The sequence below is a fragment of the Miscanthus floridulus genome, chromosome 6 (assembly GCF_019320115.1).
Source record: "Miscanthus floridulus cultivar M001 chromosome 6, ASM1932011v1, whole genome shotgun sequence".
NCBI classification, from domain to species: domain Eukaryota; kingdom Viridiplantae; phylum Streptophyta; class Magnoliopsida; order Poales; family Poaceae; genus Miscanthus; species Miscanthus floridulus.
The window spans coordinates 3,121,776-3,193,864 of record NC_089585.1 but is presented as its reverse complement, the minus strand read 5'-3'; the positions used below and the strand labels follow the sequence as shown (position 1 = coordinate 3,193,864).

The window sequence follows — 72,089 nt, the reverse complement described above, 5'->3', positions numbered from 1 at the left end:
TTGCCTAAGTCTCTTCAACTTTGCATCCTTATTCGTGCATGGCAACAATCACAGACATAACAATCACTACATTTAAGAGATAAGCACATGAATGAAAATGTGTCCATGTTACAGGCTGCAAGAGTAGACTAATGATTATATTCACAAACAGAGGAAATGGAGTTTAATACAAACCATACTACAATGAGTATGTGTAATTCACACGCTTGTATGGGACACATTGGTCAAAACACCTGAGCACCTTTGGATCCATAGCTCAGTATTTTAGTTCCTGGCATAGGAGATGGTGCACTTGGCAGAGTGATACACCACACCATATTCTGTGCAACCATAATTGAGGTACCCACCTATTGAATTTGGTTCATAGTACCCAAAGCTGGAAATCTTCTAGTAAAACTAGTCACATTTGTAGAAATTGAGGATGGTCCTGTTGTGATTGAGCAATTGATATGTTGGGCCATTCTTCGTTTAGGATTCGACTGGCTTTTATTTTTGGATGTTTTCCTAAGTCTCTTTCACTTTGCATCCTTATCCATAGCATGGCAAAGATTGTCCCATAAGGCATAGGGAGCAGGACAATCATATACATAATAATGGCATTGCACTCAAGAGATAAGCACACGAATGAAAATGTGTCCATGTCATAGGCTGCAAGAGTAGACTAATGACTATCATTCGTAAACAGAGCAAAGGGAGTTTACTACTGACCATACTACAATGGGTATGTGTATTTCACATGCGCGTATGAGACTCATGGTCAAAACACATGCCTATATTGATGGATTATTCTTTCTCCATCGCACAACAAGATATTAAAGAAGTGCTCCCTTTGCATAGCATTCTGAAGTACACAAAGAATACGTCAGTTAAAATGGTTAAGGAAAAAAATGATAGTTCAAAAGGCACTGGAGCCATACAACTGTACCGCAAATTAGTCAAGTGGGTCAAATTCTCAGAAATGGATGATGCCAAGAAGCAACATTCCAAAAGACCACCACTAGAAAGCATCTGTGAACCTCCCTCTGCTATTAGTTCTTCTTCTTCTTCATCATCATCATCATCATCATCTCTAGAGATCTTCTTCTTCTTCTTCATCTCTAGAGATGTCAAGTGAAGAGGACGTAACATGTTATTGCAGAAAGTAGTATTTCTCGCATGCCAAGAAAAGCCTTCACTATTGCTAAGGAAGCCAATGAGAATACAAATAATGATATGTGAGGTAGGACAAAGGGGTCTTTAGTGCAGTGTTTGTTGAGATCGGTGTAATCAATGCACATTCTCCATTTTTTATTCTTTATTCTTACAAGAACCAGGTTGGTTAACCGCTCCGGATGATACACCTCTTTAATAAAACCAATGGCTAAGAGCCAGGTTATCTCTATCCTAATGGCCTCCTTTTTGTCCTACGCGAATCATCAAAACTTCTGCTTGATCAGCTTGGCGGTCGTCGAGGCGTTTAAGGAGTGCTCGATCAGCTCCCGAGGCACGCCGGGCTTGTCTGTAGGTTTCCACGCGAACACATCAACATGCTCCCTTAGGAAGCTAACTAGCGCATCTTCCTATTTAGGTTTGAGGTCGGCCCCGATCCGAGCAGTATTGGTCTGGTTGCGGGGGATGAGGGCCACTTCCTTCACCTCCTTGGACTTGGTCGATGCTCGAGCGGCCTCCATGGTTGGGATCTCTAGGTCCTCTAAAGAGATTAGCTATGAAGTTGTGATGCAGTCCTGCATGCAGATGGAGATGTCAGTTGCCTCGATGAGTGTGAAGCTTTCCTTCTCACAGTTGTAGGCAACGTCGAGGTTGGCGCGCAGGGAGAGGACCCCCCTGCTCCATTGGCATTTTTAGCATCAGGTACGTATAGTGTGGCATGACCATAAACTTGGCAAGAGCTGGTTAGCCAAGGATGGCATGGTACGCCGTGTTGAAATCGGCGATGAGGAAGTTGATGTAATTGACACGAAAATGCTTGGCGGTGCCAAACTGAACCGACAGTGTAATCTATCCCAGGGGTTGGGACGCCTTCCTAGGAATGATTCCCCTGAATGGCAAGTCCATGGGAATGAGATCTTCCATCTTGAGCCCTAGCTCCTCCATAGATTGGGCGAAGAGGATGTTGAGGGCACTCCCTCCATCAATGAGGACCTTCTGGAAGCACATGTCCTTGATTATGGGATCTAGGATGAGTGGGAAATGCCCTGGATATGGGATGTCCAACCACTAATCGGCCTTGGTGAAGGTGATCGGGTGCTCTGACCAGTCAAGGTACTTGGGATCAGCGACAGGGCCGTCTTATGTAGCGACTAACATGACGCATTGGGCTACAAGCTTCTGCTCATGCATGTCTTCGAAAATAGCTCTCCCACCAAGGATGGTGGCGATGGTCTTGGTGGGGTCCTAGTAGGTTGGGCCCTTGTTCTTGTCTTGTTCTCCACCCTGACCTTCTTTAGTCTCATCATCATCACGTCGTGGCTTCTTCAAGGATTCACCACCGAGCACTATCTTTAGGCCTCTACACTCTCGCATAGTGTTCTTGGCATCCTTGTGGATAGGGCATGGGCTGTCTAGTAGCTTGCCAAAGTCAGCGTAATAGGTGTGCTTGGCTTGAGTATTGGCGGTGTTGATCGAGTTATCAGGCTAGCGATGGCGGCCTTATCTGCCCCTTGAGCTCTCCACGCGGTCATCACACCAAAGATTGTGATCATGTTAGTGGTGGTTGTAGTCGTCGTGGCGGTCGTGATCGTCATGACAGTGGTTGTGGTCGTCGTAGCGAGTGTCTTCATGTTGGTCATCATTGCAGCACTGGTGGTAGGCAGAGCAGGCAGCCCGTTCAACTTCTTCGGGTTGGCATACCCATTTGCTATTTGTATCAGTTTGCTGATGGTTGTGGGCCTCTTATGGTACAACTTTCCATGGAGCTGCTCATGCCGAAGCCCTTTAGTGAAGGCGGCGATGGCCTCGGTGGCGGTGATGTTGGGAATAGAGTTTCTTATCTCTGAGAAATGCCTGATGAAGTCACGCAGAGATTCCTCGGAGGACTAATGAAGCTTCTCTAGGTCATACTTGGTGCTAAGCTGCTCACACGTGGCCATGTAATTATCAGTGAAGACTTTCTTGAGATCGTCCCAAGATCAGATGGAGTTCTCTCATAGGTTGAGGAGCTAGTTGTTTGCAGACTAGTTAAGCATGATGGGAAGATAGTTTGCCATGGTGTCTTCGTCTTCGCCCACAGCTTTCACAACAATTTCATATAGAGTTAGCCACTGAGCGGGATTGACCTTTGCATCATAGGTGTTAACACCAACAACCTTGAAACCAATAGGTCATCGGACAATTTAGAGCCTTTTGGTGAAGGGGCGAAGTCCTAATGCGCCGGCAGGAAGTGGTAATTGACGAGCAGCAAATCCCTCATGTTCAGCGTTGAATTGCCAGTGACTTTCCATCTCTGCTTCATAGCGTGTGGACCTGCTATTTTCGATGCGGCCGCGGACATCTACGCCGATGTTGATGTGGTCGCAAAGGTCACAGGAGAGGGGTTGATTGACCTTCTAATTATGGATGCCACCCCGACCTCCCTGGCGATGAGGCGGATGGTCATCGTGGCATGAATGAGCTTCATAGTTGCCTCTGGATCCCCTATAGTGGTAGGGACCTCTAGCCAGAGGTCGGGGGCCATCGGCACCATGTTGCTAGCCTCCTCCATCATGGTGAGAGCGGCGGCTATGAGCTGATGTGATGGAGTAAGATAGGGCATCGTTTTGGAACTCATTGACTTGGACTTGCACAGCTATGATATGTGCTTGGACCTTCTCGACCTCTGGAGTGTGAGGGAGTTTGTCAAGCTCATTAAAAGCGATGGCTAGATTGGCGCTTGGGGTCTGGTAGACTGGATGGTCGCCCACCATGTCGACCACTTCTTCTAGATTACGTTGATGGTGGGGCAGGCCATGACCATCCTCGTCGGTCGCTTGGGCTACTTCTACATATCAGCGACGTTGGCGATCGGCGTTCTTCGCCAAATGAGCTTCGTGCTCTTCAGCGGTTTCACCATCTTTGGTGATGCTGTCGTGGTTGACATGGAAAATCATGCCCCCAAACCCCAGAGGTAAAGTAGGTAGCTCGGCACAGTCTGGGTTGAGCCCTCATAATAATCATCGGGGGTCTCGTCTAGAATGTTGTGGAGAGAATCAGTTAGAAGATCGAAATCACCCAAAAGCTGGGGAATAGACACTATGTTGACCATGGGCGTAGGCTGACCAAAGTCAGTTGGGTCAATCATTTATTGATCGGTGGCGTGGTCGTGCTCAAAGAGGCCGATGAAGATTTGGTGGACGGCGTTCTAATACACAGATCCCGCACCATCCAGTCCAAAAGGATAGGGCCTCGGTGGGTTCTCCATTAGGGCCTCATAGTCGGCCAATTGTAGGCCAGTAGGAGGAAGTGGTCGGCGCCATGCCATGCACCCCTCTAGAGTAGCCATGATCACCAAGTCAGAATTGGGTTGCCTCAAATGGTGTGGCCGAGCAGGTTGCCCGATCACAGTGGCTTGGTGATCTTAGAGTGCAGGAAAACCATCACCCACTCTGGATTGGTCTAGGACCAAATCCACAAGGAGCTGACATCGCTAGGCGGTTAGTGACCCAATCAATGGATGCGATCAGATCATCACTGCTGATAGATCTCCTAACCCAACAGCGGGGCACCAGGATCAGAGATGTCGTTGCAGGTGTGGCCACAGTCGGTGCAGGGTGATCCTGCGCTACCTCCATGATCCTCTTGTTGCCGTTAGGGCAGACAACCCAAGTAATGGATTCGATTATGAAGATCTGGCCTGGCTTGGGAAGGGCCATGGAGCTCAGAAAGGTAACCATCTGGTTGGCCATGAATTCAGCACGCACACCCCCTACCTAGCACGTCACTATCAATGAAATTTGGTTGGCAGTCTACTGAGGGGTAAGCCCATGGTAGTAGATGAATCGGTGTAGGCGCCTGTGAGGGAACTATATGGTGACATAGAACACAAGAGACATCGATTAGATAGGTTCAAGCCATTGGCTTGATGTAATACCCTATGTCATATGTCTTTGAGGATTGTATTGCATATGATCAGATCAAAACGAGGGGGTCCCTACCCACCTTATATAGCCTGGTGTAGGGTTACAGATCTATTGTTTCTATCCTAATCGGTTTACAAGAGAGGAAGTAACAGATATCATGGTAATCTAGCATATCTGAACAGATTTCCTAGATCGTCGAGGATCTTTCACGCAGTCTTGCGAGGCATGCTAACTTATGTTGTACTTCACGCGGCATTGTCTTGCATGTTGGGCCTCAACTAGCGATGTGGCCCCTGTGTGGTCTCGTGGGCTGGGCCTCCCCTAGTGGCTCAACCCATGTGCATCCCTGTGGGTATCGGGGGTTATACCCCCATAGAAATGGAGTTTAATATAGACCACACTACAATGAGTATGTGTAATTCACGCGCGTGTATGGGACACATTGGTCAAAACACCTGAGCACCTTTGGATCCATAGCTCAGGATTTTAGTACCTGGCAGACGAGATGGTGCACTCGACAGAGTGATACCCCACACCATATTCTGTGCAACCATAATTGAGGTATCCACCTATTGAATTTGGTTCACAGTACCCAAAGCTAGAAATCTTCCAGTAAAACCAATCACATTTGTAGAAATTGAGGATGGTCCTATTGTGATTGAGCGATTGATATGTTGGGCTATTCTTCATTTAGGATTTAGCTAGCTTTTGTTTTTGGATGTTTGCCTAAGTCTCTTTCACTTTGCATCCTTATCCATAGCATGACAAAGATTGTCCCATAAGGCATAGGGAGCAGGACAATGCCATACATAACAAGACAGAGGCCTGTATGGGACACATTGGTGTAATTCATGCACGTGTATGGGACACATTGGTCAAAACACCTGAGCACCTTTGGATCCATAGCTCAGAATTTTAGTTCTTGGCATAGGAGATGGTGCACCTCGACAGCGTGATACCCCACACCATATTTTGTGCAACCATAATAGAGGTATCCACATAAATAATATTAGGCCAATCCTAGCGCATTGTCCATACGTAGTTTCCAAAATGGTAGGACGACAAACCCTGAACATTTATACTAGGCCAATCCTAGCGCATTGTCCATATGTAGTTTCCATGGATTTTGATATAGAACCATGTACACTACTATAGAAATCTTAATGGAGGCAGGCGAAATGGGTTAATGGAGACGGGCCTTACAACTGCCTCCAATCAAACATCACGATTAATCGTCACTTTACGGATGTGGTTGCCCTGCCCGCCATGGTTAATCCTTCAATGGAGGCGGCCACATTAAGATGCTCGCCTCCGTTAATCAATTTTTTAAAAAATAAAAAAACTAGCGATCCCAATCGAGCCAGCTGTCGTCGTCGTGTCCGCTAGATCTGGTCACCCCTCCTCCTCGCTGGATCTAGGCATGGCCATGGGAGAGCCCACCAAGCCAGATCCACGCTAGATCTGATGAACCTGCACATGCCGCCGTGGTGGAGAGGGAGGGAGGGAGGCCGCCATGGAGGATGTCGCGCCACCGCTATGGTGTTGGAGACCACGCCGCTATCGTGGGAGGCCCACATAGTGTAGGAGATCCACTCCGCCCGCCATGGTGGTGGAGACCACACTGCCGCCGCCCGCCATGGTATTGGAGATCCATAACGCCCGCCCAGCTGCGCCGCCCCTGCGCCGGATCCACCGTCGGGGCGTGCACCACCGATGCCTGGAGCCACATGGTAGATGGCTACCGTCACTAGGCATGCACAGGCCCTCACCATCGGGCACATGGCCAATAGCTAGGAGGGCACATCTCCACCAGGGACTGCACAACACATCTCTACCGAGCCCTCGCTGCCACCGGGACCTCCACTGGCGGGTGCATCTCCACCGGGAAAGGTGGACGGAGGGAGAGAGAGTGGAGGGAGATGAGAGCCACCGCTGCCTTCTTCTAAGAGAAAAGAGAGAGAGACTGAGAAAGTCTGGCTAGGTGATGAGAGGCTCAAACCCTAACTAATGCTTATATACATGGAACATAGCTAACGGGCCTGGTGGTCTGCCAGAATTTCAGACGCGGGCCTTATAAAATAACTGCCTCCAAAAATGAATTTATGGAGGTGGTTGTTTTATGACGTCTACCACCGTAAATAGGTCATTTTTGGAGGCGATTGTCTTAAAATGACCACCTCCGTAAATCTATTTTTGGAGGCGATTCATATAAGCCGACCGTCTCTGTAAATGGGCCATTTTTGGAGATGATTGTCTTAAAATGAGTGCCTCCGTAAATCTATTTTTGGAGGCAGTTGATATAAGTCATCTGACTTGGTTAATGGGTGATTAACCAAGGCGGTCGCGTCCCATTAGACATTAACCAAGGTAGCCGCTCCGGGGGCTAGCCCGCCTTAGAATAATGGTGGTGGGCAAAAAAGTTGCCCACTTCCATTAAGAAAAGGATGACGCCACCCAAATCAAACATGTAGTAGTGGTAAGAAAGATGTGGCAAGGAAATAAATGAACAAAGAGAAAAAGAAAAATGGAGAAATCATTTCTTGCCTGAGAAACAAAGTGTAACACCCCACATACAAAAACTGTTTATATGGCCCAACTCCGCATGTGGAACGAGCCTGCAATACACATAAGAACCTCTCTTACACTTTCATCCTCACTTCATGTAAAAGGGTTAAGCTAAAGGTGCTACATTTGGAATGACAAGGCTTATAAGCTGGCCCTCACCCTACTAAACTTCCAAGGTGGTACTAAACCCACCACCAACAACTCCACATGTGTCACTTGGGCTACATGGGCCAACTTCACCACTACTACAAGCTATTAATGGGCTGGGGTCTTACACAAAGGCAGCACAATATCCAACCATCAAAGAAACTAAATAGTATGTGTTGGGGACCTCGTGTGGTTTCTTCCCCACCCAACTCACTAGGGCCGAGGTAGAAGACAATGAACTCGACCAACAGAGTCGGCATAATTGTCCTCACCCCATCGAATGACCATGCTTCGCCAACCATGCTTGTACCCGGCCTTTGCCTCGAACATGCCAACAAACCATGTTGGGCTCATCGCGCCACGCCACATCTACACTAGGCGCATAGCACACCATGCCATCATCAAATCCCCCATACACCCGCACACCAAGGCTATGCCCCACGCCCATGCCCCACATGCTGTTGTGCCTCATGCTAGCTTCATGGGCCTGCATTGTATACGCCCCATGCTGACTCACCGCACTCGCGTAACATGCCGCTTTTGTGCCCCCTTGTTGTTGTCTGTTGACTAGAGAGGACAAAAACACAGGAGAGAGAACCGGTAGATATGTGACAAGTGTATGGAAAGAAAAAGTTGAAGACTCATACAAAAAGTTAGCACTAGGTGGAGTAGTTTTCTCATGTGTTGTCTTGCTAATTCGGCAGGCAATAGAAACTAATGGATAGTTTCTAATGTGTGCCACTAAAAGATTTCAAAATTCTAGATTTGCCACTAAAAATCTTATGACATTTATTGTGTTTGGGGCCATTGTTGTTAGCTTTTTTTAAGGTCAACATTCATATTGATTAGACTAGAGCTCCAATCCTTTATAGAATGGCAATTTTTGCCCCTCCCTCCCGTTAGGCACATCACAAGACATGTAATGGGTGACATTGATGCTTGAGTTGCGCACATTGCCCACAAGCGCCTAGCCGCAAGCATCCTAGGATGGAGTTAGGACTGAACCAAGGTGAGGTGACAGTGCTAGATGCTGGGAGGCTAGCACCAGAGCTAGGCATTGGACTTAGAATTGGGATTGGGGCCAACACCATTGGAAGGGGTTAGTAGGGTAGGTGGCATTGGCCACGCTGAATTGTGTGGTGCATCTTAGCCTCATGTCCAACATATGTTGGATGCTTTGTGCTATAGATTTTTGGTTTTCCTCTTGTGTGGTGTCATGACCCCAAAGCTCTTCTTCCTCTCTATTAAAGCCTCTGCGCCGATGACAGCTCATTGTGTCGTGGACCTCCTCCACTGCTCCCTTTGCCGCACTACCGATGGTGCATCATGAACCTGCTCTATTAAGCCCCATCCCATACTAATGGTGGTGCACCTTCTTCTTGACTACGCCTTGGCAGCGATCGCACGCTGCATCTCTTCCGCACTGCGTCGGCGCCCCCTCCTCACCATGCTGGGGCCCACACACCACACCTTTTCTTCCCTATATTGGGCTAGTGCTTGTGCATAGTGGTCGCCCTTCTTTGACCTCGTTATGCCCCCTCTAATGTTGGTCGGCACACTCTAGCTGGCCCCTCCAATGTTGCTACACTCCACCTTCTAGCCAACGCCAATGCTCTTGCCTAGTCCAACACTGACTATGCCCTCATAGGCCCCTCTTATTCAACGCCAGCGGTCATGCTTCACCCTTCATCATGCACTAGCAGTGTTCACTTGGCATGGGTCGTGCGACACGGTGCTAATTGGAGGATGACAAGGAGAGGGAGGCCGTCACGGTGGGCCAAAGCGTTAGAGAAAGAGAAGAGGTGCCATTCGAGTGGCAAGAAATGAAACGACAAAAATTTCCAGTTATCTTTTCACCCCTATCAGTTAGTTGTCATTACCTCTAAATCTAACGGCTGGCACCTAGGCCTAGAGAAAAGTTAGAAATGGCACTTTAGGCAGTATAACCTTTTAATGGCAAATTTAGAATTAACTATTTTTAGTGGCACACAAGTAAAAGAATGCAGTTTCTAGCATTAAGACTATTCTTCACTATGTCAGAATAGTACTTCACTACCGGTTCAAAATACCCCATCACTACCAGATTTTGAACCGACACAATCATACCGATAGTGATAAGGGTAAGCTATCACTGTCGGTTCCTACAAACCGATAGTGTTCTTTAACTTCACTACCGGTTCTTTACACAACCGATAGAGTTCAGTTCCACCAACACTGCCGGTTCATAAGACCACCCGGTAGAGTTTAGTTCCATCAACACTGTCGGTTTATGTTTCAACCGGCAGTGTTGTGGTAAGAATCACTGTCGGTTTGGGACAAGAACCGGCAATGATGGCTAAGCCAACGCTGTCAGCCTGTGGCTCCAGTCGGCAGTGCCATCACTGCTGGTTTGTTGCTAACCAGCAGTGATGTTTACGACAACACTATCAGTTTTCTACTAACCGGCAGTGATGTCACATTCGCATGTTATTGTTTTATAATTTATTTTAATTTATATTTTTCGTGGAATCGAGTTTCACTTTATATACGCTACGTAGACGATAGGTCCATCAATATTAAATATTACAAATGTTATGGTTATAGTTCAAATGTTCTTATCAAAATCTCAATCCCTCAAAATAAAAAAAGAAATGTTCTTGGACTTCATAGATTGTGTAATGCTTCTCGGACTTCTTACAATAATCTGGTGAGCCGCTCTGGGCCATACTGGTCCTTGAACTTCACGGATTATGCAATGGAAAATACTCCATCTTTTTCCAATACCTCGGCTAAGATGAATTTTGCCAGCTCCGATTGCAGCGCGACGATCTCCATGTCTAACAGCCTTTCGTGGTTATATTTCTTACGCTGTCGTTCAAGAAAGATGATGTCCTAAGAGGAATCAGTAAATCATTTTGTTTAATGATTAACAGACATAAATGAAATGGGGATTATACACACCAACTTATCGGCTTCTTTCGATTTCCCGCCGATGTAGCGAAGCATTGCCCACATTACATAAAACCCGCATTCATTGTTTCCCACCGGCTATTTTAGGTACTTCCCCTCCATTTCGACAACCTTGAATGGGACCTATGTCCCACCGATATGTCTTCTTCGGACACTGAGCAACATTAAAAGGAGAAACGTTAGAAAGCGGTATGTGTGATTAGAAAATAATATGTTGTTAGGATCGCTTACTAATTCTGCACTGCCACCAGTGCATCTAGATGATGAAATGGATTTTTTTTGAGTCCCACACCTTGATCAGATTTTTTGGCAAGATTAACACAAATGAAGACGAAATGGTTGCTACAATCACAGAATCCTAATTATCGAATAATCTTAACAAAAAAAGAAGCATAAAATTAAAAGCCGAGAACACATACTCGTAGTTGTAGGCTAGAAGTATGTGGTTTTGTTCTTCATCTTGAATTCGTCGAAAACAACAATCAATCTTTGTTTCAGGTCTTCCACGTCACATCCATGGAGGTCTAGACATGTCTTCTCATTGACTCGCAAGGGATCCAAGAAGCCTATGTTATCCCATTTGCTTTTTAGAATGCAAAATTTTGCTATACACCTACATAAAATTATGGAAAGTGCTCAAAAGTTAACAATTTATGTTCCAAGAGAGTAGTTAATTGTAATATCGTGCGTGTAGGGTACTTACATAGTCCACAGCGTCAACATTTGTGTATCGAGAGAGCATTTCTGGTATAGCTGGAACAAGCACTTCCACTCGACATCAAACTTCTCTTCTTCAGGATAATGAAAAACATGTGGCGAATGAATAATAACCTCAAAACCAAAGTCCTCTATCTCTGTTGTTTGAGCCATGTAATATTCATGCAACTGGCGTATATATGTTGTCAAATTTTTATACTCATGATCGGAAACCAAAAGATTGCCCCTTTTATACTTTATTGCTGATGTTCCCATCCCTTGTACATCATAATAGATGTTTGTGGCCTCTTCCATGGTTAATTCGGGGTTGTCTTCGACAAACTTTTGTATCTTCCTTAAATCTTCATTGTGTATTTCATCAACTCTTGTTGTAGCGTACTGATTCTGTGTTTGCCTTTTGAATTTGGACTTCAACAAAAATGGGGGCAGTGAGGCACAGAGATTGAAGAACCTAATACAATCTTTCCTTTGAGATGTGTGCTGTAAATTTTCCTTCCATCAAGTTTGTAACGCTGCCACTGAATGACCTTTTTCTTTTTTGTTGGTCCACTTTGGGAGCATTAGCGACCGAATCCAAGGACCTTTTCTATGACTACAAGGATGTCTTATCTTATTTTGGGCTGAGGTGGAGGAGGAGGATGACGATGAGAATTCTATTTTCCTGAGCTGATGAAGATGGAGGAGGAGTCTTCTCTTTTCTCAGGGCTGATGAAGATGGAGTCGGATGTGGAGGAATAGAAGGAGACCTTTGTCTTCTCGGGGATGATGGCAAGGGATGAGGAGAGGAGTGATCTCTATTGGAAGATGGTGAGTGATCATCGTGGGTGGGCGAAGACTCGCAGTCGTCCTCATCATCAGAGGATAATTGGTGGTCAAGCTTAATGAAGCGCTTGCGCCAGGCCACTTGAGAGCCCTTGTTATGACCAAGTTTTGGCCTGTCTTCCGCTATGGGGTACTCAATGTGTATCTTGTTATACTTCTTATCAAGTATTCTGTCAATAGTGACGCAAGCGTACCCATGTGGAATTGGGCAGCCATTAATGGTCCCATCTCCCGCAGGCCAGGCCTGGCCGAGCGCCACCTTGTCCTTTGTCCATTCCTGATGGATGTACAACTTGACATTGATGGGTTCAGTGATGCCGTCCACTGGATGAGGCATATTCACATCTTCTTCGTCGAGCGGGGTCGATCCGTAGCTGCTGCGACCCCTAAACTATGGGCTAAAGGTAGTAGGAGTAGGATTTTGTGGTACTCCTGATCCCTTGGACAACAAAATTTACTGGACTCATGCTTCAATAGTCATCTCAATCCATGCGTCCATGCTTTCTTCCATCTCTTTTAGTTGCCTCAAATACTCTACCTCCTGATCCACTCTACCCCTTGAGTGGCTCTGGTAAGTGTTAGATTCTTAGGGGAATGCTAGTTTCCAAGAAACAACACCGGTTCCTCTAGTGCGACTAGGGTGCTCCTTGGTTCTGAGTGCTTGGGTGAGCACGTCTTTCTCCCTATTAGAAGTGCGAGTCCCTTGCCTCACCTCCTCAGTTACCTGGGAGATCCTCTAGATGAGTTCGCTCATGGGTTGATTTGTGGAGCTAAAGCTTCCATCCTCTGCGTGGCGTACATTCCTCCCCATACAGTATATTACCGATCTTGGCTCCCAATCGGCGGTCTCAACCTAAATGCCTTCCTCAGCAAGGCGATCCATCCTTTGAAGTTATGCTTCAAATTCTGGCATCTTTTTGGCGTAGCCACAAGAGCTGAGATGATGAGGATTTATCGCTTTCTGTGAGTTCACCTTATTCTTCCTGCTCAGTTCTAATTACTCCTCGGATAACTTGTAATCCTTGAAATCCTGCCAGAAGTCCTTCTGCTTGCTAAACTGTCCACCATCAAAATTCTTGTACAATGTCCCTTTGAAATTCTTGAAGCATGTCCCCATGATTTCTTTTGCTTTTTTCTTGACTAACTCCTTGTCATACTCCGTTGGGAAAGTGAAATACTCTAGGATCTTGATATCTCATATGTACTCCTTCTCACTTTCAGGAACCCTCCACGGGTCATCATCTTTCCCAATCCACTTCCTGTACCTAATCGGGATGAAGTCCCTAACAAGTAACCCGAGGATAGTCTTGTATTTGGTCAAAGCTATAGGCGGTGAGAGTAGATCCCTGAATTCATCGAACTCTGTGATGTGCCAGTGTACATTCCTACCAACAGGAATCTTTGACACGCCTCGCTTGGATCTGGCCTTCCTGCTACCCGAACCCTCTGGCTCCTCGGCCGGCGGAGGCTCCTGCTGGAGACACCAAGTAAGCTATGACCCTCTCAATTGATTACCGTGTGTGGCTACATAGTCACAAGATACCAAAGTTACCTGGCCATCTTGGTCATTTTGACCCAGATCGAGCAGGCCGGACGGGGCCCATGGCTGCTCGTTCTCACCGTCTTGATTGACACCGTCACCGTTTGTCGGATCATGCGGCTCTCCCGTCCCAGCGATATCAGCTGCTTCTTGTTGTCGATCTGTTCTTCGGCGATGGGGTAACATGCGAGGACAAGTTTTTTAAATAATCTTAGATGTTGACATGGTCTACATGAAAGTTGTAGTTCTCAGTAGAATCTACAACTTTGTGGTTGAAAATTTTTTATTTAAAGTCATTTAGAGTCCTAAATATGTATTCAAAGTTTATAAGTTTTGAAATTAAAAATTTGGAATTGCTAAATGATTTTAAATATTCACATAGTTAATATCAAAGTTATAGCGACCGACCTAAGCTACATGTTTATTGTTGACAAGTTTTTTATTTGAAGTGAGTCTCAAATATGTGTTTTAAATTCACATATTTTTAGATTCAATTTTTTGAAATTTTCAAACAATCTCGGATGTAGATACATCCTATATCAAAGTTGTAGTACTTGATAAGATTTAAAACTTTGTAGTTCAACGTTTTTTTATTAGAGTTCATTTAGTAGCCAAAATATCCAATATAAGATTATAAAATATTGATATAAAATAATAACATATTATATATAGACATGAATGAGTGTGTGGTGTAGCGATAGACTCTCCAAAATCACATATTTTTTTGGTTTTTTGGGTTTGCTGAAGAACGTTAAAGGAGGAGGGCTGCTCACCTCAGTTAATGGGATTAATGGAGGCGGGCCACTTAACATGCCCACCTCTGTTAATCGATAAACCGAGGCGGGCAAAGCAACTGCCTTCGTAGGTCATCATTAGCGGTGACCTTTGATTAGAGACGGTTGCAATGCCCGCCTCGGTTAATAAAAAATATGTGGCTCCATTAAAATTTATGTAGTAGTGTAAAGAACGATAACATTAAATCCTAGAGTAAAACCACTGGAAAACAAGACTTTTAAATCCTAAAATAAATTTTAAAATACTTGCATCATGTCGAGAGTTTAGATCCAAGAAAATACAAACATTTACATCAAGTTGAGCACTAAAATCCGAATGTATGGACATATTCCACCACTGAGGACACAACCAGCTAAGTTCGGTTATGTTCTCATAAATACTCCCTCGATACTATAAATCATAAGTCGCTTACCTATATATCTAGATATAATATATGTCTATATACATAGTAAATTATATGTACTAAAAAAGTCAAAGCGACTTATAATTAATGGAGGGAGTATATAACTGTATAGTTATATACACAAGTATGTAGTCATGCCATTAAACGAAGTATGCATATTTTGTATTTCAATTCAGATAAATATTATTTTCATCTTAAATTATAGGTTAGTTTAGTTTTCTTAAATATATAGTTTGAAAAATTAAGTATTTAGAAAAGTCAAATCGTTTTAATATTTGAAGCCGAGTGACGAATACAACTATATAGCTTACTATATGTTCAGATGGCGTGAAAAGGAAAAACGAAAAAGCAAATCCCGTGGCTGGACGGTGAGGAGGTCATTGCCGTGTGCCCGCACCATTTTTCAGCGGGCCCACCACACACTGTACGTCCGGTTGCTTCCGGCAGGCAGCAGCAGCGCTTCCGCGTCGCCGTCGCATGATGCCACCGTCCAGCCAACGCTGCCGATCGCGCCACGTCACCCGCCACTCGCAAGATAAAAAAAACACCCACTGGCCGCTGTCCATCACAGGTCGCTGTCCACCACCGTAGTAAATGGAGCGGTGGGTCCCCCGGCCAGCTCCAGGGGAAAAAAATATTAGCAAAAGGAGCGGGAAGCTGTAAATAAATCCGAAGCGAGGGGATCGAAAATTTTCTACCTCAAATTTCTTTATTCCGCTTGGAAACTGCTGCCCCCTTTAATATACAGTCATCGCTGCCCCCTTCAGCTTTATCTTCCCTTCCGCTTCCAGTCTCTCTCTCTCCTCGCCCAAGTGGCCAAAAACCCAGCCTCGGCTCCTCGCTCCCCGCAGATTCGCGTCATCAGCGCCGCGGCGATGGCGGGCGGCTTCTCCATCAGGTACGCTCGCGTGGAGCCGCCGGCGACCGCGCAGTTTCTCGGTCCCGGTCGCCTCCTCTCTCTCTCTCTCTCTCTCTCTCTCTCTCTCTCTTAATTTTTATTTTCCTGATCTGCTTTCTGTGACGCTTGTGAAGGGGGTACGCGGAGAGCTTGCGGCGCACGGGGGCGGCGGAGCTCGGCCCGTTTAGTTCGGCCACCAAGGAACTGGCGCCCTTGGAGGTGCGCGCCTTCCGGTGGTGGGAGGACGAGCTCGCTTCCATCAAGGCGGCGGAGGCGGAGAAGGAAGCGGTGGCGGGGTTGGATGAGGAGGAGGAAGAGGAGGCGTCGGGGAACGGCCGGGCGCCGAAGAAGCGCTCCATCACGGACCTCTTCGCGGAGGCGCCGGCCGTGGGCGCCGGCAGCGGACCCAACGCTGTCGTGGACGAGGAGGAGGTTCTTCGCTCCATCGTCCGCCGGAGCAAGGAGCTGCGGAGGAAGCGGCGTCTGGAGCAAGTTGCGTCGGCGGCGGCGGCGGCGGCGGCGGACGAGCCGGAGACGTCGGCGGCAGGCGAACGGCGTGCGGCCGAGGGGAATTTCCCCCGAAAGGTGCGTGGTCCAGCCCAGCCCGACCCAACCCGACCCACCCCGTGCCTGCAGCATCATGATATGGTCTTCGTCTTGTTCCAATGTTTTTATTCTCTCTTGCCTTTTTACAGCAAATTATTTTCTGTTGATCGATCTGTGCCTTGCGCGTCACCGTGGTTCAGATTTGGGTGCGCTCGTTAGCATCGGAATCGTTTGATGTTTACATTAATTCCTAGCTATCTATCTCTATCGCATCCGTGTATGATATGGCCCATATCTCGCTGTTACTCCTTCCAGTATTGAAAGTGCCTGATTTGGTTGGTATTTGAGAATGAATGCTTTAGGAGGGACCGGATTAGTCGTTGCTTTATATGACGACGCGGTGGGATATTTTATGTATATGGATGGATTATTTTGTGCGCCGAGCTGATTGGCGAATCGAAATCTGTGGGCATTAACGCTAGCTATAGTTAGTTCGTGCACACAACTCATGAGTCTCGGTCCTTTGGTTGATGATTTGCTGGTCAAAGCGGTGGCGTGGTACGCGCACCTCTCGTTTTGCTAAGCCTTAAAAGTTTGTTGCGTGGTTGTGTTGTCTTTCCTGCTGAGCATGATTACTGCCTTGCTAAGCGCATGGCTGTTTCATGCGTGACCAGTGTTATTTCATGCTGAATTTGTCGTTTCCGAGCGATCGACACGGGTGTCACGCAGGTTCAGCACATTGATTATAACGATATCTACAAGCCAAGAGATTTTGTTCATGGATGCTTAGCAATGATTTATTAGTTTGTGTGGTGTTTTACATGTACGTTAGCGCTAAACTAGTGCTTGCTCGCGACATGTACAGCCGTACTATAGTACACCATCTTACAAATGGTGTGTTCGCATAACCTTTCTCACACAATATATATATATATATATATATGCACGGTAGGCTAGCTCCTGCATGTGCGGTGCTTACTGCTTGGTGTCCGGCCGGCCGGCACATTTCTGCTGGGGTTGGACCCATACACACGGGACCTTTATCATAGCAAGTAGTGGACGTGATGCAGGCATTTACTAGTAGATCGAGATCTTCTGCACTATTATTCTCTCTTTGCTGTGCAAGGGACTTCATCATTGCTTGGGTGATGTTCATCACTTGTTCCGGTTCAAGGAAAAAAAATGATAACGCATGCATGCGTGTATATAACTGGTCTGGAAATGTCTGGCCTCCAATACCAAACATGGGAACAGTCTTTAGGCGATGATGAAGTTTTGGAATATATATGCAGCTTTCACCGTATGCATGATATGATGATCTGCTGTCCCTTTGTACTCTTTGTAGATAAACTAATGCACTACACTAGGTAATTAATTAGTTGACAACTGGATACAGTATGGTATATTATTGATTTCTCCGTGCATGCAATACAATAGTTTAATACATGTTAATGGTGAATGTTGTTACCAGTTCATTTGCCAAAGTTTCTCTAGCAGCTATAGGAGCTATAGGATATATCTTGCTGGTGTTGATTTATTTAATACTTTTTATTCAATTTCTAGGCTTGGCTGGTAGCCTGAAATTAAGAACTAACTGAACCATCATAAATGTTTGTACAAAATTTATGTAGCAATTAAAGTTGGGTGGGATAACAGATAAACGAAGCATAGAAAAGGAAGGTATATATCGTTAAGGAAAGTTCTTAATTCTATTCTTACATTCTCTTTTGTCCTTAATTAATTTTGTACCGCATGCTTAGCGCGTGAACCTAACATTGCATAACTTTCTATACTGATTTATGCTTACTTTACTCAACAAATATAGCATTGTAAATGTGTGTATTCTCGAGGTGCTTATATTTTCCTTAGTTGTATTACTGATTGATGGTTATATGCTACCCTACTAGCTAGATGATTTAGTTTGACTTGTAAAAACTGTCATTTGCACCCTAAATGGTCCATCCTCATGCCGATCTAACTACATTTATCATCATTTTCTTATTGGAGATGCCCACCTCCAATCCAACAAACCTCCATTAGTTCATCTCACTTGGCCCATCATTATACAAGTTTGTGTTGGCCCAACAAGCAACTACAAAGCACACAACCACCTATGAGGCTATGACTACACTATTAACTTCCCAATCAACGCCGGCATATCTCATGAATGGTTAGGTAGACACGCCTGGCTTTGACGTGAACAAGCATTTTGCAAGCAAGGCCTTGGCATGACAAGAATCATCGGCACGGCGTATCTCACACAACATCGTTGGCACAGAACACAACAAGAGCACGTCTCGCTGCCATTGGCATGACATGTGGTGGTTTGTGTCTTTGTGATGTTGAAACCAAATTACAATTGAACTTTGTGGTTAGTTCTTAGTTCCTGAAAACTAAAATTCCACCACCGAAGAAACCGAACAGATAAAAAGGAAAAATACTAAATCCCCAACGTGTGTGGAGGTAGTATCAGTGCACCACTTGAGAGCACCACTCTAGATGTGCTTGTATTCCTCTATTTTTTATGAAGAATTGATAGAATTAAGGTGGAGGGTTGTGCAATATTGTACAATTGATGCAAGAATGTCATTGTCACCAACACATCTTGTAGTGATCACGATCACAATTTATACAAATCATTGAATATAGGGAGGGGCAAACTATACAGTAGGTGGCTGAAATTAGACAAGGTTTTGATCAAAGATTATATCTTTAGCCTTTGTGCAAGCATACAACAAAACTTGTGACGCTATCGTGACTCACCCCATCTTCCCATCGTAGAGGTACTCTTGTCATTAGATTCATGGACATTGTACTACCTTGCTAATCTAGTGGTGCCAAGTATCATCCCCTTTGCCCCCATCTCAATTGGCGTCATCCACTACCTCCGCCAACGCCTTGCCACATTGCGACATCGCTACCCACTGCTTGTCTATCTTTCGATCTTACCGTCGTTGGCTGTCTCTAAGCTTGTCTAACACACATTGCCTTAAAAAAACCCTACCCAAAAGGCTAAGTTCAATGTTGACCACTAAAATGATCATTGGTTAAAATAATTGCATATATCACTCCCTTTCTCAATAGAAAATGTGTAAGTCATACACTTTAAGTTTTAAAACTTATCTCACTTTAAGGTCCCTAAACTCTTAATACGCGTATTTGCCCTCCCCCCCACTCCGATGTTTCTTCACGCATGCATCATGCAATTAGCGTTGTTAAACTATTGCTAACTCACCTCATGGTTTTGGACCTCAACACATTTAAAAAGTTTAAGGACATGGATGTAGTGAGTTTAGTGACCTAGATAACACCATGGGATAAGTTCAAGGATCGCTAGTATATTGAACTTGATAACAATTATAAGTTCAAGGTGCGTCTATTTTTGTGTAGATATATTTACGGTTTCCTTAGTTATTGGAGGTCAAACCAACACATCCTTATTGAAGTGACATGCAATGGATGTATTGATAGTGAAATAGTGTTGTAAAGTATCTTTTTCGGAAGTTCTCATCTTAGCATGTACCCTATGTTCCTCTAGAACAAGACAAACACTTTCAAGCCATTATGTTTGCCAAACTCTACATGTAGTTATCCCTACTAATCACTAGAGTTGCTTACCATGTCTTCCTCTACCTATAAAATGAACATTCTTAATATGTTGCATATTCGAAAGGTCTTGGATGAGATAATGGTATAGATGGAGAAGCAAGAAGCAAGAAGTTGATACACTTGTTCTAAGGAAAGAAGATTTTATAGCCACCCTATCCATGTTGCGATCCAAAGCCATGCTATGTCTAGTACAAAGCAAGGCATGTCTCTACAACCAGAGTTGTATTGGCCCCAGGATCTCTGGCACGGGTGAGCCGACCGCTCACCGTTTTTGTCGACCACACACTATAGCTAGAGGTAGAAGAAGGGAGGGAGAAGGAGAACAGAGCGCGTGCACACACAGCACAAGCACCAGTGTTGACCGGAGCTCTGCAGAGGAGTTGACAAAACTTAACTCGCTCACTTTACTGAGTTGCAGTGAGAAGCTATAAATATAACTCTACCCATCTAATCCAATTACACAGACATGTCAGGCTGCTATGCTGCTATAGTGATTAGATATGATAGCCGGGCTGACTTTGGCGCCTGCCTCTGCTGTGGCTATAGTGCGGCAGGGGAGCCTTTCGCGCCTGCCCCTGCAGTGGCTATAGTGCAGCAGCAGGAGAGCCCTTTCGGGGCCTGCCCCTGCCACGCGTATAGAGGAGAGCAGCAGATTACTTAACAATTCTTCTCCTAATCCTGCTGCTAACCCTAGAACCTCCACCATACCGATCATCTTCTTTAGCCCTATGAACCGAAGACGGCCGAGCGGCTTGGTGAGGACGTCCGCGAGTTGCCGACCAAATTCGATGAGCTCGATGAGGATCTGCCCTCCATCGACACAGTCCCTGAGGAAGTAGAACTTGACGTCGATGTGCCTGCTCCGGTCGTGGAGAACCAGATTCTTCGCGAGGGCGATGGTGGCCTAGTTGTCCACCATCAGTGCTGGTGGGTGAGCTTCCACACCGCTCAGTTCGCCCAGCAACCGGCGCAGCCACACAGCTTGGCACGCCGCTGTGGCCGCCGCCACGTAATCTGCTTGCACGTGGACAGTGCCACCACCTTCTGTTTCAGCGACAGCCATGAGATTGGAGCCGACCCGAGGAAGACGAGCACGCCAGAGGTGCTCCGCCATCTGTCGATGTCCCCTGCCATGTCTGCATCGCTGAACACAGTGAGCTGCAGCCTACTTCCACCGGTCTTGGGGAAGGCGATCACCTGATCCACCGTCCTATTGACGTAGTGCAGTAGCCGCTTCACCGCAACCCAGTGATCCTCTTGGGGATCCTCCATGAAGCGGCTGACGTAGCCCACGACAAACGTAATGTCCGGCCTCGTGTGGACTAGGTAGCGTAGACTGCCGACTATGCTCCGGTAGAGTGTTGCATCTACCTTCGTCGTGGTACTGGCCTTCGTTAGCTTCAGCTACACTTCATCGGAGTCATGCACGGCTTGCACTCAGCAATGCCGCTCCACTCCAACAGCTTCGAGGCGTGCGCGCTCTGACCGAGCGTGAGCGCCTTCTTCACCTGTCTCACCTCGATGCCGAGGTAGTAGGAGAGCGTCGCGATCGCTCATTCAAAAACGAGCCCCTATCTCGCGCTTGAAGCTGTCGATGTCCTCCGCACGCGCGTCGGTGACGATCAAGTCGTCCACATACACGCCGATGATGAACTCCTCCTTCCCCCGTCGCCGCGTGTAGAGCATGTGCTCAGTTGCGCACCGCGTGAACCCAAGCTCGCCAACGTGGCGTCAAGCTTGGCGTTCCACGCTCGCGGGGCCTACCGCAGCTCGTAGAGCGTCTTATGCAGTTGGAGCACCCTATGCTCCGTTCCCTTGACGGCGAAACCCGAAGGTTGCCTGACGAAGACCGTCTCCGCCAGCTCGCCGTTGAGGAAGGGCTATTTTATGTCCAGGTGATGGACGCGCCTGTCCTTCGCTGCTGCCAAAGCCAGCAGCAGTCAGATAGACTCTATGCGTGCTACTGGCGCAAAGACTTCCTCGAAGTCGATGCCCTCGCGCTGGACAAAGCCTCGGGCGATGAGGCACGCCTTGTGCTTGACAATAGTGTCGCGCTCGTCCCGCTTGACCTTGAACACCCACTTCAGGCCGATCGGACGGCATCCTGGAGGTGGATCGACGAGCTCCTAAGTCTCATTTTCCTCGATCGCCTTCATCTCCTCCAGCATCGCCCGTCGCCAATTTGCATCGCGCTCGGCCAGCGCGAACATGGGTGGTTCCTCTGTACTGACGAAAAGCAGCTCTGGGTCATTGAGCATCTGACCCGCCAGGCCTGAGGACCCTGTGCCGCCGTCCAGCCTACGGAACCGTACCTCCTCTCTGTCGTGGTAGGCATCCACGAACTCAGTAATGTCGCTTGGAGGTGAGGCGAACTCGATCGACGTCGATGGAGTCCCCTGTTCCGCCAGAGTGGTCGTCACAGCACCTAGAGTGCTCGGCACCTCGGCTATAGTGCTCGGCACTACTCCTAGACCGCTCGTCACCACTCCTCCCAGAGTGCTCTGCACCAGTCTTGGAGTGGTCGGCAGCATTGCAAGACCTCTCGACTCCGTTACGGGAGCGTTCGGTACCCATCCAGGAGTGGTCAGCACCACTGCAGGACCGCTCGGCACCACTCCTAGAGTGCTCGGCACCCCTCCCGGAGTGCTCGGCACCACCCCAGGAGTGCTCGGCTCTGTTGCTGGAGTGGCTAGCATCTCCTCTCCAGCGTCTCCACCACCGTGGATGACCAAGTGTTCAACGACGAATGTGCTGGTGAAGCCGTCAGCTTCCCTTCATGCCCAGACTATCCCAGTCCCAGGCCGCCTTCTCGTCGAACACCACGTCGCGCGAGACAACCACCTTGCCTCCGCGTGGGTCGTAGAGCCGGTACGCCTTGTTACCTTCCTCGTAGCCCAGGAGCAACATCGGTGTGCTCCTGTCCTCCAGCTTGGTGAGGACCGGCTTCGTCTTCCTGACGTAGTCGATGCAGCCGAATGTCCGGAGGAAGGACATGCTTGGCTTGCAACCATACTAAGCTTCGAACGGCGTCTTGTCCTTCAGGGCCTTGGTGGGCGCGCAGTTGAGGATGAACATCGCCGTGGTCACCGTCTCACCCCAGAACCTTGCCGACATGCTCTTGGCCTTTATCATGGATCGAGCCATGCCAACCACCGTCTGGAGACCGCCTCTTCTTCGTCGATGGTGACGTCGTGGCTCCTCAGCTTGCTGATGAGCGACTGCAAGCAGAGGGAGAAGTCCTCCACCGACTCACCATCCTTGAACTTGAGGGTGTCGTACTCCTGCTTCAGCAGCTGGGCCGTTGCCTTCTTTGCGCGGTCAGAGCTGACGCGCATCGCTGCAGTGGCCTCCCACGCCTCCTTAGCAGAGTTCTTCGCCCCCAACGGCTCCTTGTACTCTGCTGGCACAACAGCGAGGATAGCCTCCAACGCTGACATGTCGTCTTCTTCGTTGTCGGTGCCCTTGTCAAAAGCATTTCAGAGTCGTCGGGCTCTGAGCTTGACCTTCATGGTCACCGCCCACTCACCATAGTTGGTGCGAGTCAGCGTTGGCCAACTGGTGCCGCTGACCTCCCGCACCGTGAGCACGACGACCTCCTGTCGTGGCTGGGCAACCACAGCAGCGCCGCTGCTTTCACCCATCTCCAAACCGTCCGTCATCGCCAGCGGTTAGTCCGGCGATAGCGCTTGTACGGCTCTGATACCACTTGTTGGCCCTAGGATCTCCGGCACGGGTGAGCCAACCGTTCACCGTCGTTGCCGACCACACACTATGGCTAAAGGTAGAAGAAGGGAGGGAGAACAAAGCGCACACACACAGCACAAGCACCAGCGTTGGCCGGAGCTCTGCAGAGGAGATGGCAAAACTGAACTCGCTCTCTTTACTGAGTTGCAGTAAGAAGCTACAGTGCAGCAGTAGGTTCACCCGCGCAGAGGAGATGGCAAAACTGAACTCTCCCTAAATAAACTACATTGTATTCCATTCTAGTTCATTTTAGTAAGTTTTGGGTCTACCCAATGACCCAAACATGTGGCACTTGTAGCTTTTGCAGCTAACCACCAACATTGTCATGCTAGTCAATGCGCTCTTATCACTGTGGTTAACAGTGATTGATGTGTCTATATCGAGTACTGGCAAATATTCAATACCATGTTGAGTTCTGAAATTTCTCTTGACATGTGTTAGAGAGTTCTTATAGCAAGTGTGTTAGACCCTTGATACACATCCATCATGCTTCCAATATCTGTATGTATTAGGTAGTGTTGGTCCACCATGATTCTTGGGTTATATTTTTCATAAAGTTGTGATGACATAAAAGATATTTATCCTATTGATGAACTCTCAATAGATAATAACAAAAAATATACCAAGTTTGTGAATGTTGCAAGTTTGTATTTTAATGGTGCTTTTGTGCTTAGTTCCAAAATCATACATTATTAAAGAAGTAAATTAGGTTGTGTTACATGTTTTAGTTTGTAGAGTATTATTCCCTCCATTTCACAATGTGTTCGATCCATCTAAATGGCAGTTATATCTGATAGTATCAAATGTGTTCTCGTTACATAGATGAACACTATAGTTATCTAGTAAGAACATGGACAATCCAATTCTATAAAAGGGTGCTTAAATACTGTGCCTCCTAGGTATGCGGCTGGATAAACATTTGTGAAATAGAGGTAGTATTTTCAGTTAGTTTTAAATAATTGTGATCTTGAATTGATTCGTCCTTCTATAATGAACCAACTTTTCCCTTCTTTTTTTTTTTGAGGAAACAGGAGGGGGCACATCCCCACTGAAAATTAATGAACCAACTTTTCTGGTTCATCAGGCAATCTATAAGCATTTTCAGTTGTTATGTCTGTTCCCCATCTGTTTCATGTTTCACTTGCAATTATATGTAGCTCTTGTCAACATTCAATGTTGTTCATTCTGCAGAAATCAGTTGACAAACCAAGTTTGGGAGATGAGTTGGATACTTCTTGTCCATCAAAGGAACATGAGAATGATGATCTCGGTACAGAGAAGGAAATGATCCCAGATCTTAAGAGAAGGAAGCATGGAAGACTCAGTAATAGCTTACAGAAGAAGAAGGCTGAGAGGCTAAAGTACCTCGAGAGTCGAAAGGCTGCCAAGGTTGGAAAACAGCGAGATATTAAAAAAGTGCTCCCTTTGCACAGCATTCTGAAGAAGTACACAAAGCATACGTCTGTTAAAATGGTTAAGGAAAAACATGGGAGTTCAAAAGGCCCTGGAGTCATACAACTCTGCCGGAAATCAGTCAAGCGTGTCAAATTCTCAGAAATGGATGATGCCAAGAAGCAATGTTCCAAAAGACCACCACTGGAAAGCATCTGCGAGCTTCTCTCTGCTATTAGTTCTTCTTCTTCTTCATCTCTAGAGATGTCAAGTGAAGAGGAACATGTTATTGCAGAAAGTAGTAGTTCTCGCATGCCAAGGAAAGCCTTCACTATGGCTAAGGAAGCCAATGAGAATACAAATCATGATAACCAATATGAGCTTAGCAGTACTGGACTGTCCACTTGTTTGCTTGATCTGAATCAAGCTCTTCCAGAACCTGCGGACTTAAACAATCCGTATGTTCCAAGTTCAGACGTTTCATATCTTGAGCACACAGAGGTAGGAACTTGGCATGTGGGTCAACAACTTACTGATAATGGAAGGACAAACGATAAAGAATCGTCCTTCGATCTGCATGGACAGGAACAACCACGACATGCTACTGAGTTGGACACCAGATCAAAAGGCAAGTCCCCTTGTACTCTGCCAAACCATTTCCAGGATTCAGTTCATCTGCAACAAAATTGGTGCTCCATGACTTTGCATCGTGGTGTCTCTCAGCTCTCAACTGGAGGCGAGCCTTCTTCCTTTCAATTTCAAGGATCCAATCTATCACGCAGTGAGAAACGAAATTTTCATTCAGAAATGAACGTGCAACAAGAGTCCAGTCCTCCTGCTGGACAAACCTTGCGCTTGATGGGTCATGATCTTACAGTATCCAATACTAGAGTTGACTATTTATCTGACGCAGCACAGAATCATACAAATCCTACTGCAGACCATCTTACCACAAAGGTGGTGTTGGAATTGCCACGACAAGGTCAGCCTTTCCTATCATTACAAACTCAGAGTATTCCCAGTGTTTCAGCAAGCTCTGCAAATGCTGTACCTCATGTTTCGGCAAGTTCTGCAAGCGCTGTAGCTCATGTTTTAGCAAGTTCTGCAAGCACAGCTCAGGCACATTTTGGATACAGAACACCACATAATGTCAGCCACCCTTTGCTCACTGCCAATGTGCTCTCTGGTGATCCATCAGTATATGAAGACAGGTGCAAGGACTTTACAAACTTGCAATCGCATCGAAATTCTCTGTTGGGATATCCACCTCTTTCCAATCATGGCAATGCTGCATTTCTTCAGAATTCACCACCTTGGTGTTTTTACTCTGATCATTCCACTAGGACAGATTCACCCTCAGCGCCATTTATACCAACAATGATGCAGCATGTGGCAACATCTTCAGATTACAGTGCCAATCTGCCTCATCAGTCATATGGTGTGTACTCTGCAAGCTCAACAGTTCAACCTCGTAACTCTGCAAATTTTACATGCCCAAACCAGATAGTACAAGGAGTTGACAGTAGGGCTTCTGCAAACCTTCCATCCAGAATTCTAGGAACTGGAACGACAAGAGCTGCTCCTGACAGCTCTAATACTTCATCTAGCAGCCGTTTTGTTCTGAGATCAGGCCCTGTAAAGCTCAGTGCCGGGGCGAAGCATATCCTGATACCAAATGAGAATACAGAGGACGACAATTCTGCACCAATGTACTCTTGTGTGTCCTTTGGCAGCAGTAGTGCAAATGTTTCGGCAGCTCATCAGAATAAAGGGGCAGGTTCCCGTAGGTTCTAGTCCAAAAGCTGGATTATCTTGCTCGTCCTTTTTCTGGACAGCTGCTAATCAAGAGGCTACATATTTTGAAGGTATGGCTATTCACTATTTATTCTGTTGTTTAGGATCTGTTTGGATCTACTAAGGATTATAAGAATCCAAATAGTAGGATTCAAGGACATAGTGGATTGCTGAAATTTGGGTGGTATCTAGTTGTTATCCACGCTAGAATGAGGGATGTTTGGATCTTATTCTTATATTTGTAGCTGGTTCTTATAATCTATAGTAGATCCAAATGCACCCTTAGTTGTTGTGTTATCTTTTTACAACATTGCAGTTGCTTCACTGCAGTAACTTTCAGCAAATGGTTGGATTCATTTAGTTGTAAATATATGTTTTTTCCCCTCGCTTTATACTATGAAGTGGCGTACTGTTTACTGAAAATCAGACTCTAGATTTGACGGCTTTGCATACCTTTTTGCAAATATATATATATATATATATATATATATATATAAAGGAATTGTGGGCCGAAGTACGTGGATCTGTAACTTTTTAAAACTATTTCTTCAATTACTTCCTCAAAAAAAAAATCTTCAATTTCCTGCTGTGTGCGATGCTGTTCTTGACGTTTTTAAATAAAAAAAATATGTAACGAAAGTTGTAACAGCTGGAGAAGCTTTAAAGTGTCTAAAAATCTCCAGAATAGGCACAATTTCTTATAAGTTGTCCACTGTGGAAAAAATATATTCTTTTTTGTTGACCAAAGTGCAAAAGAATGCTACTACTTGATACTAAAGCAAGGCCATCTTCCATCTGTATATACACGTATATATACCTAATTTCAAATTGTGTCGCTCATGTACAAGGCTCTATCTCTTCGGCCCAGTATCCATCTTTTTTTTTTATTGCACTCAGTATCCATCTTTGACTGTGACTACAAATGGTAGGTACTCCTAGTCTCTAGTCAGAGTTGTTGCCCCTCCCACGGTCACGGGCGTGACCAATCGTTGGAATCTGTCGGTAGCTGGCTTGCTGCTGCATCGGCATCCGTACCTCTGCTGTTGGCTGCACGTTTCAGCGTCAGCTTTGCTTCTGCTCGCACATCTGAGAGAGAGAAGAGAGAAGAGAGAGAGAGAGGGGAGAGAGAGGGGGACTCTGCATCCCTCTGTATCTGCTTTTGTGCTGTCACTGTAGATTGGTCAGGTTACTAAAAACCACACCATTCACACCCTTCAGCCCTGATATTCGATTTCAGATCGTGGTTCAGTGCTATGCAAATAATACCGAGGCCTCGTTTAGATTGGGGTTAGGATTTAGTATTTGACACTGTAGCACTTTTGTTTGTATTTGACAATTATTGTCCAATCATGGCCTAACTAGGCTCAAAAAATTCGTCTCGTAATTTACAATCAAATTGTGTAATTAGTTATTTTTTTTATCTACATTTAATACTTGTCCAAAGAATTGATGTGATGAAGAGAGAGCGAAAAAACTTACAATCTAAACAAGGCCTGATGCCAAGATTTGGCCATGAACCAAACCACTGTAATTCTGTAAATCGCTGACGAGCCTAAAAGAAGCCACTTTTATCAAAATTTCTTTCTCCTTTGCTTTCATGTGAAGCCTAAAAATTATATTTTATTTTAGGTTCTTCCATAATCAGTGTGCTTTATGCAGACTGGCTAACATCTTTTCCTGACCACTGTCTTATGAAGGAATTGAAGCTGATGAAGGAATTGAAGCTAATGGCCTAGGCAATTGATGACGGATTGACGATGGTGATGTGAAGATACAATGCGCAGTTCGGAGGATACCTGAGCCCGTCTTAAAGGAGGGTACTTGGTTTTGATTTGTGGCCTGGGAGACTTGACACAGATCCTTTTTAGTTCTGCAGTTTAAAATAATTTTTTTTTTAAACGACTAGTGCGCTCAGGTTGTGCAGCATGTGAACTTGTAGGCCACACCCGGAGTGTCTATCTAAGCTACCGGTAACGAGGTAGAATGTTAATGCGACTCGAAAGCTGGTTGGTTGTACAGCTTGTTGTGCAATTGAGTTTCTCATTCCATTTGAGCCAGCTAGCTAGAGCATGTTCAACAGTCTTCCAATAATCTATCCCCATTATATAGGTATTGGGTAGATTAATAATATTTTTGTGTATATTGAGAGAGTTGCTACAACAACTCCTTAATATATCTCCCTCAATGTCCATATAAAAGATGAGGCCTACAGGTGTATAGGGGAAAAGATGGTTGAAGAGATGATTTGGGTGGGCCCCATGCTATTCAGAGAGGTATAACTCTCTCTATTTGATGGGAGATAAGGAAAATTTCGATGGAGAGTTATTGGGAACTAATAGTTGCCTAAATATGATAGTTTTATGGGGATAGATTGAGGTATTGGGGAGAGTGCTAAAGAAGCTTTGGCCCAATCAAACTTGTCAAGTGAAAAAAAACTACTAAGGGGTTATTTGGGACTACTTCACCAACTCTATTCCACAACTCCATCGTGGAACATCTATAAAAAAAACTAGAGTTCCTAGTGTACCTCATTAGGTACTTCACAAGCTCCACCTTTTTTCTAGAGTGGAACAAGTGGAGTTATTTTTGGTTGGCAAGTGAAGCTGAGAGCGGAGCTGGAAAAGGTGGAGTAGAACAGTCCCAAACAAACCCTAAAGTGTGGCTAGGGAACTCCCACCTCTAATATAGACCAGTTGACGCTAAGTCCAATGACACACCACTAAGGGCAAGATACATGCAGCGGAGGTAGGTCTAAATAGCGAGGCCAATTAGGGGATCTGTGAGGCTGATTTGACACAAGTTCTTTGCCCAAAACAAACATGAACATTTCCGGTGAAGATCCATCAAAGAGAAGCATGACAGAGTTATCCTAGAATCGACAAGGCCACCTAGAATATCAGCAAATCTCGTTGAGAGACATGCTGAACAACAAAGGGGTTGAAAGAGCTTAAAGGTTGAATAAAAGATAAAAAAAATAAGGTAGGTATGTTTTTGATCAAATGGATAGATGGCTATCTCAATTGGCTATGGTCCTCTCATATAAATGGAGTGAATAGTCATATCTCAGTAGGAAACCTATTTTACACCAATTTACAAGTAAGATCATTGGAGTTTTCAATAAGAAAACATTAAAACTCTCTCGGATTGCCAAAACAGCCATGGGCCAATTTTTAATGGCCTCTGCAAATCCTCTGACGAAATCAGCCTAGGTCGGTCTTTACTGTTTGGTGCAAGGACTGTGCCGGTTTTCTATTAAATTTACAGATTTGACTCAAATTTGATCTGTTTTGGTTGTATTTGATTTTCTAGTCCATCTTTGAATCCCCCAATCATATTGTGATGTCAACATATGCCTTCTATGTTTTTCAGTGAAGCATATGCGAGTTCAAAAACGTGTTCATCGACTATTTTAGAATCATGGAGATATATAGCTAGTTTTTTTTTGTAAGGATGATACATGTATTAGGCATTCTATTCTAAAAAGGCGTATGTGTGTACCGGTCTCCATTCAAGCGGCTTTAGGCTTCTTGCTTGATTTTCTTACAACAAGCGTGTTGGAGCTTGCGTTGTTTTGTCTTGATAAAATCCGAAGATTTAATTAAATAACTCCAAATAGTATACCAATACATAGATAACAATTTATTCTTTTTAATTTTTTATTGGTTTCATATTTTATGATTTATAATAAATGAGTTATCATTTTTGAGATAATAAAGCGGATTTTATTGTTTTTACAAAATAGAAAACCACCTTTAAAACTAGCTACAGGACAAAATTTATCTTCCTTCAATAGTTAAGGGTGTCCGATAACTAGTTTAGTTCAGGGTTAAAAATCAAACTGATATGCAAAAAAAGTTTTGAAAACCAATATGCAAGTTGGAGGTTAAAAAACAGACACTGCCCTTAAAATTTATCTTCGCGGCAGGAGCATCAATAGGCAATAGCAGAGCATGAGCATGACCCTGCAGACGGTGAATTTCCTAACCATATCACGATTATATATATACAGCTCACTGAAGGTTGAACTCCATACCTAAGGGTGCTTGTTTTGTGAAATGAGGTAGTCTACCATTATCTTGCTTTTTAGTTTTTTTTATGGAATGAAATGAATTTGATCCATCGCCACCTCATTTCTCACAAGATAATAATTAGTGCTAGTTTATAAAAAATAAGTCTTTCTATTAAATTTGAGAAATAAACTCATCATATATCGTCTCATCTGTTTCCCAAACCAAAGACTGTAAATTTCTGCGACCAAATCGCTTATCTTAACTTAACCGGATATCACGCCAATCAACGGGCCCGCGACCAACCTTTGAATGCGGTGGCGATGGATCAAATTCATTATATTCAGGCTGCCAACCTGAACTTTTGGCACCGCAATGCGGTGCAAGTGGAGGAGGAGGCCGTGCTGGGCTTTTGGGCGGTGCATCGATCGCCATGAGGCTTGCTCGCGCTTGGGGTCCGGCTGAAGCGGCTGAAAGGGAAAGGAAACGGACATGGCAATGGACCACGCACATGAATCTCGCTCGCTCGCCTGCACTGCACATATCTCCGGGTCCGCCCGGGGTCCCGTCCCTATCAGATCGATCACGCGCGGGCGCCGTCGTGGCCATTGCACTCTCTCGATCGCCTGCTTTGCCCATCTCGCCGTGTCGATCGTCCACGCCCGGGCCGGGCCGGGGCCGCCCTCCCTGTCGACCACCGGTGCCCGCAACCCAAAGGCGCGCGCGTCGTGGAATACGTGGTTCGCCGTCGTCCATCCGTCCGTCCTCTTGCTTGTCGTCTCGTCTTTGCAAACGAGAGGTGACGTACGTACTCCACTCCACTCCACCCGTTGTGTTATTATTAATTAGTTTCTCAAGCATTATTGTTATTTTCAGAGAGATAGCTAGACACATCAGTGTTTTTTTTTAGTGATAGACACGTCAGTGATGAAGAGCTGCAAGAAACATCAATTCCAAATGAGGCACAGTATTAAGCAGAGTTTCTTCATTCAGCTAGGCCAAATATCTGTGTTAGGATCTAAGATGAGTTCTGATATTTAGAATATCGGTAGTGCAGAGTTTCTGGCGAGTAGCAGGAACAGAGCAGAGGATAGGCAGCAGAGCACGGGGGTTGGGAGTCAGAGGAAGCTTGCAGGAGGAGGCAAAGTGATTACAATGATCTTTCCTCCCCTCTCATCTCACAACCATTCTGTATATATGGCGCTGCGTTCACGCCTTGGCCCAGTCGTCGCCCGCAACGCGCCGGTTAGGGAGTCTGGGCCGAATGGACCTTCGTAGCTGCGGCCCATTCTCCCGCTGCGGCTTCAGTCCATCTTCCACTTCTGATGCCAGACTCGCCATAGTAGAAGGTCCAGGCGTAACATTCCCCCTTCCTTGCGCGCCGAGCCGGTCCCAGACGGCGGCGCGGGGAAACTACTACCGAAGGAACTCCAAATCCTCCCAAGTAGCTAGAGACTTTGGCAGATTAGACCACTGAATGAAACCTTGAGTGATAGAGCGTGTACCCTTGGTGATGGATCTTGTCTGAAGAATCCGCTCAGGCACACTCCAAAGGACTGCCTCAGAAGGTGGATGACCGGTGACAGAATGATGAGTTCCCACCAACTTCTTGAGCTGTGAAACATGAAACATCGGATGCACCGAAGAAGAAACCGGAACTTCCAATTTGTAAGCCACCGCTCCCACACGAGCCAGTATACGGAATGGTCCGAAGAATTTGAAGGCCAGCTTCTGATTGCTGCGCCGAGCCAAGGAAGATTGCACATATGGCTGGATTTTGACGAATACCAGATCACCAATCTGAAATTGTCGTTTGGACCGATGCTCATCAGCTTGCTTCTTCATACGTTGCTTAGCGCGATTCAGATGCTGGCGGATCACCTCAGACATCAGAGCCCGGTCAGACAGCCAAGTATCCAAGTCAGGAATGTCTGTGCCTGAAGAAGTGGTAATGCCAAAGTGGCGTGGTGCCTGACCATACAAGACCTCAAAAGGAGAACGCCCCAAAGTTGAGTGCCAATTGGTGTTGTACCAAAATTCCGCTTGATCCAACCACTGTCACCACTGATGTGGGCAAGCATGCACGAAGCAACGCAAGAACGTCTCCAGACATTGATTGGCTTGTTCAGTTTGCCCATCCGTTTGCGGATGATAAGCACTACTCATCCGCAGCTCAACTCCAGCCAACTGAAACAGCTCCCGCCAGAAATGACTTGTAAAGACTTGGCATACCGTGCAACTTATACACTTGAGATAGAAATGACTGAGCCACTGATCGTGCAGTGAAAGGATGTTTAAGAGGCAGGAAATGAGCATACTTGAAAAAAAGATCCACAATCACCATGATGCAAGTAGAACCCTGTGATGATGGAAGCCCTTCAATAAAATCCATGGATACCACGGACCAGCGTTGTCAGGTACAGGCAACGGCTGTAACAAGCCGGGCAGCTTGGAACGGTCAGGTTTAGCTTGTTGGCAGACCACACAAGCTGCTACAAAAGACTAAACGGTTTACTTCATGCCTGTCCATGCAAAGATTTGCTTCAATCGGCAATAGGTGATGGAGACTCCGGAATGTCCACCAACAGCAGTAGAGTGCACCGCTGTAATCAGTCGAGTTTGCAACTCAGGATCAGCACCCACCCAAATACGGCATTTGTAGCGTAGCAGTCCATCACGAAGGGTAAAGTTGGTGACTGAATCCGGTGCCACGGCCAACTTGGCAAGCAATTCTTGGGCTCGCGCATCGTGAGAGTATGATTCCACCACGGCCTCCAACCACTGAGGCTGACAAACTAACAGCGCGGCCAATTGCGCGGAAGGACAACGAGAGAGAGCATCAGCCGCTCCATTATCTGCGCCCTTGTGGTAGACAATCCGGCACTGTAGGCCAATGAGCTTGGTGAAGACCTTTCACTGCCAGGGGGTGTGAAGCCTTTGGTCGGTCAACTGCACCAAGCTACGATGATCGGTGATGATCTGAAACTCGGCATGCTACAGATAACTGCGCCAGTGCTCTAGTGCCAACAAAATAGTCATATATTCCTTCTCATATGTGGATAACCCTTGCAATCGGAGCCCCAAGACTTTGCTCAGGAATGCCAAGGGGTGACCCCCTTGCATCAGTACAGCTCCAATTCCAGTACAGCTGGCATCAGTCTCCACTACAAAAGGGCGGCTGAAATCAGGCAGAACCAACACCGGGGCGGTGGTCAGAGCATGCTTCAGAGCTAAGAAGGCTTGGTCCTAGCTATCTATCCAGACATATACAACCCCTTTGCAAAGAAGATTTGTCAATGGTTTGGATATGGTGCCAAAGTGCTTAACAAAGCGTCCGTAGTATCCTGCGAGTCCCAAGAAACTACGCAATTCCTTAACTGACCGTGGAACAGGCCATTTCAAGACAGCCCGCACCTTATCAGGATCAGTGGCCACACCTTTCTCTGAGATGACATGCCCCAAATAGCGAAGCTGGCGCTGGGCAAAGTGACATTTGGACATCTTCACCTGACAGTGATCCTGCTGAAGCAACTGAAAGACCATCCGCAAATGCTCAACATGTTCTTCATAGGAATGACTGTAAATGAGAATGTCATCGAAGAAAACCAGTACACATTTGTGCAACAGAGAGTATAGAGTAGTGTACATAGCCTTGAGAAAGGTGGCTGGAGCTCCTGTGAGACCAAAAGCCATGACACGAAACTCGTAATGGCCAGTGTGAGTTTGAAAAGCAGTCTTGAATTCCTCCCCACTCTTCAACCTAATCTGATGGTAGCCCGCTGTCAGATCAAGACAAGAAAACCAAGATGCATGTGTGAGTTTATCGAGAAGCTCTTCAATGACTGGTACTGGATATTTAGCTTTGACTGTGATGGCATTGAGTTGTCTAAAATCCACACAAAAGCGATATGTGCCATCCTTTTTCTTGACCAGTAACACTGATGAAGAAAATGGACTAGAACTGGGCTGGATCAGGCCGGCTTGCAGCATTTCAGTAACTTGACGCTCAATTTCATCCTTAAGCAAGGGAGAGTAACGATAGGGTCTGATGAAGAACGGACTGGCTCCCGGTATCAGTGGAATGGCATTGTCACAATGGCGTGCCGGCGGATAGCCAGCCAAAGGAGTAAAGACAGACTGAAACTCTGTTAAGAGTGCTACAATCTCAGATGGAACAGGCTCCTGACGAGCTACAGTATCATCCGACAGCATAGTGGTAACCTAAATGACAGAACCGACAGGTAGACTCATCAGCTCACCCTGCAATAAAACTGTGGCCTTGACCATAGGGAATTATCATCCATTTACTATGCCAATCCACCTGCATCGGACTGCGAGAAGCCAGCCAGTCCATTCCAACAATCAACTCATAAGACTTCAGAGGCAAAACCTTGGCTGCCGAGACAAAGTTGCAACGCTGAACAGACCAAGACAACTGATCAATTTGGAAGCAAAAGTCAATTGAGATCCATCAGCTACGGTGACCTAGAGGGCAAGACTGAAAGTAGATATCCTAGAAGGCTGAGAGGCCAGAGCCTGACTGACAAAAGTATGAGTGCTTCTAGAGTCCACCAAAATCCGAGCCTGATGTCCTTGTACCGTGCCCAAAAATTGAATAGCACGAGCAGGTTGCGAACTACCTGATGCTGCCATGGAAATAGCCGCGCACTGTGGTGCATCATTTGCCTGGACTGATGCAGAATCCGAGCAGTCATCCGAATGACAGATGTCCTAGAACTCTTGTAAGACCTGGAGTTGGACGGTCTCTGAACACTTGTGGCCGCGAGACCATTTATCGCCACAATGGATGCAGAGACCTCGAGCTCGGCGGTAGTCGCGCAGGGTGTTCAACTTAGACTCAATTCCACGGCCGCGCTTATCAGTAGGCACAACTCCTGGCACGGCCGGCTTGTCCTGATGTTTAGTCCGGAGGAGCGGCAGAGGCAGGGGCAAGGGACCCCGCGGTGCCGCCTTGGCAAAGGTGAATGGCTGCGACCTCCGAACGTCACGCCGACAACCCAGCTCCACCAACTCTTCCTGCAACAAAGCGAGCATGCAGGCAGTATCCAGAGTAGCAGGGCATTGCAAATGTACTGCAGCACGAATATCAGCACGGAGGCCATCAACAAAACGCATGGCATAATACAGAGGATCGGTGTTGCGACCATAGGCGATCAATTGCTCAACTAGCCCAGTGTACTGATCAATATACTCCTACACGGACCCAGTTTGGTATATGTGGAAGAGCTGACGGATTAGAAGAGCATGCTGATCCTTGCCAAAACGCTCCATGACAGCCTGACAAAAGAATTCCCAATTTCCCTGACGAATCTGATCTTCCACGGATTGGAACAGCGAGCCACGGCTGCAGTCATGTGCATGGTGGCGACCTTAACCCAGCGGCGGTGTGGTACCGTGTACATGTCAAAATAATCCAAACAACGTCCTAGCCACAATTTTGGGTTCTCTCCATCAAATGGGGGAAAATTCATTTTGGGTATGTGTTCGTGAGTTCCCTCCCTAGACCAATTGCCACCAGGAACCCCTTCCCCATGCCAAGTGCGGCACGAAAAAACATCACCCCCACCCAAACCACTGGGCACACTCGCTATGAGAGCCGATCCAGAGTAAGAACGAAGCAGCCTGGGTTTCAGATCAGGACTGGAAGGAGTGAGCGTACCCTTGACCGGAGATTGAGTTGAATACTCGAATCCCCGGTGACTTGATTCCTCGCGGGGCCCTAACGGGCTGAATTTGGTTCAGCCGACGGGAATCGTCACCACGGACACCTTTGGGGGCGACGGCAGCACTCCGGTTGGCACGGCCGTCGCGGCATCGAGGACGGAGTGGTTCACGGACTTGCGCAGCGCGGTCATTTCTTCCCGCAATGTCTCCACCCTCTCGTCCGTCTTCCGAATGGTGCCCATCTCCGCACGCAACTCGTCCACCATCGCATCCATCTTCGGGCGCCAAATGTCGAACGCCTTAGCGGCATCCTCCAGGGAGGCAACGCGCTTGCCGATGGAGTTCTCCACCAAATCCATGCGGGCGGTGAGATTTGCCAGCACGGATCAGAGCTCGTCGAGGATGAGCTTGGTGTTGGGATCCATATCACCCAACTACTTGTGGAATCGGGTGAAGTGATCGTGGATGATCTCGTGAGGCTCCATCGGAAACTCTGGCGACACAGCGAACAGGCAAGGAAATGGTGGTTTTGTGGCGTTGGGGAATCTGGCTCTGAGTACCAATTTGTTACGATGTAAGATGAGTTCTGATATTTAGAATATCGGTAGTACAGAGTTTCTGGCAAGTAGCAGGAACGGAGCAGAGGATAGGCAGCAGAGCACGGGGGTTGGGAGTCAGAGGAAGCTTGCAGGAGGAGGCAAGTGATTACAATGATCTTTCCTCCCCTCTCATCTCACAACCATTCTGTATATATGGCGCTGCGTTCACGTCTTGGCCCAGTCGTCGCCCGCAACGCGCCGGTTGGGGAGTCTGGGCCGAATGGACCTTCGTAGCTGCGGCCCATTCTCCTGCTGCGGCTTCAGTCCATCTTCCGCTTCTGATGCCGGACTCGCCACAGTAGAAGGTCCAGGCGCAACAATCTGCTATCGTCTATATATCTGGACAAGCTGCAGCAGGGCAACTGGCATGCGGTTGCGGTGCCTTTCATCAGCAAGACAGACAGATACATATCATCTCTGACCACTCCCAATGCAACAACAACATGATTTTTTTCTAGTATATATAGGTGCAGGGTGTACAAAACCTTACAAATTGGGTATATATACCGTTAAAACGCAGTACTACATGGCGCAGCTTATATAGGAGTGTATACATAAAGTTTCTGTGAAATCTAGGCATTCATTCATTCAGGAGGTCAATCCAGTAATCCCTGAAAGTCTGCAACACAGCTTCTACATAAACATGTGAGAGGCCGGGCACGGGCAGATATGTGTCACATGTCGTCAGTTAGCAGCAGCACTACCATCGATGATGGCGGTCCCTTTCGACCAGCATGCGTCCCTGTTGCTTCAGGGATGAGACCTCCGGCATGCAGATCAAGGTAGAGATCTTTTTCTTCATGTGGGAGCATGCTCACTTGTGGAAAACAATCAGTGCTGCTGCCATGGCATCTCGTCCGTAGCCTGTCCGTTTCGGCCAAGGTTGTTATTATCTCTCTTCGTTTGCTTTGCCTTTGAATGGGTGATGCATTGCATGTAGTACTCCCCCTCTCGCTTTCCAACCAATAAAGCTTTGGTTATATATGTGGGTGCCGAGAAGATAAAGTCTGATAGTTATGTTCTGCGAACCTTTTTTTTTGGGCGAATATGGTCCTATAGTTTCAGCATTTTTTAAAGAACAATAACAGGCAAGAGAGATACCTATTATATATATATAAAAAATGGTTGAGTTCACTCCAATAAAGGAGACAACTGAATTACCAACAACATCCACCAACGCGAAAAAATACAATAAACTAGAACCAAAACACAACCTAACAAAGAGCGCATAGAAGAATTCCCTACCAGGAGTCCACAAGTAATAGACCTGAGCAAACGTCGGGTCGGGTCTACAAAAAGCCCAGTTGGATTTGGGCCTATTTTGTGCCCAGGTCCATCCAATGGGCGGGTTTGGGCCTATCATTTTAGGCTAGGTCCGGGCCTAGGTGGACCAATGCGAGTTTTAGTGTGAAAATAAATGGAATTAATGTTACGAGGCATACTCGGGCCAAGAAAAAATTTTCTAGGCAACGATACCTCTCTAGCCAGGCCTTGTCCAATAAGGTTCACGGGCTAGGATAGGTCTATCCACAACACGACCTTACAAACACATGATGAGGACATTAGGTGGGAGCAGTTCCTTCAAACGGTCTGCATGTCCTTGAATTGTATCACATCAAGCTTCCCGTCCTACCTTATAATGCCCTAGTCATTTAGCATATTGCGTTGGCAAGGTAAACACTTTGATGAACTGAATTAAGATTTGCCAGAAGACTTGGGCTTGTGTCTTCTTCTTCTTCTTCTTGTTGGTGGTGGTGTCATTGGTGATGTGGGATATGCTGCACGGCGATTTTAAAAGGGGACATTGCCTCCATCATGGATTCCTAATTGGCCTCTAATAGTAGACGCATGTAGGCATCCATGCCATTGATAATGAGGATGGGTCCTCGAATGTTTTATCCACATCTAATTAGTCTTCCAATTGTTGGATGCATTTCCACAACCATAACATCCTCAGCAAGGGTGGAAAAAATTTTCAATACAAGTGTGTTTGTGTGGCAGAGTTTCTTGTGTTCACCTTGATGGTTGGCCAGGAAGCATCATCTACTATGGTCAAGGGGTTAGCAAAAGGAGCAACTTGGGATGTTGTCTTTCCTTGGAGTAGATTGGTGAAGAAACATAATCAAATAGATCAAAATAACAAAAAAAGTGTTCATCGGATAGTCTAGCAGTGTAGATTGAACATGCATTAGACCATCGGGTGAATCATATAGTGTTGTGCAGTAACCTATCACAGTACGAGTGCATGCACCTGACTATTCAACGATCGTGGGCATAGTAGAACTAAAAAATAGTGTAGTGGCTAGAGAGTTAACTAATCCGAAGGCATCTAGGGAATATATTCCCCACTGGATGATCTAGTAGGTGGACAGGAAGAATGCAGCAGACCATTTGGTGATGTCCACCTACTTGGTCATAGTGAAGAAGGGTCATAGGAAGATTTGGTGGTCAAAGAGAACAACAGGGGAACATCTAGTGATGAATTGTAAGGGTGGAAATGTGGCAGAACCGTCCGAAATAGCACACTTATGGAGGTGCTCGCCTTCCGACACTAAGCACCCCGAAAGCAAGCTACAACGGACGGTATCCATCGGGCACACCCCGAGGGAGAACCCGAAAGATCTATATTTTTCCCGAGGATCCAATAATGAGAGCGAGTTACAATACTTGTCCATTTCATACATAAGAAGTTCTTAAAAAGTACATTATTATATTACCAAATGTCAGAGTGTGGAATAATAAACAGCAGAATTAAGATAAACAACAAGCGGTAAAGAACGAGGATCCGGCTGTGCCCACCAAAAGAATCCCCCACACAAAGGTACTCCTCAAGTGTGACCTGCAACAGGGGTAAATAAACCCTGAGTACACAATGTACTCGCAAGACTTATCCGACTAGTGGGGATAGTTTCCCGACTCCAAGGAGTATGATAAGCTTTATGGTTTGCTGGTTTTCTTTTTGTAGAAAGCAATGCTAATTGTGAGTCCTTATTTATGTTTTTAATATCAGCTGTATTAAGTTATGATCTAGCCAGTCTATATAAGCACATGTTCTACTTTCAAACAAGAGTTGAGCAATCAGTTCCACTTCTTCTTCTTTTAACTTTCAGTTCTTACTGTGATGCTAGAGGTAAGACAAGTCATACCGAGTCAGCGACGATTCATGAACCAATGTGCCTAGCTGGGTGCCCCGAAAACACACGCCCCGCTTATATCCCAGGCACAAGCAGGACTAACCCATCGCCCTCCTGTCCTAGGTGTCCAAGTCCCCATCCAAACTTGGACTTCAAGCCCCCACTCCTGAGTCCCAGACTCAGTACGGTGCAAGGACCTCCATCATCTCCGCCTCCAATCAGTTGATCTAGAAAGAGACGGATTCACGATAAGAGAGCAACAAGTCTTCCCTGCGCCCATATCCAAGTATGTGCTCGGGACAATAGATCTGTGACTTGCCTCGCGTCCATTGCAACGGCCGGTCCTTAACCGACCAAACAGGGAAAAAGTGTAACCAAGCTATGCCCCATTAGCCACAGGACACAACCTCTTACACCCATCAGTACCCAAACCATATCCCTGCCCGGTCATCATTTTTCCTTCCCACCATTTTATCATGAGTGATCATATTTATCACCTATTTGTGAGTAACGACAGGTTACCCACACTACTGTCATCCTGAGCATAGTAGCTACTCGACCTGTACTAGTAGGACTCATGGGTGGATATATTTATGCACGTAGTTTCCATAAAATGCCTGTAACTTAAATGCATATCATATATATATATATATATATATATATATATATATATATATATATATATATATATATATATATATATATATATATATATATATATATATATATATATATATATTCAGTGATCATAAAATTAGGGTTATGCATCGGGGCTTGCCTTGGATAGATGACGGGTCAGTAAGGTCAGCACCAAAAGGCTCCGGGGCTCCCTCCTACACGAGGATCTCCTCCTCGTACTCCTCAATCACTTCCTCGTACTCCTGTTCGTCGACGGGCACAAACTCTACCAACTCGTGATCTACATGCATGAAATGATGATGCAATACTTAGTAATATAGCAACAACAACTCTTAAAATTAAAGTACATCTGTCTAACTACTAAGCTAGTACTACCGACCAGGATACTAAATTATCTATTGTTACCAATAACAAGTATGAAGTATGTCATACATTATTAGAGCAACTACAGGTATTCTTACTCCTAATGTTGATTTACGCTATATATGATAAAGCAAGGATAATAGCTACTCTATTTATCAACTTACTCTAGGGCTACAAAATTTACAGCAAGTATATAATAATCTAGTGAGCCTACTGTAAAATTTTCATAGCTATAGCTATCACCAATTTACCACAAAAATTTCAACAATTATTAATCTACCTAATACTAAGTTCTTTAGTTTGAATTTATGAACCTACAATTGTTATGGCTAACTGTAATCTAGCTACACTAACAAGTAGATGGTATTTTTGTGAACCTAACAAACTTGGTTTCCCTATTTTTGGACAACTACACAATTTACTACAATTTATCAAAGTTCAGCTAGAAATTATATTGAATAAACGTTGGTAATTCGCTAGAGAATTGAAAAAGGAATTCTACCGCGCAGCCCAAATCTTTGGCTCAGCCCAAACTGGCGCGACGCGCGTGCATATGCGCAGCGCATGGTGCGGCCCACACGGCGTGGCCCAGCCCAAAGCGCTGACGGCCCACGACGGGGAGGACCTACGCGCGCCGGCGAATATGCAAAAGAAACCCCGGATTTCTGCTAAATGACTCCATTGTCCCTCCTACTATTCTACTCTCTCACTGACGCTCGCATTTATCCCTCGTCTCATCTCAAATTTATGTTTTGACACCCTTGGTCAAATTTAACAGAGGCCGCGGCGTTTTCGGCCAACGCCGGCGAGCACCGACCCGCTCGGCCGCAATACTTGCCACTAAGACACTCCTCGACGCAACCGCAGTTGAATGAGGTATCTAGCATCGTGATTGGTGGCACATAGAGGCACGGCCATGCACCACGGCGGGGTTTGGCCGTGGTGACACCGACGCTGGCTAAACATCAAGCCTAGCTCTACCACCACTCCTAGCCTCCATCCCTAGAGTACCGATAACCCCCAAGAGGTTCTAGATATGGACATCCTTCTCCCAATCCAATCGGCCACGGACATAGTGACGACATGGTGTCCGCCGGCGGTGGCCACGCACTCCGATGAGCCTCGGCCCCAATGGACTCACCCAGCTATCCTAGGAGTAGGAGGGCCATACCAGCAACGTATAGGATGGCTTGGATGAGATCACAGACGCATAGGATGGCTTGGAAGAGGTCACGGGGCACGGCAAGGCAACTGGCCATGTACGCGGGGTCGCTCTGGTTCCCAGTGAGAGCGGCGACAACATTCCCGGCGACCCGCGGCTCCACCGGCGAAACCACTGCACGAGCACGATCACCAAGTCAATCACTACGCAATGCACAACCTAATTGAGCGCGATCACCGAGAGCCGTGCAGTGACCGCGCCCCAGGCGCTGGCATTGCACAACTCATGACTTGCACGCTTTTTAAAGCCGTTCAAAAACTCAAACCCAATGATTCAAGAGTCCAATCAGCTATTCTACACTCAAGAGGTTACCTAGGGCTATCGAACTAAGCCAAAGCATCTTGCCACTCCTTAACCCGATCGTTCTACAAAAATTACCGAATGTAGCTTCGTCAACGCATTGTCCGACGTGGGAAATTTTGGCTAAATCCTAACGATTTCGTGTCGAATGCGATTTTCAAGTTACCCGATACACTAGCTAGCGAACCCCGTCCCCGACCGCACGTATTTTATCGTTGCCTATGAAGTTCATACTACAAACTTTATCAAAGTTCGCATAAACATTCTATAGCATTTTTGTTCGATAAAAAATCACTTAGAACCCTAAATGATACAAAGAGACATGAAACATAACATTTGTTTCTTGTTTCAAATGAACGTTTTAAGTTTTGAATATCGATGTATACTCTATATTACACACATTTACACACAAGTTTGATGCTCATGCAGTGTCTTAGCAAAAATCGTACAGTGTAACATCAAGGGTGTTACAGGAAACAATGTAGTTGCACTCACCAGACATTATAGCAGTGATGAACAAGAGCACCAAATGATGCACCAGAAGAATGATGACACTAGAAAGACAATGTCCACTTTGGTGGCTAGCACTCACCAAATGATCCAATGGTAAGGAAAAAATGTAGCACTAGACCATCTAGTGAAGTAAATTTTTAACATTTTTTTTGCAACGGCTATTTGACACAGATGTGCTATATATACTTGGTTGCACCAACGATTTGGATTTTGTTGTAGTGCTCTAAGACTATGAGAAGCTATACCAATTGTTAGAACACTATCCTTCATGAAAATTCATATGGATCACATCCAAGGTACAAGACAGTGCATAGAGCCCATCTTTGTGGGTGTTTAGGCCTCAAAGCGTGAGAGTTTGTGAGTTTGGGCTAAGTGACCTTTGTATCTTGTGAGCCAGTGCACTTGGAATCTTGTTAGCTCTCTAGCAACATCACGTGTTGAGAACCTAACAAGGGGTCCCCTAAACCCTTGGATTAAGCACCATGATAGTACAATTAACCCACTAACTAATTCTCCAAATCAGTTAGGGGCTCGGGGGGCTACACCCATCATGTGCGCTTGTGTGCACACTCCGAACTATCGTGCAAGCCCTAATGGTCCAAAGATGGTCCACTTTGGAAAAAAAAGGTCTTAGCCTTTGGGAAATAAGCCATAAAGATCAGCCCATGCCCAAGTCGCCCACGCTCAGGGGCTTGGCCTAGCCCACAGGGCTCCTGACCTTGGAAGGCGGCAACTGACCTAGGAAGGCCGCATCTAGGATTACATTGCTCGGGCAGGCTTCCCACCTTGACCAAGTGAAGTATATTCCCCTAAAATCTAACAAATTCTCTGAACCTGACAAGCGAGCAAAGTCGTAGGGCACCAGGCCTTGCCAAGGCTCTGCCAACTCGCCCGGGGCATGACACAACAACAACTTTGACTCGGCCACTCTCGGTGCAGGATCATACCAAGGGCATGACGCAACACAACAAGGACTAGCGCGTGACCACTGGGAGGACGTACCTAGGCCTACCAGTTAGCCTCTTCCTACATGGGGCCACGTTCTTGGCATGTGATAGATGCCACAAAGAAGATGGATCTTGGCATGGCACAACAGCAACTTTGACCTCTAACGGTCAGCTCTAGGCCCAAGCAGAGGATGTTAGGGATGGTTTAGAGTTGTCTGTCATGGCATCGATGAGGTGCGGCGCCTAGCGCCACAACCAACCAAAGATTAGGAGACGAAGCCCTAGAAAATCCTCAAAACCATGCTTCCTTGTACTCCCATGGCCCTATGGTATAAAAGGCTAGGCATGAGCTCCTATAGAATGGATTGGATCTCAGATCAAGCAATCGAACCATAGATCATTAGCATATCGCTCTCTAGCCCCTCTCTCCATTGTAAGAACTCAATTGAGCATACTAACACGAAGAACACCACTACTGGATGTAGGGCTTAGATGCCTGAACCAAGATAAACTCTTTGTGTCTTGAATGCTTAAGCCACCTAAACCACATGCATCGACCCACAATTGAATCACTAATCGCTGTCCCTTCGAGCTTTGAGAGGGTGGTGGCCACTTCATGTGTGATGAATGAGAAGACCCCTCCCTCTGTAAAGAAATTTTGTAGTGGATGGCACCAAGTTGATAGAAAGGGTCGGGCGGTGGTGATTGACCTTGGTGGCCTACGAGTACTTGATTTGGTTTGCTAGGAGCCTTTGTGGTGAGTGCAACACCATGACTGTTGGAAAACTTTGTGGCTAGGAGCGTACCTCAGTGAAGCACCAATGTTAACCAAGGGTTGTGCTTTAGCAACCAAAACTATAGGAAAAATTGCTGCATCTCAGGAGTCTACCCACCTAAACTTGAGATATTTATATACCACATTTATGTTTCCACATTGTGTTTGATTATGTGGTCTTTACTTTTCTAGATTAACTTAAACTAGTTGTGTCAGGTACCATAAAACGGGGTACCCCGAGCGTACACCAAAAGAGTCACTAAAACCCCATTAACAACGAAGCCAGAAGGTAAGCCGTGGATTAACCACCGGCCCCGTATGAGCCCACCGGCTCTCCGCCTCGCCCTAGGCCTCGCACGGGAGGTCTCGACGCCCTGACGAATCTTTGCCTCGTGCGAGACCCCTCGCAGGAGGCCTCGACAAGGAGCCCAATCTCCGTCTCGTCCAAGGCCCCATGCGTACAGCCTCAAACGAGACAGCGATTCTCTGTATCGCTCGAAGCTGGCTTTGCGATAACCCATCGCTCCCGCCTCGACCAGTCTTCCTGACAGCGCATCACGTCCCATTAATGCATCAACCACTCCTGCAATCTCAGCCGGATGACGGCTCGACACCACGGAGTGGCCGACGAGACAAGGAGTCACATCAACGCCATACCGGCTAGGATAGGGCGCGGTGGGGATTATCGGCCACTGTGTTCTAACGCTGTGCCCACGATCAGCGCCTGCACTACACTGTGCCCTACAATCCCCACCCCGAAGAAAACGTGGCATGGGAAGTCTTGTCTAGGTCATCGACGCCTCAGGATCAGCGCACAAGATCAACCACTTCCTCCGAGCCTCGGCACTTTATGTCAGGGCCACGGCTACCTTGGGATACACGTCTACCGAGACCCCCCATGACGGTTCGGCCTAGGCACCAACTGAGCCTCAGCTTCGTGCATAGTCATCTACAGTGACCCGCACGCCGACCGCCACGCCCGCTTCGAGGTAGCCCTAGAGCTCCCATGACGCACAGGATTGGATGAGACCAGCACGTCGCCCTAGTGCTTCAAGGACGGACACTCCGATGACCACGCCACCATAGGAACATGCTACAGGACTCGGACACACCGCCTTCGTTCGCACAATGCCATATAGTTAGCACACGTACTACCCTTGTCCCCCCTTCAACTATAAAAGGAAAGGACCTGGGCCATTTCTAAGGGGGAAGGGACTTAGGCACAAGCCACGCTCTATAACACGCACGCTTTCCTACTGCATGAGAGCATCATCTCAAGCAGCCCACACTGCTCCACACCGAGACCTAGGACAAAGCTCCCTCTCTCATCTAGCTTGTAACCCCCTACTACAAGCACTTCGGTGCAAGGAATACAAGTTTGATCTCTCAGACTGGATGTAGGGCACCGATTGCCTGAACTAGTATAAGCCTTGTGTCTCTTTGCATCACCATCCAGGATCGAGAACACGCAGCCCAAATTTACTAGTTGATTGAGGACCCCCTAGTCCAGAACACCGATAGTTGGCGCGCCAAGTAGGGGCCCCTGCGTGTTAGTTTTGTCATCCCAACAAGTTCTGGATGGCAGACCCCGTACGACCGCTACGTCTCGGCACAATGATCTGGTTTGGGAGCCTAGAGTTCATGTCTCTAGGGCATGAGTATGACATGGTACTCCTCACGCCCCGAGCCCCACCGACCAATGATGACATCACGCACCGGCAGCGCAGGCGCAGGCGGCGCCCGGGCGGCCGCTCTCGCCGTGCTCGCTAGGCATGACGCGAGCAGGATCACCCTGACACTACACGAACCCAGGGCGACTCGCCGCTCTCCACCGGTATCCTACGACCAGCTATTGGCGCAAGGTCCCTGGTTGGGGACCTGTCTAGCCTGAGCCTAGACAAGGGAAAAACGCCGGCGACACGCGGAGATGCCCCGTCACCAAGCTCTGCTCCACCACTCCCTGAGGACCCAACTCCGATGGAGCAAAGCCTAGCGACAGCACCATCCCCATACCCCTTTGGGTTGAGAAATGCCGCCGCCTCTTATGCTTACGCCTACGCTTCCGCTCATGCCGATCCCTCAGGACGCTGCCAGCACTTCGCTCTCGACTTCGACACCACCATGTCGACCCACACCCACGCCGACTCCTCAGAGGAGGACGAGGCATAGGCTGGAGCGGATTTCTCCAACCTCCACAACCATGAAACCATGCTCCGCTTCTTGGCCACGAGTGACTATTGCTTTGGCTACTCTGATTCTGACGATGAAGGTACTTACGATCCCTCTCATGAGTGCTTCCACGTCAAACTTGGGATGCCAAGCACGGGCGAGGAGGACAAGGGGGTAGGCAACCGTACCCCACTTCATCAGGGAACGGGCGATACCATGCCCTCATGCATTGTCCCACTAGTAGCACGGAACGAGAACCTTGTCCTCGGACAATTTCGACGCCCGGACCTAGAGCAGCTCCATGAGCTTCAGGCCAAGGTCGAGCAAGACTGACTCCTTCTGCAACAACTCTGAAACACTCTCGAGTAGGAGCAGTAGGGCTATGGTGATGGCAGAGGAGCCCGGCGGTGGGCTCGCGATGTGCACCACCGCATCAACGATGACGAAGGGGACGATCGTCCCTCAATCTTCAATCGTGCTAGCTAGAATGCCGCGGCTACGGTGATGCTAGTGTGCGCGATGCCCGAGCCCTCTACCATGGAAGGGAGACGGGTTCATGGTGAGCTCCTCGATCTCCTCGAGACCGCCGTGGTGCAGCAGGCCGAGAGTTCCACCTCTCGGCGGCGTGGAGCCACCTCGGACCTCCCCTCGGTAGCACATCGACAGGATAAGGAGGCCTCAGTTCGTCCTAAGCCCGCTCAGGCACCAACAGCCCATGGGGTCCCCTTGCGGCTTGACCACCTCGACAACCAACGCGAGGTGTAGGCAGACCATGAGGTGGTTAGCAGACGACGACGCCATGACAACGAGGGGCCCGCCTAGGGCTACCATCCACACCGGGGTGGCCGTTATGATAGTGAGGAGGACCGTAGTCCTCCTGAACCGCCTGGTCCTTGGGTCTTCCGTAGAGCCATCCATGCTGCATATTTCCTGGCCTGGTTTCGACAACCAGCCAACCTCACGAAGTATAGCGGCGAGACCAATCCCGAACTCTGGCTTGCCGATTACCGTCTGGCTTGTCAGCTAGGTGGCGCGGACGATGACCTGCTCATCATCCGCAACCTCCCCTTGCTCTTGTCAGACTCGGTGCGAGCTTGGCTCGAGCACCTTCCTCTCTCTCAGATCCATGACTGGCGCGACTTGGTTAGGATCTTTGTCGAGAATTTCTAGGGCACATACATGCGCCCTGGAAACTCCTAGGACCTTAAGAGCTATCGCCAAAAATCGGATGAGTCTCTCTGAGACTTCATCCGGCGCTTCTCTAAACAGTGCACCGAGTTGCCTAGCATCGACGACTCAGAAATCATCTAGGCTTTCCTCTCTGGCACCACCTGCCGAGAATTGGTCCGAGAGTTAGGCCAGAATGTGCCGTGCTCGGCTATCGCGCTCCTTGACATCGCCACCAACTTCGCCTCGGGCGAAGAGGCTGCTGGGGCCATCTTCCCCAAGAACGATGCCAAGGGGAAGCGGAGGGATCAAGGCCTCAGTTCCCCACCTCCCCAAAAGAAAGAAAACGGGTCGCCAGGGGAAGCAGGCCATCCTCTAGGCCGCTCTGGTTGTGGCCGTAGAACGTAGGAATCCCTGAGGCCCCAGGGGCCGTAGGCCCTTCGACGACATGCTTAAGAAACCCTACCCTTACCACCAGCGCCTGGTAAAGCACGCCCTTGAGGATTGCTCTATGCTACGGCATTACTACGCCAGGCTCAGACTCCCCGACGATGATGCCAAGCAGAAAGGTGCCGGCAACCGGGACAATGACAAGGACGACGGGTTCCCCGAGGTGCACAACGCCTTCATGATCTTTGGCGGACCCTCGGCGTGCCTTACGGCACGCCAGCGAAAGAGGGAACACCAAGAGGTCTTCTCGGTCAAGGTGGCCACTCCCCGATACCTCGACTGGTCTCAGGAGGTGATCACCTTTGATTGAGAGGACTAGCCCAACCATGTCCCAAATCCCGGGCAGTACTCGCTCGTCGTCGACCCGATCGTGGGCAACACCCGGCTCACCAAGGTGTTGATGGACGGAGGCAGCGGCCTCAACATCCTCTATGCCAGCACCCTGGAGCTCCTGGAGACCGACCGGTCAAGGCTTCAGGGTGACGTCGCACCTTTTCATGGCATTGTGCCAGGGAAACGCACGCGGCCCCTCAGATGCATCGACCTTCCCATTTGCTTCGGCACCCCCTCCAACTACTGCAAGGAAGCCCTTACCTTCGAGGTGGTCGGATTTAGGGGAACCTACCACGTCATCCTGGGGCAGCCGTGCTACGCCAAGTTCATGGCAGTCCCCAACTACACCTACCTTAAGCTCAAGATGCCGGGTCCCAACGGCGTCATCACGATTGAGTCCACATATGAACATGCATACGACTGCGACGTCGAGTGCATCGAGTACGCCGAGGCTCTCACGGAGGCCGAGACCCTCATCGCTAACCTCGACCGACTCGGTGGCGAGGCGCCTGACTCCAAGCATCGTGCGAGGGCATTCGAGCCTGTGGAGGCCATCAAGCTTGTCCCGGTTGACCCCGTGTGCCCCGACGACCGGGCGTTGAGGATCAGCGCCACCCTCGACATCAAATAGGAGGCTGTGCTCATTGACTTCCTCCATGCAAATGCTGACATGTTCGCATGGAGTCCCTCAGACATGCCAGGCATACCGAGGGAGGTCGCCGAGCATGCCTTGGACATCCGGGCCGGCTCTAGACCGGTGAAGCAACGCCTACGCTGATTCGACGAGGAAAAGCGTAGGGCCATTGGCGAGGAGGTGCAGAAACTCTTGACGGCCAGGTTCATCAAGGAAGTGTCCCACCCAGAGTGGTTGGCTAACCCCGTGTTGGTCAAGAAGAAAAATGGGAAATGGAGAATGCGTATAGACTACACCGGTTTGAATAAAGCTTGTCCAAAAGTCCCCTTCCCATTACCTCGAATCGATCAGATCGTTGACTCCACTGTAGGGTGTGAGACCCTATCTTTCCTTGATGCGTATTCTGGCTACCATCAAATCAAGATGAAAGAGTTCGACCAGCTCACGACTTCTTTCATCACCCCATTCAGCATGTATTGCTACGTGACTATGCCTTTCGGCCTTAGAAATGCAGGGGCCACATACCAGCGGTGCATGACTCAGGTCTTTAGCGATCACATTGGGTGAACAGTCAAAGCCTATGTGGATGACATCGTGGTCAAGTCTAGAAAAGCCGAGGATCTCGTCAACGACCTAAAGATAGCCTTCAAATGCCTTAGAGGGAAGGGCATCAAGCTCAATCTCGAGAAGTGTGTGTTCGGAGTCCCTCGGGGCATGCTCTTGGGATTCATAGTCTCAAAACGTGGCATCGAGGCCAACCCGGAGAAGTTCTCAGACGTGACCAGCATGGGACCAGTCTGAGACCTCAAGGGAGTGCAGAGGGTCATGGGATGCCTCGCGGCCCTAAGCTGCTTCATCTCGTGCCTCGGCGAAAAAGGCTTGCTCCTATACTGCCTCTTGAGAAAATCCAAACGCTTTTCTTAGACCCCCGAGGCCGAAGAAGCCCTCACCAAGCTCAAAGCACTGCTCACCAATCCTCCCATCCTAGTACCACTGGTCAGGGACAAGGCCCTCTTACTCTATGTCGCCGCAATGACCCAAGTGGTCAGCGTTGCCGTAGTGGTAGAGAGGCAGGAAGAGGGGCTTGCCCTACCCATCCAACGACCTATCTACTTCATCAGCGAAGTGCTTTCTGAGACCAAAACATGATACCCCCACATCCAGAAGTTGATCTACGCCGTAGTCTTGGCCCGGCGCAAGCTGCGCCACTACTTCGAGTCTCACCCAGTGACTGTGGTGTCATCTTTTCCCTTCGGAGAGATAATCTATAACCAGGAGGCTTCGAGTAGGATAGCCAAGTGGACCGTCGAGCTCATGGGGGAAGCCCTGACCTTTGCGCCTTGGAAAGCAATAAAGTCTCAGGTCTTGGCCAATTTTGTGGCTAAGTGGACCGACACCCAATTGCCACCTGCTCAAGTCCAGATAGAATGCTGGACCATGTACTTCGATGGGTCTCTAACGAAGACCGGGGCAGGCGCAGGTCTGCTCTTCATCTCGCCCCTCGGAGTACACATGTGCTACATGGTGCGGCTCCACTTCGCCGCCTCCAACAACGCGGCCGAGTACAAGGCCCTCGTCAACGGCTTGCAAGTCGCCATCGAACTAGGGGTATGGCGTCTCGATGTCTGGGGCGACTCATAGCTCGTCGTCGATCAAGTCATGGAGTCAAACTGCCTCGACCCCAAAATGGAGGCGTACTGCAAGTTGGTACGTCGCCTAGAAGACAAGTTCGATGGTCTTGAACTCAACCACATCGCGCGGAAGTACAATGAGGCCACCGACGAACTGGCAAAGATGGCCTCAATGTGGGCTCTGGTCCCCCCGAACGTCTTTGCCAGGGACCTCCACAAACCTTCCATTGACTACGCCTTGGTAGCAAAGGAGGGCCCACTGGTCGAACCCACGACGGGACTCGATGCCCCCTTTGCCGCCGAGACTCCTTTGGCCGAGCCCGAGGTCATGGAAGTCGATGTAGAGCCTTCCCAGACCAACCAGGACATGGACTGGCGAGTCCTGTTCCTTGATTGGCTCGATCAGGAAAAGCTTCCTAGTGACAGGACCGAAGCCCGATGGCTTGCGCGGTGAGCCATGACTTACGTCCTCTGCAATGGCGAATTGTATAGGCAAAGTCCCTCCGGTGTCCTCCAACGATGCATCACCATCGAGGTAGGCTGAGCCCTGCTTTGGGACTTGCATGCAGGGGCCTATGGGCACCATGCGGTGCCTCAGACGTTCGTCGGAAACGCTTTCCGCTAAGGGTTCTACTGGCCGACGGCGGTTGCGATGCCACCAAGCTAGTACGCTCCTGCGAGGGATGCTAGTACTATGCTCGGTAGACGCACCTCTCAGCCCTAGCCCTCCAAACCATCCCCATTACGTGGCCGTTCGCCGTGTGGGGGCTCGACATGGTCAGGCCTCTACAAAAGGCCCTCGGGGGCTACACCCATGTACTAGTAGCAATCGATAAGTTCTCCAAATGGATCGAGGCTTGTTCGATCAATCGAATCAAATCCGAGCAAGCAGTGCTGTTCTTCACTGACATTATCCACAGGTTTGGGGTCCCTAACACCATCATCACCGATAATGGGACATAGTTCACTAGCAAAAAATTCTTCACATTCTATGACGACCACCACATCCGTGTGGCCTGGTCGGCCGTAGGACACCCAAGGACCAATGGCCAAGTAGAACATGCCAACGGCATGATCCTACAAGGCCTCAAGCCAAGAATTTACAACCGGTTGAAGAAGTTTGGCAAGAAATGGCTCGCCAAACTCCCATCGGTCATTTGGAGCTTGAGGAACACTCCAAGCCAAGCCATGGGGTTCACACCTTTCTTCCTGGTCTATGGAGCCAAGGCCATCCTCCCCACTGACTTGGAATATGGTTCCCCGAGGCTATAGGCCTACAACAAGCAAAGCAACCGCACCACCCGCGAGGACGCCCTCGACCAACTAGAGGAAGCCCGAGACGTCGCGCTGTTGCACTCGGCCAAATACTAGCAAGCCCTACGATGCTTTCAAGCCCAGTGCATCCGAAGCCGAGACTTGAAGGTAGGTGACCTGGTGTTGAGGCTGACACAGAGCAACAAGGGCCGCCACAAGCTGACCCCACCATGGGAAGGGCCGTATATCGTCGCCCAAGTGCTGAAGCCCAGGACCTACAAGCTAGCCAACAAGAAGGGCAAAATCTTCACCAACGCTTGGAATATAGAACAACTACGTCGCTTTTACCCTTAAATTTCCAAGCATTGTATATATTGTTTCTCGGAATACAATTGAAAAGCATTCTTTAGTTGTTCTAATTTTTCGAGAACCCCCCCCCCGAGCCCATCATGGATCTCGGCAATACGATGACACTGTAAGGGAGACTTGGCTCTGCCTCCACAGAACCGAGCCTCCCTCGGGGGCTAGATGGGGGATTCCCCCCTAAGTCCCACGCACCATTTTTTAGTCATTTTCGAAAAAATTCCTACGCCAAACCCTCTAGCACGCTCTGACAAATCGGTTGCGAAAAACCCAAGGACCGAAAGCCCGTCTCAGGGCCAGAAGGCCAGTAGAGTCATGAGATGGCCTGAGCCTCTGGGCTACGGCGCTCCCTCACCACATTTCGCCTAGGGGACGGCTTAGGCTCCAAGGAAGTTTTTTTGTGAAGAAATCTGATCAGAGACAACAAGAGGGCAGAGGCTCGGAAATACAAGACAAACGATTAAGAAATACGAGTACTTCAAAAAGAAAGGCCTCCACGGCCACAAGCGTTACAATACATAGTTAATTCCTATTCTATTTATATGGCCTCTTAGGCCTAGGTCACGGCTCAGGGCCTCCAGTGTCGGCAAATGGCGGAGGAGCGACCACCTCCTCTTTGAACAACTTGGCCAACGCCGTACCGAGGCCCTCCGCCGCCTCCATCAGCTTCGCAACCGCCTCATCAGCCTCCTCGTTATCATCGGGCAGGATGTAGCCATTGCTGATGGCTTGGAGGTCAACGCCTATGTAGTGAAAGGCGATGACGGCCAGCGCGCGCTTGACGCCCGTATGCAGCGCTCCTCGGAGCCGCTCGCGCACTTGACCGCTCAATGCAATTAGATGGCTCCCAAGGGAGCTGCCTGATTGAACCCCCTCGACCTCCAAGGCCTCGTAGGTGGTGCGGGTGGCACTCTTTAGCGCCTCATGCTCCCTGATCTCGGTCTCGAGCACCGCCTGCACCGTGACAAAAGCCTCGGCTACTCGGGTAACCTCCGCCTCTGACTCTGCACCACAAGAAATGGAATGGGGTTGAGTGCAAAGGAAAATAAGCCAAATAGGGATGGAAGCCTATGGGACTCACCCTTGGCCTTCTGCTCCCAGCATCGGGCCTCGACCTGAGAGGTCTCGGCTTTCTCCTTTAGGCGCTGGGCCTCAACCCGAGAGGCCTCGGCCGCCCTAGAAGCCTCTCTCCCCAGCTCTGCATCACACCAGAGAATGAGGGGGCGAATACAAGAAGAGCGAATAAAACAAGGGGAATAGGACTCACCCTCAGCCTTTCCCCTCTAGACCACAGCCTCGGTCCAGGAGGCCTCGACCACCATAAGGGCCTCATCCAAAGCGCTCTTCATCAGCTGGTGCGCACTCTGCTCCGCTCCTAGCTGCCCAGCAAGAGCCTTGCCCAAGGCAGTGGCTTCTTTGGCTTGAGACCTGAAGGCATCCCGATCACCGGCCACGCGGGTGAGCTCCTCCTCCAACTCCTTGACCTGCGCCGCCAGAGGGGTGACCTGCTCATGGGCCGTGGCCGCCTCGACCTTCGCATCGGTAGAACAAAGGCGGAGGTCCTCCACCTCCGCGCTCCGCGCCGATAGGAGCTCGTTGGCGCCGGCTAGAAGGCCCTTCTGTCACTGAAGCTGGTCCCAGACGTTCCTCTCCTGCTAGAGAAAGACCGATTTCCCAAGGGACCGGGTCTCGAGCTCCTAGGGGAAATAGAACAGGGGTCAATCCCTACAAAGAAAACTCGGAAAAAGACCACCGCATGAGAAAAGAAAGCACGAACCTGGGCAACTCCGGGTAGATCATTGGCCACCACGGACAGCGTCGTCCATAGTGACCGCTCCGCTAGCTGGCGATACTGCTCAAACATGTCCTAGTGACCACCCTCGGCCGCGTCCTCGAGAGCAAATAGAGGCTCCACCTCAAGGTCGTCCCGGCTCTGCCACAGGACACGTGGGTGATCCCACCTGCGGGGCTCAGGTCGTACTCGCGCGAGGGCCGAGCTTCCTTTGCCCGGGGTCGGAACCGGCTATTCCACAACACTGGCCACCTTAGAGCTGGCCATCTCCTATGCCCGAGAAGTATCGTCGGAGGAGATTGGAAGGACCTCCACCTCCCGAGCGCTCTCCCGCAACAACGGCGGGCCTTGAACCAAGGGTGCCACCGAGGCCTCCGCTGCCTTCATCTCCACTTCCTAGGCCGATAGCCTCACCACGATCACATCGGCCTTGGTGGTCCTGGGGGCTCTAGCCTCCGCCATCGTGGCCTTGGTGGTCCCGGGGGCTCCGGCCTCCTCCATTGTGGCCTCGGTGGTCGCGGTGGCGCCCGTCACAATGGCCTCGATGGTCCTGGGCGCCCTGGCCTCCGCCACCTTGGCCTTAGAGACCAAGAAGGCCTCGACCTCAGCGGCCTCGGCAACTAAGGACACTTCGACCCCATCCAACTCGTGGGCCTCACCCTCGCAGGGCGGAGGCGCACCCTCCCCCGCCTGCGTCAGGGCCGCCTCGGTAGCCCCTCCTTGGGTGGCCGGCTCCTTCGGGTCAGCCCTCACCGATGCTGCGCCACGTTGTAGGGCAGCTTGCGCCTCCGCCACCCAGTGGGAGGTGGAGCCGGGGTTAACCTTGAGCGCTTTTAGGGGTGCCAAGGTAGGCACCTCCGCAGGTCGCTTCCGGCTAAGGACAAAACATTTACAAGGTCAGCACAAGGCAAAAGAACGAACGAAAAGCACTGTGGCTCCACCAAAAATACACCTACCTCGAGCGAGGCTACAACCGCTTTGGCATGGCGACCCTTGTCTACGAAGGCAGTGGCGGTAGTAGAGGCATGACCTCCATGTTCATTAGCGTCGGTTGGTCCTCGACGGACCCCGGTGCCCCCTCGGTCCTCTAGAGGGGCAGTTGTGTCGCCCCCGCCGCCACCTGCTCCACTGCTGCTGCCGAGCCCACCAGGCTGATGGCACGCTTGCCCAACGCCCGCTCCTCGGGTGTATCGGCCTCGGCCCTGAGGTGAGCAACCGCTGACCCCGGGGCGGCTCCTCCTCCTCCTCCTCCTGGGAGCGCCGAGCTGCTTGCTGATGCCCCGGGCACTGTCTCCCCTATGTCAGGGAGACGGTCCAAGGGACCCTGCCCCATCTCACCCTCATCATCCCCGTCCGAGGCATCCATCGATAGCGACGGCGATGGGGACTCCTCCAATGGGAGGCCGTCCTTTCTTTGCTACTGGCGACGCGTATCCAATTCCTCGTGCACAAGGATCTTCTTCGTGTGCTTTGCCACCTTGGCATCCTTCCGCCCGCCGCCTCGTGTCCTCAGGAATGGGCGGCGGGGAGGCTCGCCCGTCCCTCATCCCCTGTAGGTATGGCAAACACAGATAAGGAAACAAGAAGCAATGACAAATGTGGACGCCCCAGGGGTTATAGTAGTATGTGACTTACCAGCGACAGGAACCTCCGTAATGGGTGCATCACGAAGGGGGTCAGGTTACTGCCCCTCAGCTTTGCCTCCACCATCTCCCCCACCTGGCGAAGGATTTCCTCGTCAGAAAGGGCGAAGGAGGACATCCGGATGCCCTCGTTTGGCTCATCCGGCCTCATCTCAAACAGCCGTCGCCCCCGAGCCATCAGCGGCAGCACCCTCCAACGATGGAAGGCAGCCACGACCACGGCTGCAGTAAGGCCATGGCCCCGTAGCCTCTCCAGCCCCTCCAGGAGCAGCTGTAGCTTGGGCTGATCCTCCCTTGGGACGCCATACTTCCACCTCTCCGGGCAGCTCCCCACGATCCGCCCGGTGTAGGGGGGAAGTCCACCATCGTCGTTACGAAGATAGAACCATCTCATGTACCATTGGCGATTGGATGACGAAAGCTAAGCCGGGATGTAGAGGTGTTAACGGTCCTGGCGCACTTGGAGAGTGCAGCCACCAGCCCTCATCGCCTTCCTCATGCCCAACGTACCCGTCGGCTTGGTGGTATGCCCCACTCAGAAGAGATGGAGCCACAACTCCCAATGGGGAGCAATCCCCAGATATCCCTCGCAGACAGCGATGAAGATGGCCGCCTGCATGATGGAATTGGGGTTGAAGTTATGGAGCTCCATGCCGTAGTAATGCGGGAGCACCCGCATGAACCAGTCCGCTGGAATGCCGAGGCCACGCTCGTGAAAAGACACGAAGCTCATGACATAACTATCGCGAGGCCTCGACTCCGGCTCATCTGACGGAGCAGTCCACTCCAGCCTATTGGGGTCAGTAACTGGGCGAAGGAGCCCGCTGTCGACGAGCGACTGAAGCGTCTCCATGGTGACATCGGATGGACCCCAAGGGTCCGCCTCGATGACAACAATGTCACCGGCCATGAGTGCGGCAGAGGGTTTGACTACGGTGGTGAGTCTCTCACTCCCTCTCTCTCCCTCTCTCCGCCTAGCCTCTCTCCCTTCTTCTTCCCAGGGCTCTCTGCTCTAGCGACGACTCAAAGACGGCAAAAGCTATTACGGGCAAGGTAAGGAGGGGAGGGGCGAGGCTCGTTGCATATTTATGCAGGATGAAGGCGAAACAGACGGGCGACAAAATCGGGGAAGTTTCCCTCAGATCCGGCACGGTTAATCCCGATCCGATCTTACCACCCATGTGCCCACCTTTTCCTCATTAATTGTGGGAATAGTTACGTCCCATCCACTAACACCACATCTCGCCCGACTACTGCAGCAGCAGGCGTCGTTCCACCTCCCTGGGAAATTCACCTCAAAAGGCGCGCTAGTCATTGCTGAGCCGATGGGGAAGACATTCCCCCCACCCTATTCCTTTCAGATGAAGGAACCGGGCGCTGAGCCTATTACGGTCCAGGGGTTCGAAGGCTGGGCCCCTAGGGGTTTCAACAGCCGCCCCAGGGCAACAGAGTCAGGGACGACCACGAGCGAGCTCACATGGGGCCGAGGCCTAAGCAAGCGAAACGCTTGGGATGCCCTAAGTCGTGTCTGAGACCGCCAGGGAGGTCTCCGAATGGGATCCCACCATAGGGAGGCACCGAGCCACTAGGGCCCAGCGAATGGCCTCGGCACCCACTAGAGAAACCCTCTGGTACTCTTGGAGTGCGTCTCTAGACCACTAGCCGTCCCCTAGCGAATGGGGCACGGGCCTCCACTTGGACTTACCCGATAACAGCTCACCGGAAGTGCCACCGCTCGTGCCCACCAAGGGTAGCCTGGCACATTCAACCCCTTCTTCTGAGCGAAAAGGAAGCGTGAGGGTCATATGAAAAGCCAGGGGAACCCCTGACGGACCTCTTGCTCCGTGCAGAGGCTAAGGGGCTCTTCCTGCAACCTTACCGAGACCTAGCGACCCTAGCTCGCACTCGAGGGGGCTCGGCAAAACAACCCCTCCTTCTGAGCGAAAAGGAAGCGCGAGGGTCATACAAAAAGCAAGGGAGCTCCTGATGGCCCTCTCGCTCCATGCAGAGGCTAGGGGGCCCTTCCTACAGATATGCTGAGACCCCGCGACCTAGGCTCGCACCCAAGGGGGCCTCGGCAAACAAACCCTCACGCGTGAGGGGCGTACAAAAAGCCAGGGGAACTCCCGATGGCCCTCTCGCTCTGTGTAGAGGCTAGGGGGCTCTTCCTGCAACCTTGCCGAGACCTAGTGGCCTAGGCTCGCACCTGAATGGGCTCGGCAAACAATCCCTCTGTCCGAACAAAAAGGATGTGTGAGGGTCGAACAAAAAAGCCAAGGGGACCCCTGACCGTCCTCTCGCTCCAGGCGGAGGCTCGGGGGCTCCTCCTGCACCCAAGACAAAGACAAACGACCTAAGCCCACGCTAGAAGTTTCGTTACAAACACGATAAAGGGCATCGAGCCCGTTACGGTCCAGGGGTTCGAAGGCTGGGGCCCCTAGGGTTTCGACAGCCGCCCCAGGGCAACAGAGTTAGGGATGACTATGGGCAAGACCACGTATGGCCAAGGCCCGAGCAAACGATCGCTCGGGACGTCCTAAGTCGTGTCCAAGACCGACAGGGAGGTCTCCGAATGGGATCCCACCGTAGGGAGGCACCAAGCCACTGGGGCCTAGCGAACGGCCTCGGCACCCACTAGAGAAACCCTCTGGTACTCTTGGAGTGCGTCTCTGGACCACTAGCTGACCCCTAGCGAACGGGGCATGGGCCTCCACTCGGACTTACCCGATAACAGCTCACCAGAGATGTCATCGCTCGCACCCACTGAGGGTAGCCTGACATATCCCCCCTCCTTCCGAGCGAAAAGGAAGCATGAGGGTCGCACGAAAAGTCAGGGGAACCCCTGATCGCCCTCTTGCTCCATGCAGAGGCTCGGGGGCTCTTCCTGTGACCTTGCCAAAACCCCACGACCCGAACTCGCACTTGTGGGCTCAGCAAATACGATAAAAACTCCTCACTCAACACGAAAAAAGCCCCTGGAGGAGTAAATCCACTCCTCCAGGGCCTCGGGGGCTACACCCGGCAGGTGCGCTCGCGCGCACCCACCAAAACCTCAAAAGGAAAACACAATTCCTACAGGAGCAGCTGCAAGCCAAGTCTCGACAAACCCTCAGAGAGAGTGCTCGCACTCCCCCTAAGGCTCGGGGGCTACTATCGGGTACCATAAAGCGGGGTACCCCGAGCGTACACCAAAAGAGTCACTTAAACCCCATCAACAACGAAGCCAGAAGGTAAGCCATGGATTAACCACCGGTCCCGTCCGAGCCCACCAGCTCTCCGCTTCACCCTAGGCCTCGCACGGGAGGTCTCGACGCCCTGACGAATCTCCGCCTCGCGTGAGACCCCTCGCGGGAGGCCTCGACAAGGAGCCCAATCTCCGTCTCGCCCGAGGCCCCGTGCGTATAGCCTCGAATGAGACAGCGATTCTCCGTATCGCTCGAAGCTAGCTTCGCGATAACCTGTCGCTCCCGCCTCGACCAGTCTTCCCGACAGCGCGTCACGTCCCATTAATGCGTCAACCACTCCTGCAATCTCAGCCGGACGACAGCTCGACACCACGGAGTGGCCGACAAGACAAGGAGTCACATCAACGCCACACCGGCTAGGACAGGGCGCGGCGGGGATTACCGGCCACTGTGTTCTGGTGCTGTGCCCATGATCAGCGCCTGCACTACACTGTGCCCCGCAATCCTCGCCCCGAAGACAACGCGGCATGGGAAGTCTCGTCCGGGTCATTGACGCCTCAGGATCAGCGCACAAGATCAACCATTCCCCTGAGCCTCGACACTTTACGTCAGGGCCTCAGCTACCTTGGGATACATGTCTGCCGAGACCTCCCACGACGGTTCGGCCTAGGCACCAACCGAGCCTCGGCTTCATGCATAGTCATCTACAGTGACCCGCACGCCGACCGCCACGCCCGCTTCGAGGTAGCCCTGGAGCTCCCATGACGCACAGGATCGGATGAGACCAGCACGTCGCCCCAGTGCTTCAAGGACGGACACTCCGACGACCACGCCGCCACAGGAACAGGCTACAGGGCTCGGACACACCGCCTCCGTTCGCACGATGCCGTATAGTTAGCATACGTACTACCCTTGTCCCCCTTCAACTATAAAAGAAAAAGGACCTGAGCCATTTCTAAGGGGGGAAGGGACGTAGGCACAAGCCACGCTCTGTAACACGCACGCTTTCCTACTGCATGAGAGCAACGTCTCAAGCAGCCCACACCGCTCCACGCCGAGACCAGGGACAAAACTCCCTCTCTCATCTAGCTTGTAACCCCCTACTACAAGCACTTCGGTGCAAGGAATGCAAGTTCGATCTCTCAGACTGGATGTAGGGCACCGATTGCCTGAACCAGTATAAGCCTTGTGTCTCTTTGCATCACCATCCGGGATCGGGAACACGCAGCCCAAATTTACTAGTTGGTTGAGGACCCCCCGGTCCGAAACACCGACAAGTTGATAGGTTTAGCTCTAGGTTGCAAAATTGTTGTGGATTTTGGTAAGTAGAGAACACAAGAAAAAACATAGGTGCACATCATGCTAGCTCGTTTGTTGTTTTTGTACTATAGTTTGAATTGAGCCCTAGGATAAGCTTTTAGTAATCTAAATCAACCCTCCTCTCTTGGTTTAGCCACTCAAGTTCCTAGGATCTGTGTTATCATTGCATTGAGGAGGTGCCCTTGGCCTAGTTCGCTAAGGTCGCCTCCACCTACCACACTCCCCCCTCACGAGCTTCGCTCGAGAAGGGTGAGTTGACGAGCGTGACACAAGCTCTAGCTTTAGGCATCGCCGCTCCACACGGCCATGAGCTGGGTTTTTTTTCCATGATAGGCTACCCAACCTGGCACGGATATCAGACTCCCTAGGCTAGCATGGCATTGTTAACCTTTCCTAGTGTCGTGCTTGAGTCTTTAGGTTGAGCCTGTCAGACGATACGGCCTAGCCCATTTTGCTTTTTGTGTCGATCGGGCCTATGCCTAAACGGGCTCATGTCGTGCAGCTCGTTTGGCCATCTAAAGATCAAATATTCAATATATTATTCTTATTTTCTAAAAATTATTAATAGAGGCAGACAAATTTATTGGGATTGATGGCTTAAGACAAAACTGGCCTTTTATAGATTAATATAGGCAACCTTCTCTGCCAATGGCTCAGTAATATAGATCATTTGCCAGAGGCGGTTGCCCGTCCCTGTAAATAAGAAAAATACCCACCTCTGTAAATCTTTTTTTTGGCAGCGTGCTTAAGAACTTGGGGCAAAGATAGTTCGCACAACTGACATAAGTTCCATTGTGGTTGTGCAGTAATATCGATCCACCATATATTTAGCGCTGTACAACAATACTCCGTATTATGTACGAACTTGTTTGAAATATGGTGAATAGTATCTTCGCCAGCTGGTTCATCCAGACCAAAGTTCAGTGCTGCAGTCATGCATGAGTACCAACTATACCAACCAATGCATAGCTGATAGCTCGCAATGATTTCTGATGCTTGCAGTAAACCCCATGGCTTTCCAGTAAACTCCTGCGTTCCCATCTGAACAACACTAGAATGTGCCGGGATCACTGAAGGCTGCCACAGTGCTCTAATAATTGACAGAAAGCTAGCTGCAGTACCTGGTTAGCCCCCAATCTATAGATGCTAGTGCAGGTGCAGCGCGGGATACTTTTTTGAATCACAGTACAATTTAACGAACATGCGTGTATATATTCACCTCTATGAATGTATTTATATACACATCTTTGAATTACTGAGTCGACAAATTTCAAAATTAACGAAGTTACCATAAGCATCTCGTTGTCGATGGACATTTTGCCTAATGCTGAAAGAACATCGTTGTTAATTCCGAGAATAATTTCAGAAAATACGAATACTTGTGATCAGTCAAAAGGACTTAATTTGGATGGATAGGTTCGATCACAACCTAACCAGCTCAGTTACACTCAATTCACTAGTGCAGTGGGTCGTGATCGAAACACTGCAAATGTGAATGATGATGCATAGCACACGATCGAGTACATGAGTAGTCCATGTATTCATGTCTCACTACACGTACGTACGCTAGCTAGGTACAACGCGTACTGGCCATGTATTGATAATTCCTGTATTTCAGAGTATTGCAGCCTTGCAGATGCTGCTGCTTATATATCTTTTTGTCAGTGTAGTGAACAAACTAAGTGCCGTTCAGAGTCACTGTGTGAAGGCTCTGGTTCTGGTCTATAGTGTTCGTCCTTGTCCTTTAGTTTTCTTACAGAAATTTATAGTGTAACTCTTTTGATAGCGGGGCAGAACAACAAAGATCTTTTTTAAAATAATAATGGAAAGATATATATCCGGTTTTATCCTCTAAAAGAACTATGGATAGGCTAGCGCCGGACGTCCAAATAGGAGGCTAGCGTCCGGACACCCACGTCTACTCCGCCTGCCCGTGTCCCATGCTGCTACGCCCACACGCCTACCTATGCCTGCTTCACGTTGGGGCCTGCGCCGCTCCTTTTCCCACGCCTGCGCGTACCCGTGCGGGGGCCACGTCTCGATCTGCGCCCGCTCCGTTTCCCGCGTCTGTCGCTCACCCCCTCCACTCCCACGCGCATGCACGCGGGCCCAGCAGCTGTAACATGCGGCTACGACAGTGGGTCCCACTTTAACTTGTGCAACACCAGATCTAGTTTTACAACATCTATATCAAATACTTTGCAACATACGTCCGAAACTGTTAAAACACTTGCAGCATACGTCTCAAACACCATAAAAACATGTTGTAGCCATTGCAAAACATATACAACATCCAGATAAAACACTTGCAACATATGCTTGCAATATGCATGTATATGCAACATCCATGTTTACTTTTGCAACATTTAGAAAAAAACACGTGCAACATACGTCTGAAACAGATGAAACATTTGAGACATACACTTGAAAACATCATTGTAACATCCCGATCTACTTTTGCAACATCGATATAAAATACTTGCAACATACATCTGAAACATTTAAAACAGATAATTGCAACATGTATTTTCAGCGCAACATCTCCTTGCTACTTAGATGAATGGATCCTCGTCGGCATGTGAAGTTCTATCCCAGCTGTCACGTGCTGCACGCGGGCGAGTTCCGCCCTGGCCACAGCGAATTGGGTAGGCGAGCGAGAGATGTGCATGGGCGGGCTCCGCCCGGGCTACCGTAAGCTACGTGCCGGCGAGCTCCACACCCGGTCGCAGCGAGTTGGGCAGTGGAGGCGGAGATCTTCTTGGCCGCCGACCAGGCGTCCGGCCCCCGTGGTGGAGGCGACAGCGGTCTCCCTCACCACGGGCGGGCGGCGTAGCGCGGCCGATGGAGCTCGTGCCTACGCGGCTAGCGGCAGTGCTCGACGCTCGTGCGTAGGCGGATGGTGGCTGAGCTCGTGCGGACGCGGGCGCTAGCAGAGCTCATGCGTACGCGACTGAAGGGCGGGCGGTGCGGTGGAGCCGATGCGAATGGAGAATATAAGATGTCGCTCTCTATTCTTTTTTTATTTTTTTGATAAACCGTGTATGCCGATGAGGAGACCAGGCATGTGGGCCGATCCACAGCCTAGCTACCCGCGTACGCGGGACGGACGCCCGTGGTGGAGCATTAGTGAAAGAACTAAGATCCATTGACCGAAAAATGATTTTTTTATATAATTGGAAAATGATTTGTTGAATATATGGTATGAAAATTGTGATGACGAGAGATAGAGGCGATTGTGTGTTAGGTGACACCGATGAGCTATTTATTGCCATCCTTAATCCCACACGCTAAGGATTAGGTCACCTCAGAAAATGGATGGCATGTACGAAGTTTTCAGGAAGGAGAAGGTTGCCCTGTTTGTCTGGTTGATAAGCCATGGCTGAAAGTACTGCTGGCTGGTTTGTTGTGAGAAAAAAATAATGTTCGTTGGCTGAAAAAGTATGGCTTATAAGCCAAACGAACAGGGCAATTGGTTCTTATTAGTCCAACTAGCTGTTCAGAAGCCTAAAAAGTTCAGTACGTAGCTTGTGCGGTACAAAAATCCACATATTTTTTTTTGTTGTATATTTTCCAAACCAAAACTATCAATCCTTCTTGATATCAGTGGAAGACAGTTAAAGTCTTGATCATGCTTACTGCCGGGATTGCCCACCTAATTAAGTCTGCAATCATCGAATAGCTAGAAACAGAGCTGCCGTTTTCAGGGGCCATGGTTCATCCAATTCAGGAAATTGTGGAATCTTAGTCAAGCTAAATTTTATCAGTGCGTGATTATTAATCAGAAACTTAGCAATAATCCAAGTGTTTTTGATCGGTTGGTGCAGTACAGTCCTGGCAGCACCTGTTATTTATTCATTGATTAATTAATAGCATGTGTGCACAGGTCAACCACTACATCTGATCTCGCCTGCGTTGGATTGGACGTCTAGTTTTCTTATCACCATGGCTCAATCAGCTATACTTTTCAGTCCTTCTGGCAATTGCCCAAATATGGAACGACAAACTTTTCTGATTTGATCACAAATTGCAAGTTTGTTGATTTGATGCCACACAGGTTCATTTGTTTACTTTTCCTTGCTTTCTGGCTCTTCTATCTCTGTCCTAATTAATACAGTCTGAAGACTTTATTTGCTCAATTATGGTGATTATTATTTCAACTTTCAAGTCTTTCAAATATATACATAGCATGCCACAAAAAATCTCTTTGAAATGATGATCTACCGTCTCTTACTTTCTTCTTCATTTCAGGTACAGAATTCTGGGGGCATGCATGCATGTATGGCTAGTTGTTTGCAGTGCACAGCAACAAGGATGTAGTGGCTTGAGGCTGCAGCAGCATTTCTTGCAGAAACAAAACAACAGCCTGCATTTTGCTGAATAACTTTGGCCACTTCTGACAGTCCACGTGGCTTTTCTCCTTGTGGATACGCAGGAAAGGCGAGCCCAAGAAAGTCTGGCAGCTACTAATCTTAATATATATATGGAGAGAGGTTAGTTAAAAGTCCAGAAGAACATATCTTTAGTTTTCCAACAAAATTCTGAACTTAAACTCCTTCCTCCATCCCGAGAGGAAATAAAAAAAGGTTCTGCAAGTGCCTGAACAGTTAACCTTTCTACCAAACTGTCCAACCTAGTTTGCATCCTGCAGGTACCACTGGAGTGAAGTATGTGCTAGTGGCAGAAGTAAATACCACCCAAATGAGATCAGAATCAGATCATGCTCCCAACTCTGATGTGTCCATGCCACCAGCAACTAACCTACTATGTATCTTGAGACCAGGGGCGGACACAGCGTGGGGGAGGGGGCTCAAGCCCCCCCTACCCATATCGTAGAAGTGGAACCCCTGTGGAGCCCCTATAAATTTTTAGGAAAAGTTCTATAGTATAGGGGGGTTAAGATTTAAGATCGAACAAAAGTGTTGTTCAGTGCCTCTGAAATATTTTTTTGGGTCCGCCGCTGCTTGAGACTGACTGTTCGTCGATAACATGCATGGATTAGGGCAGTCAGTGGAGTGGTAACTTCACAACGGCACATTGATCGATGAGGATGTGCGTCCACTGTACATACATACATATATATATAAATCCCTGCATCAGTAGTGGCCCAGGTGAGTGATGGAGTTGGGAGGGGCGGTGGGCAAGGAATATGCATCCGATCCACCACATTATGTAAGGAGGGCCCCGGGTTGGGTTTGGGTCCCATGCATCCCGTGAGAGCAACAGAATGGGAGCTGAAAATAAATGGGATGTTGTAGCTGGATAGTACTTAGCCCAGCATCCCCTGCATCATATTATATACACATATATGTGCCAAACAGAAATGGGACAGTGTTTGTGCGGTGTCACATGCGGATAGGGCACACAATGTTCCTCATGTATACATGCCTGACTTGATCACAAGATATTGAAGGAAAAAAAAGTGAAGATGAAACAAAAAGAAAATGGGCCGGGATAACAGACACTACAGAAATTAACATTTTATTAATTCACTAGGTCACAAAAAAGTAAACCATTTTATATGTATAAGTTGAATTAGAAGCTCAAATTTTACTAATCGTTGTAATAAAACTACAGACTTTATTATAGTTGATAAAATATCCCTACCGGCTGCCTCATGCTAATTAATCAGTGAGAGTACTCTGTAAAAGAATTTAACAGATAAAAAAAGTTCAGAAGCAAAACTATTGTAAATTAATTCTACCAAGCCAATGAGAACTGTAATTCAGGGCGGCTAGCTTAACATGCACTAGCATTGTTGTTACAAGTGGAGGTTGCTATATATGAACTAGTAGTAGGGTACGTGCTCTTTCACTCTGCTTGGTGAATTAAGTGCAAAACCGTAAAGAGCTAAGCAAGAAATGGCCAGCCTTGCTTCACCATATACAAAACGGTTTTTGTGGTAACTGTGTTTGTGTGCCTGACATGCATATATGCTGACTGCAGAAGTAGATGGAGATCTGACACAAAGCAAGCACACGTACAAGAGGGATCAATCAAAGAAGTGGTAAATCAAAAGGCTTGTGCAAGTCATCAGAAGGCCAGGGGAACAAACAAAACAATGAAGTGCAGGCCATATAGGAATTGACCACAGCTGCATCTGCATACAGCTGCTGCTAACTGCATCACCTCACATACCTTCCCCTCCCTTCCTTCCTCAGCACCACCACCACCTCCCCTTTAATACATCACCCTCCTCTCCTCTTCCCCTTCCCTGCTCCTCCCCTCATATCCTCTTTCAGTTCTCTCTCTGGATCTCTTCCTGCATGCAGAGAGGCACTGCCATACCACCACCACCCATGCTCAACATGATGGTAAATTGCCTCCTGCCTTGTCTTGCTCTTCCTAGAAACTAACAGATCAGCTAGCTAGCTTCCTCTCTCTTTTGCACCATCTGCATAGCGGTGTGTAGGAGTAGTAGGATCTTGGTTGCTATGTTGCAAGGATCTAGCTAGAAAGGCAACTAGAACATACATACATGGTTGCCTTGCCTCCTCAGGTCTCTAGATTTTTTTGTTGGAAAATACCAAAAAAAAAGACACGCCACAAAAGGCAAAAATTCAAGATAGGAAAATGGTGTACGCTGCTATTTCCTTCTGAATTTTGATGCGCCCAGATGCCTAGTAGGAATTCTTACTATATAGAAAGCCACGAAGATCCATCGTTCACAGCTCGCACTGCTAGCAGCATGCACACGCGTCTCCTACTCGATCTCCTTCCTCCCTCTCTGAAAATTGGAATTTCTTGCACTTGTTGATTCTGTTGGGCTCCTTTCCTGTTCTTCTTCAGACTGATCTGAGCTACGGGCCGTCGGAGGTGACAGAGCAGCAGGCGGCGCCGACGGGCTCCGGCGACAAGCAGGGGAGGGGCAAGATCGAGATCAAGCGCATCGAGAACACGACGAACCGGCAGGTCACCTTCTGCAAGCGCCGCAACGGCCTCCTCAAGAAGGCGTACGAGCTCTCGGTGCTCTGCGACGCCGAGGTCGCGCTCATCGTCTTCTCCAGCCGCGGCCGCCTCTACGAGTACGCCAACAACAGGTGATATATATATGCGAAATGGCACCCATCTCAATTTTCAAGTTCTCAATCTCAGCGCACGATGCATATATATTTAACAAAACACTTTATTGAAAAGGCTGTGTATATACATATTTTATATATATGCATATATGTATGTATATGTATCTTGGATCCTACACACTACGCGTCAGTTGTTTGCAATGTCCAAATTGGAGCAAGTTCGCTCCCATCTTTCTCAAGGCAAAACCGTGGGGAGGGTCAAATGGGAGCTGCATCTTTTGCTGTGAGTGACTTCATTCTGTTATATCAACTGCATGTTGTCTTGTTTACTTTGGTGTTCCTGAGAAGAGGCAACAAGGGGAAAGAAATTGCCGCAGTTCCTTTCTGCGTATTTCCATTCCCCTGTGCTCCTGTGAGGCAAGGTGAGGTGAGCTAGATGTTTGCATAGATCTAGTACAGAGCTTGCTGTATGTGTAGTATGTCCTCAGCCGGCCTTTCGATCTTGTGAGTTGTGAGAGCGAGAGAGCTGAGAGCTTCTTTGGCCATGGTGGTCCTGCACTCCTGCTCTCTTTTCTTGCTGTATTTATGCCCTTTCCTTTCTCTCTGTGCTAGCTCCCTGGCTTCTCATGTGTGTGACACAGCTGTATAGAGACAGAGAGAGAAGGGAGCTGATGGCTGATGCATGCAGCCTTTAGATCTCACACACCCCATGATATGAAATACTCCTATGTATATCAAGCATGTTTGTACACACAAAAAATATAAGGCATCTATCCATCCATCTATCGTCCTTGTCTCTCCTCCTTGGGTTCCTTTTCTTCCTTGGGTTCCCTTTTGGTCTTTGCTTGTGTAGAAGCAGATCTAGCTAGCTTCTGCAAGGGGCATGGTGTTTTTTGGGGTTGCTAGCTCCTTCTGCTTGTTATACCAGTTGGTGTAGGTACAAGAGTACGTGTCCATGAAAGCGTGTATGAGTGTGAGGTAACAAGGAAGAGAGGTTGATAAAAAGGAACTGTCATGCAAACTCTTCAGTTTCTCTTGCATCATCTCCTTCTGTTCCTAGCCAAGGGCTTCATCCCATGCGCGACCTCTCTCTCAGTCTCTCTCATACTCGTAGTACTCTCTCTCTCTCTCTCTCTCTCATCGCATCACATCACCAATTCACCATGTGTGTGTTCACGGGAGTTGTTGATGCACCTGAGTGGCACCAAGACTCTACTTTTGAAGAAGAGCCAAACACAAACATGCATTTTGCAGTAACGTCATTGGGTATACATGTGTAGGTGAATTTTGGCATTTGGTCTACACAGGGAAGAGTATTTAGTCTTTTCTGTTCATGGCTGTCCCAAAACAGAATTCTTTGGTACACTAAAAACTAGTAAGTTCACCACAGATAAGGAGCTGTTATTGTTTTCAGAAAATAAACACACACAATTAGTACGATGATGCAAATAAACCAGCTAGCTGATCATTTACTGAGAGCTTCTCATGACTGTAGTTGTATGTCTGCAAATCAAGCACTATTTTCTTTAAATAAATTAAGAGTGAAGAATTATGTTTGGTAGTAATAAACAACAATACCACATGGCATGTGCGAACAGGGACATCTGAACATAATCTACTCTTATGGCTTCACTAGTTGTTTCACAAAATTAGATGATATTTAGAAAATTAGTTTTTAGTGAATAGCAATGGATTTGCTTTTTTTGTAACCACTAATCAGTGGAGGTAGCAGTACATATTACTCCTTCCTTTTTAAGTTGTAAGTCATTTTGGCTTTTTCAGATGCATAGCTTTTGTTGCGTATCAGATATACATATTATGTTTAGATACATAGTAAATTTATATATATATACAAAAGCCAGAATGACTTACAATTTGAAATTGAGGGAGTATATAACATGCATGTGAGTAGAAGTGAAAATAAATTTTCCTATTCTTCAGGAAGTCCAAAAAAAGTAGTCTTATTTGGCCCAAGCTAATCAGTGCTTTATTCCTAAACAGTACTTGACTAATATTGATACACATGTACTAATTACAAAGTAGTACTAGTAGCAGTACTGTAATGTTTCTTTCTTCCATCCAATATTCTTTTGGGGATCAGTTGTCTCCCAGTATAATATCTGCTGCAGGAAAAGCAAAACAGCTTCTGCAGCCTGATGCTGCCACCACAGTGACGATGAGAGAGAGAGAGAGAGAGGCATGGCTGCAGCTGCAGCTGCTTTTTTTCAGCGTGCTAGGAACACTTGTGGTATGAGTGACACGTGGCCATGCATATACTGTATCAACCCTCACAATAGGATGAAGCTGGAGCATGCAAACAAAACCTGATGAAAACCCTTTTCCGTTTGCTCATGGCTCAGTCTGTGTGTGTGACTGGTGCCTGTGTGGCCTGTGCGGACAGACTGCTGGGAAGCCAACGCCCAATGGCATGGCCGCATGGGCAGAAGGAGCACTGGCCTGCCTGCCACTGGGCCTGCACCCTGCACTGCACAGTCTTGGGAGCATGCAAAGGTGGTGGTTCGGTCAGAGTGGTTAAGGCCTGGGTAAAAGCCAAGGGGCATGGAGTGCTCTGGTGTGCTTGTGTTGTGTGCACTGTGTGCTCCTGCTCCATCCTGCCTTGCTGCATCCACTCCTTTGGCCGTTGGGTAAAACATGCATGCTCACTCGACTGTTCCTACCCAATCATGTGAAATCCTGCGTGAACAACACTGGGCACCCAACAGCGTACTCGAGGATGCTAAGGTTTCATCTCTTTGGTGATGAGGAGCGAGTCTGAGAGATATGTGAGATACCTGGCTTGCTGCACTGCATTACTGTTTAATTTGCTCATAGAGCTCTTGGCTTGCTTAATGCATATTACTGTTGATTGTTTTTTTTATTGGGCATTTTATGCACCATTTTGTATGATATTCTGTGTGGACATATAAAAGCAATTCAATGACGTAGTGGAAGGTCCCATACAAAACGATGCGGTGAAAGGACATGAGCAGAGAGGGCAATTCCCAGTACCCATATGCATAGATAAGCAAATTAAAAGATCTTGAATAATAGGACCATTTGAGAATTTTCCAGATAAGTTTGCTATGCAATGATAGGTACCTAGAAGCAGGCTAGTATACTCCATCAATCTCTTATGTAGGTATGTTTCAATGTTGGGAAACCGATTTTCTTTCCCCCTCTCTTTTCTCATTATTTTATCTCTGGTGAAGTTTATAAAGCTGATGTGTGTTACTAGCAACCTGCTCTTCTTCCTCTTTATTTTATTATTTATATGACCGTCTTCGATATAAATATGCATGCAGACATCAATAACAGTGTAATGCTCTTTTCCCCTGACACTAATAAAAGCAGTGGAATAAATCTTGATTAAGAAAATAGCAATGGAACTAACAAATCTGTATCCTAAGACTTTTCCTGAAAAAGTGTTGGAGTTCAATTCCTAAAGAAATTTATCCTAGTCTGCACACCACTTAGTTTCAAGTTCTCTTCAATTTATTAAATCTGGCTCCTTCTTTTTTACTTTAAAATAAAATATGCTTACTCCTGTACTCTCTGATCTTGTATTCTAAGTGCATGAAAAATGAGAGTCCAGTTTCCTATACTTATATAATAGTTGCTGTTGTGTTAATATCATACCAAAAAAAAACTTGGCCTGGTTCTGTTGAAGAAAACAGGAACATTTTTCATCTAAACAACAATAAATTCAAAATTATAACAAATTATTTTTGTTTATATATAAAATTTATATGTGAAGAATGCAAACTAAAAACTTGGTCCCCCCCCCCCCCCCCCACATGGTTTGGATACTAAACTCAGAAAAAGGATATATGAAGTAGTAATAAACAATATAAAATTAAGATATCTGAAGTATAGTAACAGAGGAATAATAATATAAGCTCATACATATAAAGCATGTCATTCTTTTTTTTCTTTTGCTGAATATTTTTAAATTTAGAGAAGATATATGTAA

General features: G+C 48.3%; 2 protein-coding genes across 4 annotated transcripts in view; both read left to right on the top strand.

Annotated features, from left to right (window-relative positions):
* Positions 1–15,750: 15,750 nt before the first annotated feature.
* LOC136461533 (uncharacterized) lies at positions 15,751–28,874 on the top strand. Its single transcript, XM_066460804.1, has 4 exons — positions 15,751–15,890; positions 16,025–16,475; positions 24,981–27,046; positions 28,673–28,874. Exons 1-3 carry the CDS (start codon positions 15,868–15,870, stop codon positions 26,973–26,975), a joined length of 2,469 nt encoding a protein of 822 aa, XP_066316901.1. The 5' UTR covers positions 15,751–15,867; the 3' UTR covers positions 26,976–27,046; positions 28,673–28,874.
* A 38,376-nt stretch (positions 28,875–67,250) lies between these two features.
* LOC136461531 (MADS-box transcription factor 3-like) overlaps positions 67,251–72,089 on the top strand; it is a 10,671-nt gene continuing 5,832 nt past the window's right edge. For 2 of the 3 annotated variants that reach the window (XM_066460803.1, XM_066460801.1), the window contains exons 1-2: positions 67,254–67,411; positions 67,887–68,137. In XM_066460803.1, the coding sequence (XP_066316900.1) occupies positions 67,364–67,411; positions 67,887–68,137 (299 nt within the window). In that variant the 5' untranslated portion in view covers positions 67,254–67,363. Of the gene's footprint in view, positions 67,412–67,886; positions 68,138–72,089 lie in introns of all 3 variants that reach the window. The other variant, XM_066460802.1, reaches the window with a different exon arrangement.

What these genes read in the sequence shown, in the direction of transcription:
- LOC136461533 (XM_066460804.1), top strand. Translation starts at nt 15,868, where the DNA reads ATGGCGGGCGGCTTCTCCATCAG. An exon ending in GCGGGCGGCTTCTCCATCAG is followed by an intron (nt 15,891 to 16,024) that starts GTACGCTCGCGT and finishes ACGCTTGTGAAG; the next exon opens with GGGGTACGCGGAGAGCTTGC. An exon ending in AGGGGAATTTCCCCCGAAAG is followed by an intron (nt 16,476 to 24,980) that starts GTGCGTGGTCCA and finishes TTCATTCTGCAG; the next exon opens with AAATCAGTTGACAAACCAAG.